The sequence below is a fragment of the Schistocerca nitens genome, chromosome 11, assembly GCF_023898315.1.
Source record: "Schistocerca nitens isolate TAMUIC-IGC-003100 chromosome 11, iqSchNite1.1, whole genome shotgun sequence".
NCBI lineage: Eukaryota > Metazoa > Arthropoda > Insecta > Orthoptera > Acrididae > Schistocerca > Schistocerca nitens.
This window is the reverse complement of record NC_064624.1, coordinates 113,300,024-113,372,112: the sequence shown is the minus strand read 5'-3', so window position 1 is coordinate 113,372,112 and position 72,089 is coordinate 113,300,024. Positions and strand designations below refer to the sequence as shown.

The window sequence follows — 72,089 nt, the reverse complement described above, 5'->3', positions numbered from 1 at the left end:
GAAGTGGTACTGGTTGGTTTGAGTGTGGATTTTCCGTTGCCCATATTCGACAATTCTGTGTACTGACATATCCTGTCTGATGACAGTGGGCGTCGTCTGTCCACAAAATCTTCCACGGCCAATCATTGACCACTTCCGTGCGAGCAAGAAATTCTAAGGTAAAGGTCTCTCTTGCTGGCAGATCAACAGCAAGCAACTCGGGCACGTGGGGAATTCTGAATGGATAGCAAGGAAGAATGTTTCGTAGGATTTTACGCACCGTGCTCACGGGTGTGTCCAACGTTCGGGCAGCTCTCCGTGCACCACACGTTTGCACTCCACCACTCGCCTCCCCCTGCACTGCTGTGGCCGCTGCTTCCACTGACGTCGAATCAATGCGTTTCCTCCCTCTACCAGGTTGCACACCAAAATAATCCGTCTTTCGAATTTCCAATTTTTTTTTTTTTTCTCCAGACCCACGCCACTCATCGGACCAAAGCCTTTTTTCAAACCCTTCAGTGTCCGAAACGTCTGCAGAGCGACGTGTGCACAGCCATCGTTCTTGTAATGCAGCTTCACGAGCAGAGCGCGATCCTGCACTGAGACAGCCACGGCGAACGTCGCAGATGCGGAAGGAGGAAAAGCCGTGTACTCGGCGTGTTTACACCAACTTCACTGGATCGTGCGCATGACAGGTGTTTCCATTTACGTATTCTGACATTTACAGCACCATCTACTGATCAATCTTCACACTATTTTTTTTCTTCTGCCGTACGTTTCCCGCCTTCTCCGATAATATTCCGTTGCAATTCGACGTTATTCTGACCAGCGGTGTTATTTCTACAGCGTTTTGCAACTTTAATTATAATCGCCTTCTATATCGGTGTGGTGTTGTCATCATTAACGAGTAGAAAGTCAACCAATTATTTAGTGAACGGTTTAGTATTGGTGATGTGATGAACACCTCTCGAAGCTTTCGTTCTGAGTGTTTCAAGATGTACTACGTTCGGAAGTGGGATTCGTCGACTCCGAAACGATCGTTATAAAGTAGTGTAAGTTTCTGACACTTGGTGTTTGCTCTAAAAGATAATGGATGTATTCGAACTAAAAGTTTTTGTCCAACTTCGAATTTTCTAGTGCGACTTATCTTCTTTTGTAGCATTTTCCTATTCTCAAATGCTTTTTTTTTATATTAGTAACTGCAATCTCAATCACTTCACGATGACGTAAATACTGTGACTTGGGGAAAGAAACAAGTTCTTTTATTTTGTCTGGCGGATTTTTATTCTTCAAAACTAAATGTGGCGAGAGCAAAGTTGAATCACTAGGAATTGAATTAATGCTGTCCTGAAAAATCTGAATAAGTCTGTCCCATTCAGCGTGTTGTTTGTCTTCGTCTGTTACTGCTTCATAATTGTCTACCCCGGCTTTCATTATCTGCGAAACGTCTAATTAAATTCTTCATCTCCATTGTCATTACCAAAAGACGAGCAGTTAAAAATTGTGTATACCACTGTGTATTCTTTACGAAAAAAGCTCTAATCTGTTAATTTCCTGTTCTGCCGTTGAAATGTTCTGCTGAAACAGTAATGCAACTTGCTCGTTATTGTTGCGTAGTATAATATAAGAGTCCTAAAAGACCAAAATTGCTTCATGTTCTGTCAAGGAATCCATGCCTAGCATAACTCCATTTGTTAAAAGTTGGACGATCCAAATATTTGCATAAAATGTGTGGCCATGAAGAGCAAATTTTAGGTTTGTCTGTAGGTTTACATCTACTCCTGTTCCTGAAACTGCTCCTCTAACTTTAGGCTTTTCTAATGGGATTGTAGGGCAAGAATTATTCGCATTGCGTTTACTACCTGCTGCATCATTAATCGATGTAACCGGAGAGCCATAGTCAGTCAGTGCGCTGAAATTATGTGAGTCACTTGGTATCTTTACAACCGGATGGCACACATTCTATTGTGCCTGTTGTTTTTGCCGCAATAACGTGATAATAACCGGAAGTGGGAAGGAAACTCTCTCGTCAGAGAATAAGCTTCCAAGTTTTCATTCATGCGAAACTGAAAACTTTGAGAGAATATTCTTTTGCTCCGAGAATATTCTCTGGATAATGATCTCTTTTTATGCATATGACTCCTTATTCTCACGATTTCTCCCCATGAATGTTAAATCGGAGGGCGTACCCACGACAGACGAATAATGGCGGGAGGGGGCAGGTCATGCTATTCGCAAAGAATTGGGAGTAGGCAAACCAGGAATCATTTCTTGATAGAGAAAACAGAAAACTGGTGATAAACTGATTTCAATAAACATTTTAAACATAAGAATGCATTCACGTAACAATACAATAAAGTACATTCTTGGATCGGAATCAGATTTTTCTGATACCTCCTGTTTTAAAGTCTCGCCGTATTCTTTCAAATGGTTCGAATGGCTCTGCTCACTTATGGACTTAACATCTGAGGTCATCAGTCCCCTAGAACTCAGAACTACTTAAACCTAACTAACCTAAGGACAGCACACACATACATGCCCGAGGCAGGATTCGAACCTGCGACCGTAGCGGTGCCGCAGTTCCAGACTGAAGCGCCTAGAACCGCACGGCCACAGCGGCCGGCCGTATTCTTTCACGCAGTTTCGGTGTTCGCTCAGCAGGAACGACGCAGCCAGTCTCCCTCGTCTGTCTCGATTCGGTTCTAAGCCAAGTCTTTGCTGTTCGTAGAGTATTGAAGGATCGTTCCATAGTCACCGTTTCCATGGTATAGTACCCAAAACATTTAGTGCTTTTATAATGCTAGAGGAAAGGTTCTTGCCCTAGTCAAACAGAGCAACGACCTATAAATCACCTAATTTAGAGTCAGAGGCACACTTTCTTCTCAATGAGTTGTACTGCGGGTGCAGCTTAATGACAATGGCCATAAAACCGTGAAGCTTTTAAAACAACTGTGTGTTTTTATGGAAGTTCACTGCGCTACTTTGGCCCATATTCATGGGAGTGATTCGATATACGGTAATACGACCCAACGTCATCAGCACTTCCTCTCAATTTATGTCGAACATTTTCTTTCGAATTTTTCCTTACAAGCGGAAGGTCAAAACTTAATTTCCACCTCCGGTCCCCCTGCAGGAGCAGCCTGTGCTTCTACAAGTAATTCCACACTCATCGTGTCTCGTTCACCTAGGTCTGCACTCAGATGGTCGATAACCCATGGCGTGTGTTCACCCACCGGCTTACATTGCTGGACATCCACAACGGGTACCACAACTCTAGAGACCTCGCTAGTACTATTCCGCAAAGAGAAGATTGACTACACCAACGTTGTCTTTAACATGTGGATAACTGAATACCACTTTCTGTGACTTGGTAGGTAATTATATCTGGCTAATTTTTTAGAAATTAAATGCCATTATCTCACACACTCATTACAGATTCATACACGTCATGTAGTAATGCGTTATTCTCCTGTTCTTCATCTGCAGCATGACGAGTACCGCCTGCCTGCCACCACTAACTCTGCAGTCGACTGTCTTTCATCTGAAAACAGAACATGCCCTGCTCGAAAGCTGGCTTTCAGAGGTAGAGAAATGAGTACTCCTTCCTTTAATTTGATAAAAATGATATGCACAGATTCCTGTACGGCATGTAGTTCATCTACACAGATGGGTTACTGCTGCTACGATGGCAGCTTATCAACATTTAAGTGAGTCTTAACGCGGTGTTATAGTCGGCGCACCAGCGATGGGACACAGCAACTCCGAGGTAGCGATGAAGTGGGGATTTTACGGGACGACCATTTCATTGGTGTACCTACAATACCAGGATACAGGAAAACATCAAATCTCCGACATCGCTGCGGCCTAAAAAAACATCCTGCAAGAACAGGAGCATCAACGACTGAAGAGAATCGTTCAACGTGACAGAAGTGCGACCCTTCCACAAATTTCTGCAGATTGCAATGCTGGGCCATCAGCAGGTGTCGGCGTGCCAAACACTCAACGAACAATCATCGAAAAGGGGTTTCGGATGCGAAGGCCCACTCGTGTACCCTTGATGACTGCACGACACAAAGCTTTACGCCCGTCAACACCATCATTGGACTGTTGATGATTCGAAACACGTTGGCTGGTCGGACGAATCTCCTTCCACATCGTATCGAGTGGATGGACGTGTACGGGTGTGGATACAACCACATGAATCTATGGACCCTGAATTTCAGCAGGGGACTGTTCAAGCTGGTGGAGGCGCTGTAATGGTGCAGCTGGAGTGATATGGGACCCGTGACACGTCTAGGTACGACCCTGACAGGTGACAAGTACGTAACCATACTGTCTCATCACGTGCGTCCATTCACGCCCGTTGTGCGCAACGACGGACTTTGGGAATTCCAGCAGGACAATGCGACATCCCGCTCGTCCAGAGATGCTACAGAGTGGCTCCAGGAACACTCTTCTGATTTTAAACACTTCCGCCGGCTGTCAAACTTGCAGCATACTGTTCAGAGGAGATCTCCACCCCTCGTACTCTTCCGGATTTACGGACAGCCCTGCAGGATTCATGGTGTCAGTTCCCTCTAGCACTACTTCAGATATTAGGCGAGTCCATACCACGTCGTGTTGCGGCGCTTCTGCATAAAATATGTCGACTTGAACAGCAAATTATAGGTGTGTGTCTTTAGGTTTACACCTACTCCTTTTCCTGACGCTGCTCCTCTATTCTTTTCTAATGGGACTGTAGGGCAAGAATTATTCGGACTGCGTTTATTACATGCTGCATAAGTAATCATTGTAACTGGAAATCCTTAGTCAATTCCCGCGGTGAAATTACGTGAGTCAATTGATATCTTTATAATCGCAAGATACACATTCCTTTGTGGTTGTTCTTTTCCCTGCAATAACGTGTCTCTTATATCTTCCAACGTGATAAACGTTCTGTTACTGTGTTCATATTGTAAAAATGTGCAAACTGACTAAATCCTGAACTTAACTATTGATCTACTTAATAAAAACCAAGTGGTCCTTGTGTGTTGATGCTCCTGTTGGTGAAATGATCCCTGTCCATTGATGATTTTCGTAGCAAACAGATCCTGGAATGAAAGTATCTCACCTCGTAACGTACTTGTTTTGCAAGTAGTGGCGCCTACTCGCTCATAAATTATTTTGCAGAAAGCTTCGTCGATTTCGTGCTCAGGTGAACGCCAAGTCGAGTTACAAATGTTGTTTACATTGGTGCTCAGGTGTACTCAGAATACGTTACATTTCGTTTGAAAGAAGTGTGCGCAAGTTAAGAAAATGGTCCACTCTAGTATTGTGCTATAAAGTCATCAATTGAGGCAAAAAGTTACATTCATGGCTTCATTTTTTATCGTTATTCTGCACAAAATCTCGTGAGACTTATTGTGATTATATTCTCTTTTAGTCGCAGGAAGTATGTATCGAAGCAATGTCTTTTCGTGGTTTCCACACACGCAGCTGTTGGCCTGAGAGTACACAGCACGCTATGTAGCACATGTTGAAGTGTGTTCCAGCACTCGTGACGTTGTAACGCCTCACCAGGTAAGAGCGTCGTATCGTGACTGTGTGGGAGGCGGCTGAGAGCAGACTTGGTGCACTCCGTACGTGACAGTGACAAATCCAGTGACAACTCAGAGACAGACCGCTCACAAAAGGTACCTCCATGTCACTTTTAACAAAATGTCTCTTTAGTCGCCAAAAATAACGATAATCGATGCGGCATGTCGTGGTAAAGAAAACGTTAATAATACCTCCAACTTTCTCACAGTCCAGAGAATAACTATACTGGAGTCCATGAATGTGCTGGTTTTACAAAGTACGTATATTCTGTTAGAATACAGTGAAAGAAAATAAAGCTAAGACGTTTATCTAAAACTACGTATGGTAGATTCTCGGATTAAATGACAAAGACTAACAAACATGTCTCAGGAATATCGACATTACAATTTACACAGATTTGTCCGTAGTAACATGTCAAACAGAAAAATCATAATCAAAATTTGTTTTCACTGTACTAGAAAAGAAACATTAAAATACAGTAATCATTAAATGTATAATGCATTATGAAAATATCAATAGGTAAACATTGTGTTGTTATGCAAGAGTACAATAGTGATTTCTGCAGAGTGCGTGTTTCTATGTACTCGAGTAAATGCAGAGAAGAATCCAGACTAAGGAAAGGAATGGAATGTGAACAATATTTTGCATTTCTCAGTTGTCTGTCAGTCACACAAAAAAATGATAAAGCAAATGAACATGTGTCCACAAAACGTTAACCTATGGACGTGCCAGTTACTTATAATTACCCCAAATGCGAAATTTAAGTCTTATCAAGAAGAGTACTTAATACCTATGAACAACTAAAGTCAATGTGCAGAATAAAAATAATTAAGAAATTATCTCTTTCCGATGAAGTCGATTAAATGTGGGCGAAAAGGAATGATAAATGATATTATTCTGTGAATGAGAAGAAAATCGATTAGTGGAAGCAAAGTCAAATTTCATCAAAGCAAGTAAACCGTAGTAAGCGTCTTCAAACCTTCAGGTTGTTATTCCCAAAGAAAAAAAGGCGTATGTTTGAGAGAAAGTGTTTATCTTTAAGTAAATTCATAGTTTTGTCTTACCGCTTTGTAACACCTTATCGCAAACCATTAGAAATTCTAGAATGAGAGTTTCACTCTTCAGCGGAGTGTGCGCTGGCAGAGTAAAACTATGTGCCAGACCGAGACTCCAACTCGGGACCTTTGCCTTTCGCGGGCAAGTGCTCCACCATGTGAGCTGCCCAAGCATGACTCACGCCCCGTCCTCACAGCTTTACTTCTGCCAGTACCTCGGCTCCTACTTTCCAAACTTCACAGAAGCTCTCCTGCCAAAGGCAACGGTCCCGAGTTCGAGTCTCAGTCAGGCACACAGTTTTTATCTGCTGGGGAGTTTCATTAGAAATTCTTTTCATCAGAGAAACAGACCAAAACATAATCAACAAAACATGCTCCAAAGGTTAAATCATCTCGTAATACCTAACACTCCCATACATCAGTGTGCCACACTTCATATTATACACTCCTGGAAATGGAAAAAAGAACACATTGACACCGGTGTGTCAGACCCACCATACTTGCTCCGGACACTGCGAGAGGGCTGTACAAGCAATGATCACACGCACGGCACAACGGACACACCAGGAACCGCGGTGTTGGCCGTCGAATGGCGCTAGCTGCGCAGCATTTGTGCACCGCCGCCGTCAGTGTCAGCCAGTTTGCCGTGGCATACGGAGCTCCATCGCAGTCTTTAACACTGGTAGCATGCCGCGACAGCGTGGACGTGAACCGTATGTGCAGTTGACGGACTTTGAGCGAGGGCGTATAGTGGGCATGCGGGAGGCCGGGTGGACGTACCGCCGAATTGCTGAACACGTGGGGCGTGAGGTCTCCACAGTACATCGATGTTGTCGCCAGTGGTCGGCGGAAGGTGCACGTGCCCGTCGACCTGGGACCGGACCGCAGCGACGCACGGATGCACGCCAACACAGTAGGATCCTACGCAGTGCCGTAGGGGACCGCACCGCCACTTCCCAGCAAATTAGGGACACTGTTGCTCCTGGGGTATCGGCGAGGACCATTCGCAACCGTCTCCATGAAGCTGGGCTACGGTCCCGCACACCGTTAGGCCGTCTTCCGCTCACGCCCCAACATCGTGCAGCCCGCCTCCAGTGGTGTCGCGACAGGCGTGAATGGAGGGACGAATGGAGACGTGTCGTCTTCAGCGATGAGAGTCGCTTCTGCCTTGGTGCCAATGATGGTCGTATGCGTGTTTGGCGCCGTGCAGGTGAGCGCCACAATCAGGACTGCATACGACCAAGGCACACAGGGCCAACACCCGGCATCATGGTGTGGGGAGCGATCTCCTACACTGGCCGTACACCACTGGTGATCGTCGAGGGGACACTGAATAGTGCACGGTACATCCAAACCGTCATCGAACCCATCGTTCTACCATTCCTAGACCGGCAAGGGAACTTGCTGTTCCAACAGGACAATGCACGTCCGCATGTATCCCGTGCCACCCAACGTGCTCTAGAAGGTGTAAGTCAACTACCCTGGCCAGCAAGATCTCCGGATCTGTCCCCCATTGAGCATGTTTGGGACTGGATGAAGCGTCGTCTCACGCGGTCTGCACGTCCAGCACGAACGCTGGTCCAACTGAGGCGCCAGGTGGAAATGGCATGGCAAGCCGTTCCACAGGACTACATCCAGCATCTCTACGATCGTCTCCATGGGAGAATAGCAGCCTGCATTGCTGCGAAAGGTGGATATACACTGTACTAGTGCCGACATTGTGCATGCTCTGTTGCCTGTGTCTATGTGCCTGTGGTTCTGTCAGTGTGATCATGTGATGTGTCTGATCCCAGGAATGTGTCAATAAAGTTTCCCCTTCCTGGGACAATGAATTCACGGTGTTCTTATTTCAATTTCCAGGAGTGTAAATCATAAACGTCTGCATAATAATCATGAAAAGTTCGCTATCCTCACTTCCTAGTATCTCACCATATCTTTGTTGTAAAAATCCATAAGTCATTGCTACACATGCTCCATCTATAATTAATCCTTAAGTCTTTACATACGACACAGTAAAATTCTTACAGTCAATGAAGAAACCCTGGTTATAGCTCAGGGTTAGAGTATTCCAGTGGAAGACGAAGAAATTAAATATCTTCTCCGATAGTTGACAGTACGTGTCATACCTGTGCAAATATTCATACTCTACCTGTTTTATCAGTACTGTCTGGAATCCGTTATTGCATACTTCTGTACGTTAGCCTGTAAGAGAAAATGCATTATGACGAGCAAAATTCGATGTTATTGTTTCTGATGTTGCTTTTATCTTTTGTGATGCCTTTGTCTTTGGCGAAAGAATGTTTGCTGTCTTCTTTTACGTAAACTTTGCTTTTAAAATGATGTAATGTAACGATCCGGGTCAGATGTTAGAACACGTAATGATATATATACTCTGTAACAATCATGACACAGAGAAAATAAACATCCGAAATGGCTTGTATTTTTAGTGCTGTATGAGATAAAAATGTTATTGTCATGTACACATACATGTCAATGAAAGAAAATTTGTAGAAAAAGTTTAACTACTACGTGCAAACGGTTAGCGTGATAAGGAAACGAAGTGTAGTATATCGGTATGGTTTTGTCTTCATGAGGAGTACAAAATCAAACAATTACACAGTGAACGGTTTTGTATTGGGGATGTGATGAAGACCTCTTGAAGCTTTCGTTCTGAGTGTTTCAAGATGTCCTACTTTCCGAAGTGGGATTCGTCGATTCCGAAATGGTCCGTTATAAGGCAATGCAAATTTCTGACACCTGTTCTTTGCTTTACTAAGACAATGGGCGTGTTTGAACTAAAACTTACTGTCCAACTTGATATTTTTTAGTGTGACTTACCTTCTGTTGTAGGGTTTTCCTCTTATCAGCTGCCTCTTTTGTATTAACTGTTGCAGAGTCTGTCTGTTAACGATGACGTAGACGCTGTGACTTGGGGAAAGACACAAGTTCTTTTATTTTGTCTGGCTGATTTTTATCCTTCAATATTAAATGTGGCGAGAGCAAAGTTGTATCAATAGCAGTTGAATTGAAACTTCCTGGCAGATTAAAACTGTGTGCCCGACCGAGACTCGAACTCGGGACCTTTGCCTTGCGCGGGCAAGTGCTCTACCATCTGAGCTACCGAAGCACGACTCACGCCCGGTACTCACAGCTTTACTTCTGCCAGTACCTCGTCTCCTACCTTCCAAATTCTCATTCAGCAGTTGAATTAGTGGTGGTCTGAAAAATCTGTCCAATGGAGTGTGTTGTTTGGTTCGTCTGTTGCTGCTTCACAACTGTCTTCCATGGGTCTGACTGACTGCGAAACGTCGAAATTTAATCCTTCATCTGCATTGACTGTGGCAAAATACGTGTCAGTTAAAATTGATGTGTACCATTGGTTATTTTTTGTGTATGAAGAAAGCTCTACTCTGTTAATTTCCCATTCGTGTATTGAAATGCTCTGCTGAAAGTGTAATGCATCTTCATAGTCCGAAATGGCATGTTCTGTTAAAAAACCCATACGCAGCTAAGCGTCAGTTTTTAAAAGTGGGACGATCCAAAATTCTGCATAAATTGTGTGGCTGTGAACAACAAATTTTAAGTGTGTGTGAGTGGTTTTTACATCTATTCTTTTTCCTGAAACTGCTCCTCTAACTTTAGTCCTTTGTAATGGGATTGTAGAGCAAGAATTATTCGCATTGTGTTTATTTGTTCTTTTCCCTGCAATAACGTGACTCTTTATGTCTTCCGACGTGATGATATGTTGTCTTACTGTATTGATACCGTAAAAACTGTAAACTGATTAAATCCTGAACTGTACTATTAATCTCTTTAATAAAAGCAAAGTGGTCCCCGTGTGTTAATGGTCTGCAGGTAATGCTATTCGTGAAATGTTCCCTGTCCGTTGATAATTTTCGTAGCAAACAGATCCTGAAATGGAAACATCTCACCTCGTAATGTAATTGCTTGGAAACACAGTGCTTGGCTGCTCTCTGCGCTCCAGTTGCAAATATCTGACTCCAGTTGCTGAGGGCCTAATGGAATGCTCCAGACAGCGAGCAAACTGTTTTATACACACCACTGAGTGAGACACTGCTTTGAATAAAAATGGCTTGGACCGAGGATGTGGTGAAATATGCCTTTAGCAAAATGTTTTTACATTATCGGATATATTATTACCCGTATGCAGTTCATATTACAACATTTATTAACATTGTCAAAGGAAGACACCGATACCAAAATCTTACTCTCACAAACGTCAGTGAAATAATTGACAGACATGAAAAAACCCTCACAGTGAAAATTAAACAATCTTTAATGAAAAATCTCAATTTCCTTGATGTTGCTGTCTAATTCAACAATGAAACTAATGTAACTAGCGCGACTGCAGTGCCACTAAATTAAAAAAAAGTTACCTTCATTCCTCTTCACACTCTTTTCTGATGTCCTTACACCTCATTTCACTCTGAACCGTTAATCGTATCTCTCTCCTCTGTTTCACAGCATTCAAACACAGAGCACTTCACTTAAACGCAGGCGCTCTTAACTTTACGCCTGCACTGCCCAGAGCCCCCTGCTCGGCGTCTCAACTCACAACTACCTTCCTGACGCTGGAACTCCAGCGCCCCTCTCTCTCCCCGGCAGCGACGACAAACACGTGGACAGCCTCCAGCGACGCAGCTGCTCCTCCCTTCTTCCGTTTGGTAGGTAAATAGACCTGGTTAGACACTGTTCATATGGGACCCTGCTGCCTCAAATGCTGTCTCCTGTTCCTTACCAGCAGGTTAATGAGCGCCACGTCGCTGCCGCCATTTATTCTGATATCGACTGCATTTTTTATTTTTATTTTTTTGCCAAGGAAAGATGCCCTGCCCTGCTCGAAAGGAGGCTTTTAAATGAAGAGAAATAAGTACTTCCTTCTAGCACTGGGTAAGTAATTACATGTGGTTAACATTTTTTAATACTACTCACTGCAACGTCAAAGGCTATTATCTAGAGCTTCCTATTTTGAAGGGCCGTGCGGTTCTAAGCGCGTCAGTTTGGAACCGCGTGACCGCTACGGTCGCAGGTTCGAATCCTGCCTCGGGCATGGATGTGTGTGATGTCCTTAGATTAGTTAGGTTTAAGTAGTTCTAGGGGACTGATGACCTCAGTAGTTAAGTCCCATAGTGCTCAGAGCCATTTGAACCTATTTTGAAGTAACAGGGGGTATTCTCCTGTTCTTTATCAGCATTTAACGGACGTCTTTTAGTCTACTCTGCCGATGACTGCATTTTATCTGCAAATTGAAGATGCCCTACTCTAACAATCTTTTTGAGAAGTAGGGATCATGAGTACTTCTTACTTTCATTTTATAACAAATTACATCTGGTTAACGTTTTAAACATTACATTCTGGTGCCTCAGATGTTTTCCACAGAGCCCCACATGAATTGTAGTAATAGCACTGTTATTTTCCAGCACGTTATGAATGTGTTCTGGCTGCCACCATTTCCTCTGTCAATAACTGTGTTTTATTTTCAAAGTGGAGATGCCCTGCCCAAAAGCACGCTATGAAACTTACAGAAATCAGTACCTCCTTTCATTTTGGAAGTGATTACATCTGGTTTAGACTTTCAATATAATGTTCCACATATTGAAAATGTTACAATTGTCGTGACGATAATGGAAAAGAAAAAAGTTGTTATTTTGTGTCGCGTCACCAAGACCTTAGTGAGTGTTCTACAGTTTCTTTGCTTCAGTCTGCCATCAACTGTAAGCCGCGGCAGGCGCCTCTTGCTGACACACTGGTGACGTCACAACACCACCGCCCACACACGCTGGCCCCGTAATCGAGTGAGCCTGGCCTTGTTGCCTCTCACCGGAACAACAAGTCAACACTTTGAAGTCTCGGACTCAGTATGACACACTAGCACGCCAGACTGGGGTCTTCTGTCGTTTTCGTAAAAAATCGAAATTCACGAACGGTTACAGATAAATCGTTGCACTTGTTCCGTTTTACCCTTGTACATTAAACTTTAAAATGAAGTAACATTATACTAACCAACTTCACTTAAGTTTACACTGTTATTGCAAGTTTTTAGCTGAAACAAGAAAAATAAGTTTTACAGCAGTATTTATTGTAGGTAGAAAGAATGTTGGACTGGTTTATGTTTTATAAAAAACAAACTGAAATGCATTTATTAAAAAATATCGCAATACACAACTAAATTAATTTACATTTTTTATAAATAATTTGTATACGTAATTGGCTTTCGTGTTGTAATGGTTCTTTATTTACGTGACCATTACGGCACTCCAACCCCAGTTCTCGATGCCACTAATATCGTATTGCTTTTCTGCGAAGTGGCAGACATTTTTGTGACAATATTCACATTTTCTTTTATTAATGTATAGCTACTCCTATGTATCGATATATTACAGGGATATGGTTCATGTGCGTATTCATTTCTGTGAGACTCAATCTTTGACTTACTTGTAACCGTTTTGGCGTGAATGCGCACAGAACAGTCTTTGTTTCACTTTGGCAGAAGTTAAGTTGTTATTTCGCTTTATAAAAGAACAGTCAAGTCTTGTATTTCGTTAAAGTGGAAAATCAATATAGGACGATTGATACAAAACTGTTTTCTTGATGTGACAATTAAGAATAAGTATATGTGAATTGCCGGCCACGGTGGCCGTGCAGTTCTAGGCGCTTCAGTCCGGAACCGCGGGACTGCTACGGTTGCAGGTTCGAATCCTGCCTCGGGCATGGATGTCTGTGATGTTGTTATGTTAGTTCGCTGTAAGTAGTTCTAAGTTCTAGGGGACTGATGACCTAAGATGTTAAGTCCCGTAGTGGTCAGAGCCATTTGAACCATTTATATGTGAATTTACCAGAAGTTTAATAAAAATGTGGATCGTGAACAGCAAGTCAAAAATTACTTCTACCATACCCTTATTCTGATCTGGTATTGTTTGATCATTAAGAATTTCCCCAAAAACGCATTTGTTAGGTCTTCAAATATTGCTAAAATACAGATCTGGACCTTCTAGCAGTCAAAGTGGAATCACCCTAGAATCAACAAGATGAGCGATAACGACTTGGACGAAACCTACGTGGGAATCCATTCAAGGTAAGTGCCAAATTAATGACTTTTTTCAGTGACCTCATTATTTCCATTCTGACGATACCAGCCACAGTCAATAACTTTGATGTTGCCCGATAAAGGGAACATATGGTGCGTGAGAACATTATTAATCTGATTTCTAACCTACTTTGCAAGTGGTGGTATTGTTAGAGTGTGAAACGATTCAAAGCATTCTGCCTTGCACAGCGCAACATCACACACTGAACATCAGTATGTTGTTTCTTTCCGTTTCGACTCTCCAGCTTCTTTTTTGACTTTGGCACCACACGCTTTACACCATATTCACGGCCTCGCTTTGCTGTTAGTTGGAGGAAATTTTCTTCCAAAATGTCGCCCAGTTAGTCTGTCGCCTGCAGTCGAAGGCTTCGCCCCTACTTGTTCCTTTCCTCCTATCGTGGCCAGTGTTTCTCCAGTTAACACACACGAGTTTATCTGGAGGACATGGTTGCCTGTGTAGCATTTTATACATAACTGTTTACTATTCCCCAAATGAAAATTCTGTAGATAAGTAAGTCAGATGTAGGACTTGCCAACATGTTTTGCATTATTTACAGTCTGTTACGTTATGTGAACGAATTATTATTTTCAATGATGTAGTTAGAATTACTAATTATTCTTACAAGTTTCAAATAATTCAAAGTGAAATTCACGGTTTACTTCAATCCTGTAGGCGACATTTGTAACTAATTTCCGAACACCGGATTTTGCAAGGTTCGGCCGCGACTCACTCGCGTTACGGAAGAAGCGTTTGCGGTTAACCCACGATTTGTAGCGAGCAATGAAATCCATATTCACCCATGTTATGTGGAGGAGGTTACAATTTAATTTCCGTTATCCTCTGCGAATTATTTTGGGACGAGGTAGACCTTTTTTTGCTTTCACAATTACAGTGTCACGGTCAGAATGAAGAAATGTGCCGCAAAGAGGAAGCAGTTATGAATTGCATCGTCGTCTGGTAAACGGCAGTAGAAACAGACTACATTCATATCTGCTTCTTCATCAAACGAGTGAGTTATTTTTCAACTTAATTATCATCTATTAACTCTTAATGTGTACAAAACCTGTCATGCCCCTTGTTTTGACTTTTACAGATGCGTATCGAACGAAAGCAAAAGTATAATGAACGAGTAACATGGCACCGAGTCTGTGGCGCGGCGCATTTGCCGTGTAAGCATACGGCTGCGCCGCGCCAGGGTCCTCGTCGTGACGTCATGGCGCTCCACCCAATAGCAAGTGTTTTCGCCTGAGCACTGAAAGATAAGAGTGTCATGAACACCAAGTATGTCAGATTATACGCGCCAGACCACACGACGACGTATCATCCAATGTAGTTTGTCCAGTTCATCTCTCTCTCTCAAACAGCCATTCCAAATGTGCCTAGCAGTCGATGGTGTGCAATTTGACTATATTGTTAATTAAACGGTAAAAACACACTTCACTAAGGAATTTATTTAGTTTGTGGATGACAAGGCATCAGTTATTTTGAATAAATGTTTAGCTTATTTAAAATCTATTCCGTCTACGTACAATTTCGAGTAGTTTCTAATTTCTAACTGACAGCAGGTCTTTTGCGTTGTAGAACCACCCGGGTGCTTCCAGGCAGAGACAGGCTGAGCCGACAGGTCATGGGATAGCGATATATACACATACAGATGGCAGCAGTATCGCGTATACAAGGTATAAAAGGGCGGTGCGTTGGCGCCGCTGTCACCTCTACTGAGCTGGCTCCTGGGAAAGGGTTTCCGACGTCTTGATGGCCGCACGACGGGTTTCATCAGACTTCGATTGCGGAATGATAGAGCTTGCCTATGACTTGATATTTTTAAAACGTGCAGTATCCGATGTATCGACATAAAATAAAATACCGTTATCTGCTCCCCATGTATCGAGAAAAGGATTGATATATCAGCGCAAAATCATCAACGTGCCTGCCTATAAAAATATGGGCTGCCCGTTGTAAGTACACTGCCGGTTTTAGAGCTGTACGTTGGAGTACTGATTTATTATTGGATACTCTGTACATCAACAAGTTATCCCCCTCAGAGCAAGAACTGAAAGGGAAACGACGCACATTCACACCTCCCGATAACCACCGTGCCAGCTACGGTAACTGCATGTGAGTGGCACAATGAAAGGTGTCTCGTGGGTCCATCGTTCGGTATCGTCACGTATCAGATTTGCCCGCAACACTTCACGTCAACTTCCCTGCTTTATCATTTCACCAAACGCCAGCGACCCTGCAGCTGTAGCGCCAAAACTGCGTGGCGAATCTGAAAGTTTGCAGTTTCTGTTGGTAGCGCTGGGCGCCGATTACGCCAGCAGTTCCCTCAGTCCACTGCAGCGACCAGTCTTGTCGTTTTGAATTTTGTTCATTTTCAACGTCTGTTTTTGAAGAATGTCAATGTGAAGAAAGAGCACATTAGTTTCGATAAAAATTGTGTAACGCAACAGGTGTCCTGTTTCTTCGCATTTGAAATCGTCTTATTCCATTCAAACCGCCCCTCCCCCCGGGGCAATGGGTGCCACATATACTTGCCTCACATAGTCAAAATTAAACATTGGACCTGATGAAAGTTCAAAAAGCGACAACACTCGTTACACAATGAAAGTAAAATTATGCCTCAGTACAAATTCAAAAAAGCAACTTCAATATTTTCCGAAAACTGTGAAAAAATCTAAATTAGAGAGACTGTCTTTAGTTCGCGTGGCGAGAAGACGTATTTCTAGTGATGCAGGATGTTGTCTGAATAATATACTACTGGCCATTAAAATTGCTAAACCACGAAGATGAAGAGCTACAGACGCGAAATTTAACCGACAGGAAGAAGATGCTGTGACGTGCAAATGATTAGCTTTTCAGAGCATTCACACGAGGTTGGCGCCGGTGGAGACACCTACAACGCGCTGACATGAGGAAAGTTTCCAACCGATTTCTCATACACAAACAGCAGTTGACTGGCGTTGCCTGGTGGAACGTTGTGATGCCCCGTATAAGGAGGAGAAATGCGTACCATCACGTTTCCGACTTTGATAAAGGTCGGATTGCAGCCTATCGCGATTGCGGTTTATCGTATCCCAACATTGCTGCTCGCGTTGATCGAGATCCAATGACTGTTACCGGAATGTGGAATCGGTGGGTTCAGGAGGGTAATACGGAATGCTGTGCTGGATCCCAACGGCTTCATATCACTAACAGTCGAGATCACAGGCATCTTATCCGCACGGCCGTAACGGATCGTGCAGCCACGTCTCGATCCCTGCGTCAACAGATGGGGACGTTTCCAAGACAACGACCATCTGCACGAACAGTTCGACGTCGTTTCCAGCAGCACGGATTATCAGCTCGGAGACATGGCTGCTGTTACCCTTGACGCTGCATCACAAAATGGCTCTGAGCACTATGCGACTTAACTGCTGAGGTCATCAGTCGCCTAGAACTTACAACTAAGTATACCTAACTAACCTAAGGACATCGCACACATCCATGCCTGAGGCAGGATTCGAACCTGCGACCGCAGCAGTCGCTCTGCTCCAGACTGTAGCGCCTATAACCGCATGCCCACTCCGGCTGGCGCTGCGTCACAGACAGGACCACCTGCGATGGTGTACTCTACGACGAACCTGGGTGCACGAATGGCGAAACGTCATTTTTTCGGATGAATCCAGGTTCTGTTTACAGCATGATGATCGTCGCATCCGTGTTTGCGACATCGCAGTGAACGCACATTGGAAGCGTGTATTCGTCATCGCCATACTGGCGTATCACCCGGCGTGATGGTACGGAGTGCCACTGGTTACACGTCTGTCACCTCCAGTTCGCGTTGATGTCACTTTCAACAGTGGACGTTACATTTCAGACACGTGGCTCTACCCTTCATTCAATCCACGCGAAACCGTACATTTCAGCAGGATAATGCATGACCGCATGTTGCAGGTCTTTTACGGGCCGTTCTGGATATAGAAAATGTTCGACTGCTGCCCTGGCCAGCACATTCTCCAGATCTCTCACCAATTGAAAACGTCTGGTCAATGGTGGCCGAGCAACTGGCTCTTCACAATACACCAGTCACTACTCTTGATGAACTGTGGCATCGTGTTGAAGCTGCATGGGCAGCTGTACCTGTACAAGCCATCCAAGCTCTGTTTGATTCAATGCCCAAGCGTATCATGGCCGTTATTACGGCCAGAGGTGGTTGTTCTGGGTACTGATTTCTCAGGAACTATGCACCCAAATTGAGTGAAAATGTAATCACATGTCAGTTCTAGTATAATATATTTGTCCAATCAATACCCGTTTATTATCTGCATTTCTTCTTGGTGTAGCAATTTTAATGGTCAGTAGTGTATCTTCCAACGGAAGTATTGCCTCCTAGACATCAACAAAATCCAAACTGATATTCCCCGACACCAGCTTCTATGAGTTTTTCCATTATTCTGCAAGGAGCTGATGTTAATACTTTGCAACCCAATGACTTAACTGGTATCTCTAGTGCTCACACCTGTCACCAACTGCTTTCTTTGGAACTGAAATCTCATTATTTTTGAAATGTGAGGGTATTTCGCCTCCCTCATACATCTTGCACACTAGATGGGAGATTTGTGTCATACCAGATGGGAGAGTTTTGCCATACCTTGCTCTCCCAAAACTGTCAGTAGCTCTGAGACCAAGACACACACACACACACACACACACACACACACACACACACACACACATTCTAGACAGTCCTCCTTAGCCATTTTGCACTTTGTCAGTAATTTTTTAAACATTCCTTTTGCCTGCTTTATTTGCTGAATTTTTATAGTTTCTTCTTTAAACAGTTGAACTCAGTATCTCCTGCATTAACCAAGGATTTCTATTTGGCCCTGTTATTTACCTATTTGATCTTTTTCTACCTTCTCTGAAAGCTACCGATTCATCCCCAAAAACTTTATTCTTTGTTTTTCATTGTCCTAGTTTGTGATTGTGTGTGCTGTAAGTCCATTGCTTCCTTCTTCAACAATAAGTTTCTCACTTTTTTCGTTGTAACATAACTCCGAAACTACGCGGAAGAATTAGTTTCACTAATAAATTTCAGTGACAGCAGAAATACATTTAATTTTTTTGTGAACAATATTTTTCCTTAACATAGTTCATGTTATTTTAGAAGGAATAAATAATTTTTATCGAATCTACTGTTTGCATCCTAAACATTTCCCCACTTCTTACCTTTCCAAGTCTTGCATGTCATCCTGGCGTTCTATTTTTTTCTGCTTTGTTTCACATTCTCTACGGAGCATACTGATTTTGATATCAGCATGTGCTGCATAATTAATACTATTATCCTGGACACTAAGTATACAATTCGACACTATCGATGATGTTTTCAGTGTGCATGTAGCACATGTAGGTGTGTGTCATCTTATATGTAGCGTTTTTAAAATTTTTTTACTTGTAGCTATGTACTTCCTGTGCCAAATTACGCGTTATTACCCGCATGATTTGTATGCACGAAAATTGAAAAATTTCTGTTTGTTGCCTGCTCCTGATATAATTTCAACACTAATTCTCTGTGTCTTCCATGACTGCCAGTCGAAATGGGTGTGCTTCTGTTGCCTGCCTGAGGTGCAGGAGGGTTTTGAATGTTCACTGGATTCCGAAGTCGATATCTGCAGCTGATTATCTTGGTCAATCAAAGCAGGAAGTACTTTAATCTCTATACAGGAGGGAATCAACATCTACATGGTTACTCTGCAATTCACACTGAAGTGCCTGGCAGAGGGTTCAATGAACCATTTTCATACTACTTCTCTACCATTCCACTCTCTAATGGTGCGTAGGAAAAAGGAACACCTCAATCTTTCCATTGGAGCTCTGATTTCTCTTATTTTATTATGTTGATCATTTCGCCCTACATAGATGGATGTCAACAAAATATTTATCGGAAGAGAAAGCTGGCAATTGAAATTTCGTAAACAGATCTCGTCGCAAAGAAAACCGCCTTTGTTTCAGTGACTGCCACACCAACTCGCGTATCATATCAGTGACACTCTCACCCATATTGCGCGATAACACGAAACGAACTGCCCTTCTTTGCACTTTTTCGCTGTCCTCCGCCAATCGTACCTGGTAAGGATCCCACACCACGCAGCAATATTCCAGCAGAGGACGTACAAGTGTAATGTAGGCTATCTTTGGTAGGTTTGTCGCATCTTCCAAGTTTCTGCCAACAAAGCGCAGTCTTTGTTTCGCCTTTCCCACAACATTATCTATGTGGTCATTCCAATTTAAGTTGCTCTTAGTTGTAATCCCTAGGTATTTAGTCGAATTGACAGCCCTTAGATTTGTGCGATTTATCGTATACCCAAAATTTAGCGGATTTCTTTTAGTACCCATGTCTATGACCTCCCACTTTTCTTTGTTTGGTGCCAATTGCCATTTCTCGCATCATAAAGAAATTCTCTCTAGATCATTTTGTAATTGGAATTAATCGTCTGATGATTTTACTAGACGGTAAATTACAGCATCATCTGCAAACAATCTAAGGGGGCAGCTCAGATCATCACCTAGATCATTTATGTAAATCAGGAACAGCAGAGGGCCTGTGACACTACCTTGCGGAACACCGTATATGACTTCTATTCTACTCGATGATTTGCTGTCTATCAGTATGAACTGTGACATCTCTCCGAGGAAATCAAGATTCCAGTCACACAATAGAGACGATACTTCATACGTTTCAAATTTGATTAATACTAGATTTATACGTGGACAAGGAAAAAAATTCCCGCATTTCCCGCTTAAAAATACACTTTACCCGCGTGAAAACACTTTTTCCGTTTTAAGTGACAGTATATTTTCCCTCGGAAGTGCAAAAAATTATCAATCCTTTGAATGGTTATGGTTTTGGACATGGGCGTAGAATTTCCTGGCACTTTAGAAAACGAAACTCAGGGAAAAAGTCACGTTTTGGAAATATCTTTGATGTGCAGCAACATGTACGTTGCGTATTTTCGTATTACGACAGCACACATTGAAAGTCCACCAAACACCGCATGTTACTTTCCGAATCACTGAAATCGAGATTGCGATGCGCTTTTGTAAGGCAGTCACAGCTCATGTCACGTGATCTCACCAGCTCCTGACAGCGAGTATTCAGGGCATAGGATGTGTGATGTAGTCAGCCAATAGCAACACCCCTGTTAAGCAGCTAGCGGTAACACACAAGTTAATGGCTTACATTGATATACATAGTGTTGCTACAAGAAAAGCAAAGCTTCCACATATAATATTCGTCACAAAGGTTAATAAGCTGCAAGAGAAGCTAATCTTTCGATATAATGTGAATTTTTTGCCCGTGTTAACCATTAAGATACATCATACAAATGTGGCAGTAAAATTTTTAATAATGACATAAATGTCTGATCTCCAGGGTTCGAAATTCTTCTAAATGGCTTGTCATCAAAGACTTGATTTTTAAATGGAGTGAAACACACTGTGATTTAAGAATTTCATGGTACATCCTCGCGCATAGTCCAACTTACGTTAAAGGATATTTACTTTGAAAGTAACGCTTTTCAAACCAGAATTCGCAATATTTTTCCACGACCTGCTGGAAACAGGTTCGTTCCGGCAGCTGCCGGAGAGCGCCAGGTAAGAGGCGCCCCGCGCTTGCGCAGCTAACATGACGTAGGAAGCCCGTATGCACGTACGTGTAAAACATTAAAAGATCTTACATTACGTTGTAAAAGCAGTAAGACGTCACAGGGTACTACAAGAGATCAGAATTTCGTGAACCATACTAAAATGTGCACATTTAAACTGCAACTTTAAGCGCACATTCGTATGTCCAGATTCAGATGTAAATTTTCTTGGAGTACCAGCACTGCATTATCTCATGTTTGGTTCTTTATTATGGCATAATGCCGTACGTGATAGAAGGTGAAAACTTGCACTTGAAATGCAAAAAAATGGCTCTGAGCACTATGGGACTGAACTGCTGAGGTCATTAGTCACCTAGAACTTAGAACTAGTTAAACCTAACTAACCTAAGGACATCACAAACATCCATGCCCGAGGCAGGATTCGAACCTGCGACCGAAGCGGTCTTGCGGTTCCAGACTGCAGCGCCTTTAACCGCACGGCCACACTTGAAATGCAGCGAACTGTTGAAACTAGCCAGTACTGTGGAATTAAAAATTTCGTTTCAAATACATTGGATGCCTCTGCAGAAAAGGTTAATAAAAGCCAAATTTCTTTAGCAAACAGACAAAAATAACTTCATTGTTCTGCAAGGCGATTAGTGCTTGACTGTCAGAAACTTGAAAATAAAATAAAGTCTGAAACTAATAACGTATATCAGCCTTGGGTAATTATGTGAATGTATTTTAATTCACTTGATACCTCCCGGGCCGGCCGAAGTGGCCGTGCGGTTCTAGGCGCTGCAGTCTGGAACCGCGAGACCGCTACGGTCGCAGGTTCGAATACTGCCTCGGGCATGGATATGTGTGATGTCCTTAGGTTAGTTAGATTTAACTAGTTCTAAGTTCTAGGGGACTAATGACCTTAGAAGTTGAGTCCCATAGTGCTCAGAGCCATTTTTGATACCTCCCGGCCAAAGATATCCGTTTTGCTTTCATTTGACGCGAGAGTAAACGAAGGAGAAACAGCAAAATCACTGACCATTAACACGGGCCACGTGGAGACTGCCCACTATAGCTCAGACTTCTCTGCGCATCAGCCTCGGATCTACGATATTTGTGAACCGGGTCAATACTAAAAAAAAATCGAATTTTCAAAAGTACCGTATGTGCATCTTGTAAAACACATCATTCTGAAAAATTTGAAACAAAAACATACGTGTTCGAGAAAATATAAGATATGTCATTTGGCCTTAAGTGTGCTGAAGTGCAGTGCCACGCCTCTTCACACAGCGTTCTCTTACTGCACTGCACTTCGCACTGTGGAACTCAAGTGAGTATTTTGTAATGGATGCCATCGAACTACATTCAGGACAGCGGAAATTAAAATGTCCTTTGATTTTAAACAAAATAACCTTGCAATTAGTACTGGATGGAATTATTTGTAACCGGAAGAAGAAGAAGAATTCAGAAAATTTGGATACTTTATTGCCTAATAGCTAATAACTTTCTGTTCTGGGTGACAAAATGAAATATAGGATACACAAAACCAGATAAGACAAGAGACAAGCAAGACAGTACAGATTTCTTCAATCCTTGCGTTCTTTTCTCACTAATCTTGCTCTAGCTTTACATGCCGTGCTTTCATTTCTGCGAAAGAATCTGTTACCTCATCAAAATTCGTCAAATGTTTTGCTACATGAAAAATCGAAATGTCGTTGTCTAATACTCAAAAAGCTTTTAATACACGTAGTACCAAGGACTGGTGTGGTTTCTCGATCTCATTACGTCTATTGTCACTGTTTGCAGGACGAAAGAAAATATGCATTTCTAATATTGCAGCAACTGTAACACACACCAAACAAGCGAGATTGTATTGGTAACAACGGTCATTTTTATAATACGGCAGTATATAACTCGCCAAGTACCAATATTAAATGCCTGTTTGGCCTACTAAAAGCAAAAGGCTTTATGTTAGGAAAAAGTTTCATGTTTCATTCATAAGCTCCAGTTTCTTAAGCATGAGCTCGAAAAGTAGAAAAGTAGTAGTACGAAATTTTTGTATAAATTTGGAACCGCCCCGTTTCTTCTCCTTCCTCGTTCTAACAAAATCTTCTCATCCCTAATTCTGTAACTATTCCTATCATTGTCAAAGCTCAATTCTCCAGTTAACTCAACTAACCCTGCCAGAATCACCGGTTTAGTAATTATCCAGCGATTATTCTCCGGTTAGGCGTTATTATATGTTCGTACAACGCGTTTTGCGCGCCACTCCCAGAATGGAACTTAAGCGGCTGCTAACCAGGAAATGTACAACTTGCCCTCTAGTTTAGCGACCTGGTCAAAAACTTTCTGTCAAACTTTAATTTTCTTTGATACAGCGACAAGATAATACGTTAATATTTCTTATCTGTTATTCTTGTTAATCGTTCATTTCCACTCTGGTAGTCTGAATCTATGGACGTAGCTATTCGCTCATCATCTGCATACCAGTCAGTCACACACACACACTACATTCACCCGTGCAGCTTTATTCCACTCCTCTCGTGTAGCCCCGTCCCCTTTTGTCTGCAGGAAAGTTTATTTCCAGATGCGACTAGGATTCCCCCGGCAGGTACATCACGTACACTATGCACGCATTCAAAAATCAACTTAAGATTCATTCAGAAATCAACTTAGAATGTGACCCAAAATGTTCAAAAATCAACAGCGATGAGCTTCAAACTCTCTTGAATAATCGATAGACCAATGTGCGCTAGATGCTAGGTGCTTTGTAAAGCAAGGTTATTTTTTCTCAACAATACGAATTTTCCCCCTCGCCACCGAAATTGTCGCCTGGTTCAGATACTCCGGTTTGCTGCGTACAGAACCAACAGCGACATTTCTGTTTCCAGAAGCGGGAGAAGGTACTACTCAGACGTAACTCAACTGTGCATGCGCGTGATTCCGCTCTTAACTGCTTAAATGAATCTGATGTAAACAGTCGTGACGTCACGCTCATCGGAGGTAATTTGTTGTTACGAAGCACTGCATTGTCTTCCTACAGCCTTTCACACATTTTGCTGTTGGCAGACGCTTGTATGAGCACTGTGTGTTTTTTATTTATATATGAAGCATTTCCTTTGGAATTTAAATTTCATTCCCTCGTTCATATTTTGTTGCTGCAGTCAGCAGTAGCGGGATACAGTAATGTCCTTTGTTAGAGTATCGGTTATTACCAGTCAAAATGACAACTAATTAACTGAAAACTAAATCAATGAAAAACTCCCAGGATTCTAGAAAATTCCCCTGTTTATCCCGGTTTTCTTGGGGATGAAAAAATTCCTGGGTCTTTGCCGGATCTCCCGGGTCGTATACACCACGTAATAGTCTCTTGTGAGGAATGGTATCAAAACCCTTCTGGAAATCTAGGAATATGGAATCGACCTTAGACCCCTTGTCGACAGCACTCATTACTTCATGGGAATAAATAGCTAGCTGTGTTGCACAAGAACGATATTTTCTGAATCCGTGTTGGTTATGTATCAATAAGTAATTTTCTTCGAGGTGAGTCATAATGTTCGAGTACAGCATATTCTCCAAAATCCTACTGCAAATTGAGGTCAGTAATATGCGTCTGTAATTCAATAGGTTACTCCTATTTCCTTTCTTGAGTATTGGTGTGACCTGTGCTACTTTCCAGTCTTTAGGAACAGACCTTTCGCCAAGTGAACGGTTGTATATGATTGCTAAGAAAGGCACTGCATACTCTGAAAGGAACCTGATTCTTATTCCATCTGGACCAGAGGACTTGCCTTTCTTTAGTGATCTGAGTTGCTTCACAACACCTAAAATATGTACTTTTATGTCACTCATGCTAACAGCTGTTCTGGTTTCGAATTCTTGAATAGTTACTTTGTCTTTTTTCGTGAAGGAATTAAGGAAAACTGTATTTAGTAACTCCGATTTAGTGGCACCACCATCATTGTGGAAACTCTGCTGTTGGTTTGCCCACGTCGGTTGCTCATTTCTAAAAATAAAAGTTAACTATACCATGGAATTAGGTAAAACTTCTCGGTGTATCAAATCCACTACTCATCACACCTGGTGACCATCACCCATTTCTTCCTCAGTGTCTTCTATAACTTATATCTACGACCATTCACATAAGTTTTGTTGACTGGAATCGTGTGAAAAATCCCGTTTCCATACCCATTTAATTCAGAATCAATTTGTAAGACACACAATCGTCACTCAAAACAAAATCTAGATTCAACACATCAATATATAAAGAATCTTTGCAAATGGGTATGATTTGTATGGGACACTTCCTACACAACTACAGTTGAGTGACTCTGAACTGAACGTAATTCTCACGGCAAATACAGAGAACGAGAAATCTTCTGCATATGTGCTCAATCTTCAAAATATCATAGCCAAAAAAGTGAGAAAGGAGTAATGTTTAATTGCAACTGTAACCTCTATCCAAAAATTGAAGGAATCTGTATTTTATTTTATTTACTATATCGGCTGGTTAATGCCAAAATAAGCAGTACTGCGAGGGTAAGATTTGGGCACGTGTGGTAACACAACTCACCGGAAGCGAGAGACGGCTGCGTCATCAGGTGGAGGGGTGTGTCGGGCAGACGTGGGGGGCGCAGCTGCAGCAGGAGTCTGGCTGTGGCCGTTGTGGGGTTGACAGTCAGAGTTGGGGGTCGGCGAGCTGCACAGAGAAACACTGTGTGGGTGGGCGTGTTCACACAGGGGCTCACTGCAGGCGGTATAGCTGAGGGACTGTCCACCGGGGCAACAGAACACTCAGTGCCAAGAACACCAGCCTGTCACTTAACGTGACTGTGCCACCAATTAACTGGTCTTTTTCTGCACTACTTCTGCTATATTCCCCACTGTTGTAGCTTAAGATGCAAAACAACAAATTGTTCAAAATGAAGCACAAACTAAATTCCAAACATAAAGGCCAACAATTTTGCTGCCCTGACAAAAAAACTTTCAGACAGAATTTAGAAGCAGTTAGTCAAGTGGCTGCTATTTTTGGTTGTGAGGTTTTCTGAAAACTGATATATAGATGCTGAATTATAACACTGGAGGAAGAGAGAGAGACAGAGAGAGAGGGAGGGAGGGAGGGAGAGAGAGAGAGAGAGAGAGAGAGAGAGAGAGAGAGAGAGAGAGAGAAACAAACTGATAAGTTGGGGTATCAATTTACTGTTGAAACTATATGGTCATGGATATGCAGGCGCTGTTTGATGTGAAGCCTGAGGGAATGAAGAAGATGGACACGAATTACAAGAGCTATGCTATAAAAGTTATCAAGAGTATATTCAAAATCTGCATTTGAGTAAAGCAAATAGAACTCTATATATGCATGTAATGTCTCCACAATTCGATTCATTGAAAAGACAGCAGTGGTGATGTGTTTCTTAAACAACAATTTTCGTGTTGAACAGTTTGCAGTAGAGGCCACCATTAAAAGAAAAAAATGGGTTACGCCGTGTATGCAATTTTATCTGATGGACAATGGTTCCAACTTGTGAAGTATCCTGTAGTCTATTGAATATGGATTTTTTTAAATTGAAAAGGAAACAAAACAGACTTGTATGGAGCATATGTATCCAAGAGACAGAGGCAACAAATGATAGCTGGATGAGAACGTCACATCAATACTGACGTTGTGGGAGATATGTCGTACACCTGTAGGTGGACAGTGAATATAATCTGCTGTATCCCAGTAGCAGGAAACCTGATGGCATTCCCTGGACGACCTCTGGTAACGCCACAGGGAACTTCAAAAAAGACGGGAGGGGGGGGGGGGCAGAGATTGCCTGTCTGTTTAGTGAAAGGGAATGCCCGGAAAATATTCAGGGCAATAGCTGAACAGAGACGAGAAGGAAATGTGACTGTAAGGCACAGCATTGAGTGTGACAATGTTATTGTGCTGGCTGGAGTATTCTCTTCTTGTTTCCCCCCGGTGTGCACGACTAGCCCCAGTGCTCATGGCTCCCGCTTTACTGGATATCTCAGGGAGTCATACCCTGCTCTTTGGGGCCAGTCACCCAGGGGTAGCGTCTTTTTTAGTAATCAGGAAAGTCCTCAGTCCCAGGTTTGAATCTCACCATCACTTGAATTTTGAATACGAATCATCAGCATTGGTATCTGAAGACTTCCAGCATAAGGTGTCAGCCTCTTTCAGCCAACAGCCTTTCCAAAGAGGGCGGAGGGGCCGACAGAGGTTCAGGGCACCCTCTTTCCCTTGAGGTCTGAAACTGCTCCTAAATGAGGAAAAATTGGCAATGATCAACAACGTGAGGATACAGAAGGCAATGTAAACCACTGCTTAAAGATACATAACGTGCATCAACATGACATGTGGCATGTGATTCAATAAGAGCCATAACGGTCTCTCCATTAGCAAAAGACTAGTCCCCCATTCAAACCTCCAGGCGAGGTGGCCCAAGAGGGAGGTGACCACGAGAAAAAGGTTGAGTAACCAACGAAAGGATAACATTCTATGATTCGGGAGCTGGAAAGTGAGGAGTTCGAATGTGGTTGGGAAGCCAGAAAATAAGAAACGGATTTCTGGTCACATGAGAATAGGGTAGTAGCAACAGCAGTAGGATTCAGTATCAATAGAAAGGCAGGACAGAAAGTGAGTATAGATATGTTCTCGTGAGAATCAAAAGCAAACCAACAACATGCATAGTTCAGGTATACATGATGATGTCGCAAGTTGAAGGTGAAGAGAGAGAAAAAGTGAGGATATTGAACAGGTAATTCAGTACTATGTAATAGTCATGGAGGGACTGAAACGCGATCGTAGGGGAAGGAGTAGAAGAAAGGGTTACACGAGAATATGTACTTGATAATAGGAATAGGAGAGAAGAAAGGCTAGTTAAGTTCTACAGTAAATTTATCCTCGTAATAGCTGGTATAGTCCGTTCAAAAATCACTAGACGAGGGGGTATACTTGGAAAAGAATCAAAATATGGGAGGTTTAAAGTCACACCATATTATTGTCAGGCAAACATTTTGAAATCAGATACTGGGCGTTAAAGCATACCCAGGAGTAGATATAGAGTCATAACTATTTAGCAGTGATTAAGAGTAGGCTGAATTTTACGAGACTCGTCAGGAGCAATCGATGTACAAAGAAGTGGAATACAGTAGTACTAAGGAAAGAAGAGATCAGATTTATGTTCTCTGAGGCTACAGATACTGCGATAATAAGCAGCTCAAAAGGTAGTTCAGTTTAAGAGGAATGGAGATCTTTAAAAACGACAGTAAGAGAAGTCGGAAAGAAAAACGTAGGTACAAAGAAACTAACTGCGAAGAAATCATGGGAAATATAAGAAATCCATCAGTTGATCCATCAGAGACAGAAGTTCAAAAATATTCAGGAAAATTCAGTAAGAGAGAAATATGTCACTTAGGAATGAAATGAATAGGAAGTGCAGAGAAGCTAAGGTGAAATGGCTGCACGAAGAATGTCAAGAAATCAAAGAAGAAGTAATTCTTGGGACGACTGACGCAGCATATACAGAAGTCAAAGCAATCTTCCACGGAATTAAAAGCAAGCGTGGTAACATTAAGAGCACAATGGGAATTCGAGTGTTAAATACACAGGCGAGATCGGATAGTTGGAAAGAGTACACTGAAGGCCTCTCTGATTGGAACAACTTGTCCGATGGTGTGACAGAAGAACAACAGGAGTCGGTATGGAAAATATTGGTGATTAGAATCAGATTTTAAAAGCGCTTTGGAAAATTTAAGATCAAAGAAGGCAAAAGGTATAGACAACATTCAATCAGAAGTTCTAAAATCATTGGGGGAGGTGCAAAAGGTCTATTCTCACTGGTGTGTAGAATGTATGAGTCTGGCAATATACAATCTGACTTTGAGAGAAATATAATCATCACGATTCGGGAGACTGCAAGAGCAGAGAAGTGTGAGAATTATTGCACAATCAGCTTAACAGCTGAAGCATCCCAGTTGCTAAGAAGGATAATACACAGGAGAACGGAAAAAAAATTGACGTTCGGTAACGTTTATAGGATTTGTGGTCCTGACGAAAGCGTTCGGCAATATGAAATGTTGCAAGATGTTTGAAATTCTGAGAAAAATACGGGTAAGCCACAGGAGAAGTCTAGTAATTTGCAATATGTACAAGACGCAAGAAGGTAAAATAACAGTGGAAGACCAAGGGCGAAGTATTCGGGTTAAAAAGGGTGTCAGACAGATGTAATCTTTCGCCTCTACTGCTCAATCTATATACCGAAGAAGCGATGACAGAAATAATGGAAAGATTGAAGAGTGGAATTAAAATTCAGGGTGAAATGATATAAGATTTGCTGATGACTGATTCCCTCAGTGACAGTGAAGAAGAATTACAGGGTTTGCTGAATGGAATGAACAGTGTAATGAGTACAGAATATGGAATGAGAGTAAATCAAAGAAAGGCGAAATTGATGAGAGGCAGAAGAAGTGTAAACAGCGAGACACTTAGCATCGTGACTGACGATCAGTAAGTAGATGACGTTAAGGTGCTATGCAACTTAGGCAGCAAAGAAACCCATGACGAACAAAGCAAGGACGACGTCAAATTCACACTAGCACTGCCAAAAAGGGAATCGTGCTTACCTGGCTTCTGCTGGTGGCTCACCGAGCATACTGCTGACTTCAATGACTTCTTGTGGGTACTCGAGCACAGCGTCTGCCCAGCCCCGCGTGGCCATCACCTGCAGGTGGTCCTTTATGAAGGCGACGGCAGCCCTCGTGGCGTCCGGGCACGAGCGCCTCACTGCCCTGACGGCCGTCGCCGCTGCGGTCTCGACGGCCAACTGCGAGATCAGCTGCCGCTCGCAGGCAGCCTTCAGGGCCGACAAGCCGTACTTGTCGGCCGCCGAGAGCAGCTGGGCGGCCGTGTCGGGCAGCTGGGGGGCCTGCAGGGTATACGTGTAGGCCACCAGGAGCCTCAGCACCGGGCCCTCCACGTCGTCGATGCTCACCTGGCCGCAGCTGGCCTCCAGCATGTCGTGCGCGAACATCGCTGCGAACACGGGGCTCGCGGCTGCCAACACGGCCCTGTGAGCCGCCACCCTCGTCTCGCCCGCCACCAGCGTCACCAGGGAGCCGTCACCCCCGTCTAGCAGGGCGGCCAGGGCCTCGGTTGTGGTGTTCTGAACCTCCGTAACTGCCGACATGGTGGGTGGTCCTGAAACAGTGCCACTGAGCAGCCCTCACACTGCACCCTCAACACTTGTACGAGGCGCATGCAGACCTGTATGAAATGAAACAACAGCTGGTGAGTGTTATCCACCCTAAATCAATTGCAACGTCACCAGTTTCCTTAAAATGACAAGGGTCCGTACTGCTTCGTGATGACATAACGTTTGTAACTACCAGCGCGGTGCTATGACAGACTGCTTTCATCTTCTAAAAATGTTATCGTTCTCAGTCAAAAGTTGGTTTATTGACGTCATAGCAAAACAATGGGAAAGCAACAAACTTCTTTCAGCACTAAAGTTACAGGACTTATATTTAAATCCAAGCTCGTGGCACCTCTGAGAAATATTTTCTTCCTCCTTATCTCAGGTTCCTCATATGCGTGACACCTGATCAGAAGCGGGGTACATGTAATGCAGAAATCAGTTTCCTCGGTGAATGTCTCAGGGTAGGCACGATTAAACTTGACCGGCCATCGTGGCCGAGTGGTTCTACTCGCTTCAATCCGGAACCGCGTGCCTGCTACGGTCACAGGTTCGAATCCTGCCTCGGGCATCGATGTGTGTGATGTCCTTAGGTTAGTTAGGTTTAAGTAGTTCTAGCTTCTATTGGACTGATGACCTCTGATATTAAGTCCCATAGTCCTCAGAGCCATTTGAACCGTTTTGAACCACTGTAAGAGTCTAAATTCATTGGTATCTTTAACTCTCCTTTGAACAGATCGATATCTGCATCTTCTTTCTTCAGAAAAAGATGCAGCGGCCACCTCCGTGGTAAAGAATGCTGCATAATACAATGATAAACCATGTCGCCATTTTATCCGAATGTCGCAAGCTATGGTGTACCCAGGTATTTCCAGGTTGAGCAGTTTAGGAATGAAACTCGTTGCCTCCATTTCCAGAACGTGTGTTGTGGAACTTCCGCACAAATATATATTTGTACCTCCTTTTGCCGTGGACGTGTTTGTATAGCATCTTTGCCCCACAGAACGTTCGGATACTTATTAGACGACAGATACATCATGGCTAAACCAAAGTAAGCTCTATCACAGCTCCGACATCACTCTTTACTCTCCTGGTCGTATGAGGGGCAAACGACGGAGTCAGTGAAATAGTTCCACACCCTACAGTGTAAACTGGTTTCGTAAATTCAGACAATTGGGTTTCGCGAGAACGGCGTCCACTTTTTTCGAATCGTGCCGAATTAGCACCTCCATTCCACCAGCGTAAGACGTCTGCCGGACCGTTACGGTGCCAGGAGAGCGCCTAAGAATTCGTCCGAAGGCTTCTGTCGCGCCCGCTCGACGTGGATCGAGACGCCGAGGCAGTGCAGTACGGAGCGTAGCGCTGGAGGTCAGCGCAGGGTCGCAGGCCAACACGTACACTGCAGTCTTTTGGAAGCCACCCGACCAACCCAAGTCTTCCTTTCCCATCCCTCGTTAGTTAATTGTACACTTGTTTTCGTTTTATATTGCTTTGTCGTTTTTTTATGCACTCAATGTTATAGGCTCAAAACTTTTGACACTGGCGTTGTAATCGCATAATGAACGACTTTTTACTGTTGTTTACAGGTATTGTTACCTTATTTTCCTACATTCAAGTGGTGCTGCATGTAAATAAACGAAGTGGTAAAAGCTGTAAAGCCGTTTACGTTTCCATACAGTCTTCGAGCATCGACATGTTCCTCGTCTAAGTAACAGACGTCATTGTCTTATAAATCTTTAATGTATCCTGAGATCAGTGGTGTAGTATTCTACTTTATTGTGACACACTCAATGCAACTGTAGTTTACACTGAGCTTTCGCAGATTCTTTCACTGAAACGGTTTTCTAGGTAATCACAAATTTGCCGAGATACTGAGCGGGATCGCGTCTGAATTATTAGTAGACAGAGAGCCATGGTCCCGATCACCTTCAGCATATTTTGGAGACACAATCTTCGTACGTGTCTGCGCCATGTAACCGGCAGAGAAACGTGTGTGAAATGCAAGTAGTGGACTGGGTATGCAGGGCGCGGCGGTGAGACACTCTGGACTCACATTCGGGAGGACAGTGGTTCGACCACACACCGTGCAGTGGTCTGCAGCAGGTCTTCAGACGGAGGGCGAATGAGTAGACGTGGCTGCTTGTCATTTGTGTCTTCTGCACCGGTTTTCTGTTTGCTGTCCACCCACACAGGTTTTTCTTCATAGAGTCTGTCTCAATAGGAGTGCCGTGATGGTGCCCTAGAAGAGGCATGACCTTTAACGTAGCCCTACCAGTCTTCATTACCAGATGTTCCACAAATTGCAACAGGTATTTAGCTGTCTGTGTGTCATTTCCCAGGAAAACCATGAGGAAGTGGTCTCATTTCGTCCATCATTAAAGTTGTTTACAAGGTTTCCAATGAGTACGACGTGCATTAAACTACTTTTCAATATTTATATAATTTCCAATGGTGGTGATGTTTTCTTCTTCAGTGCAATTTCCGTGTGTGGGTCACACAAGTCAGAAACGATTTCACGGTGCAATCAATTTGGAATCATTACAGTCGCCTCATCAGTATGAATTGCAGACTTCTTTATTCTTTTTCCATCAAAATTAGAAATTAATCAGCGAAAGCACTCGACGCCCTCTCGAAGGTTTTTTATTAATGAGAAAACATTTGACTGAGCTTTTGATATTAATCATTTTCTTCCACCCCTCAGAGGCGTTTTCGATGTGATTGGGCCTTCCACTGTAATTCCACATGTCTGATGGCATCTGGTCTTTATCAACCAACTGGTCCAGAAATAGTCCAACAATCAACGAAACTAGTTTTTCAGACAGTATTTTCTGAATAGACAGCCAACCATGGTCCAATATTTCTAAGACAATATATCGTACTCTGGATAGATTGTTAGATAACAATGTCTTTCTCCGTTTCGTTAAGAGGGGACTTCTTTCCACGTCGTTGATTAAAATGAAAATTGCAACTTGTAATCTCTGGTTCAGGAAATAAATTTCCAGCTGATTGGAATGGACATTAGCAACTTCCAGAGTCATTATGAGAGAAGAAGGTTCCATCCGAGCACATTTTTATTTGTTAAGTAATAGTAAATATTAGGACTATGTAGTATGTATCAAATAGTGAGGTGCATTCTGACTCCTAACATGTACACAATTGTCTTTCATGATTCAAACAAACTGTTAGTGGTTAAATTATGCTCTGTGCAAAATTCTGCCAGACAGCTTCCCCTTTCATTCCCTTACTTCAGTTTTTTTCTCCTCCAACTTTTCTTCCGCTTCGTATTCTGCCTATCGATTTCGAGTGCCGCATCACAAGTTTTCATCTGGCTTAACGATCTGACCAATTTCTTTTCTCTCAAAAAGCATTTCCTTAATCTCTTCGTCATTTTCGGAACTAGTTGACGTGCAAGCCAGTACTTCTGTATCTGGTTTGGCTGTGTGTCTGTCCTGGCTGTGGTAGCGACTTCTCTGTGCAGCTCATATATCAATAAGATGTTAGTGTTTTCGGCCGAGAACGATATTAAACAAATTTCCAGTGACCTCACGGAGAAATCTAAGGAGGAGCTATTCTCGAACACACGCATTTCTTGCTACCAGATGGCGAGACGAAGACAGGCATTGTGAAGAATCTAGCCACATCAAGATCAAGGAAGCAGACTAAAATACATAAGCACAATCATCGTCCAACTGAGCTAGTTATAAAATTACGGGGGCATTCGATCTGCAACGCTACACGTTTTTCTTGGCCAATTTCTGTTGGAAACATGCGAAATTTTGAGACATCGTGGAATATTCCCACTTCAGCCCCTACAGCTTCATGGAAATTTCAACAGCTGACAGCAGCGTATGTAGCCTGCAAAATGGCGTCCATAAAGGAGGTGCGACCCAAGCAGAGAGCTGTCACTGAGTTTCTTTCGGATGAAAACCAGAGCATCGGAGATGTTCATACCCGCTTGCAGAATGTCTGAGGAGATTTGTCAGTGAACAGAAGCACCCTGAGTCGTAGTGCGAGGTGTCTGTCATCGTCAGAAGAGCTTACTGGTGATCAACGCCCGGCCTAGCAACGTCATCGTCGCAGCAGGGTTGTGCATATCTGGCCGACCTCCCACGTGTCGGTCAGCTGCAGACGGCTGTGACTCCTGCGATGTGGGAACGTGCTCTCATTCAAGGTGACCGGTGGATCACTCACAGCTGAACAACCCGCATCTCGCACCTTCCGACTTCCGTCTGTTTGGTCCAACGAAGGATTCACTCCACGGCAAGCAGTACACGGATGACGGCCGGTCACTGATGCAGCAAGACGTGAGTGGCTGATCAACTGTTTACTCACTCGGTCAGTTTTATCAGTTGAATGAAACAACCAGATGAAACTGGCCATGTCAGCTATATGAAAATATGAAAACTTTTTCAACCACTCTCTGGGTTTGCAATGTAGCTAATTATTACGAATTGTCATCTTACATTGAAAGCGTAGCTTACCACGGAGCTGGGAGGAGAGCAGAATTTTGGTTCTCACGCAGGCACAGCTGATTTCAAGTGAATAATTTCAGTACTTTCGGAGATATAAATTTTTACCTAAGGGACGACTGTGATGGGTTCATCTATAGTATCAATTGAAACTACAACCAGAAGTACAGGTCCATAAGATCTAATTGTCTGGAATTTTCCTTCGTTTCATTACCACAGATTTCTGACTAAATAGAAAGTACTTTAGAAAATTATTATTTCATTGTGTTATGGTTATGTAAGTGTCTTGCAGGGTCTGAGCAGATACGTTGAAATTTTATGGAAATTAAGTAAATGTATGTGTGAGAACATTTCTTGTACAATAGTGGAATTTGTGACGTATGTCAGGTTGATTCTGTAAAAGGCAGCCAGGAGGGGAGTTGAGTATTAAATTTTTAAGTAATTTATGTTGCGGAATGGAATCTAATTTTGTCTTCATTATTTAGTTTCGGAATTACTTGATTTCTCGTCTAAATTAGCTGCAGTAATCTGATTGGCTGTTATTAAAAATACCTGAAGTGTACAAGTGCTCGAAATGATCTGATTGGCTGTTTAATATATTAGCCAATAGGAATTAAGCATATCCCGTGCGTATCAGTATGGCTTTGTGCCTCCGATCTAGGAGCCAATGAAGTCGTTCGGGAGCCATCTTCTGGTAAACGCCTATGTTAAATCGCGCTGATCAAATTTATTCCAAAATAAAGAAATTTGCGCATTTTATTGCTTCTCTTGCCGTTGACAAAGTTCGACTACAGTACAGAATATTTTGTGAAAGCTTGAGATTTGTGAGTGATTTGTTTTAGGAGATAATCGCATGTGAACATTTCATTTCGTACACAAACACTGCGCGGCGTGTTTCGTGCTGATTACGGGACATTATATGCATTATAGGAATGTTTCTGTACTGAGTCTGGGTGAGTGATTTCACCGACTTGTTTTCAAGGTTTATTGGAATGCCACAATTGTTAAATCAGCCCAGAATTTGGCCATTCTGCATGCTTTTCGAGGAGCTAAGGACTGCACTGAGTGCAGGTTATTTCTGGAGGAGACAATATTCCATAAAAGCACATTCAGAAAGTCTGTAGAACCAACGTCAAATCCTGACTCTGCGAATACATCACAACTCCATTCGTATTGCTCTCGCACAGATCACGAAGACAAGTTTAGACTGATTACTGCACACACAGAGGCACTTTAATGATTCTTCACACACCCCTGAACGTGAATGGACCATGAGAAACTCTTAGTGAGTGATACGATGCATGTACCCACTGCCATGCACTTCACAGTCGTTTCAAGGGTGTAGATAAGTGAGACTCGGTTTGGGAGGAGGAAGAATCACACCATCTTTTAAGGGACTGTAACTGATTCGTTCCTCCAGTAAATATAAGGGCCTTGCTGCTCTCACACGTTAACAACTCTGATAATACATAGCGAGTCCGTAGTTATGAGCAATACATCATCCATCCGCGGTAACTATAGACTTTGCATTACTGTACTGAAACTTCCTGCAGAGCTGAAAGGAACATTTAGAACTTAACGGTCGTTAAATACTGGAAGAAACCCATAGTGTGTGGCTTTTTCAGTCCTTATTACGACCATGTGCTCCCTCTGAACGTCATCACGTCATCAGCGCACACAAATGCAACTGTGAGGCTACATAAATGGACGGCTGTGTGTCTATCAAACGTCAGTTTTCGTCATTTGGTTTTTTTTTTTTTCATGTATGCCGACATCGTAAAGTGATCAATGGGCAGAATTACTCACAACAGAGTCAGTGCCCATACTGACACATACGATGAGTTTCATTATGCACTTAGTCGGGGAACTGCGATTGTGCAGGACTATTGCATTGTAGGTAACATATGAGACACTTCGCCCGGCTAAAAACCAGGACGGCCTTCCTGCTGAAAAAGACACACGCGAGATTCTCCTGTCCTCCGGCAAAGTGGCTCTGCTTCCCCCCTCTAACCACCAACCTCCGAAAACCATGCAGTCCTTAAAGGACTGCTTAAAACCTGTTCGTGGCTCAAAGTCAGATCCCTTGTCAGTGAAGAGCCGTCGAATGACTAATCAGTTTAGTGGAAAAAGCTAGTCAAGAGGTATCGATTACATTTACCAAATCACCCACCAAATGTCTGAAGTACGGCAAGCTGCAATCATTCTGGAGTGTTATACATGTGAGAAACAGATTTCCTCTGGAAAAAATTAACAGCAGCTACTGCACCTTACAAACACATTTTCTTTTGCGAACTTCCAGCATGCTGCAGTACCTTAGGCCAACAACTACTGTTCATCAGTAGCATAAAAAACAAGCCCAAGTTGCAAATTTTTACTTTTTATTCATTCGATGACCAGTTTCGAGCCGAGACCAATTTTGAAATCGTCATAACATAATCGGAAATGGCATTTCCGAAAATACCAATGTGCAACAAACATTTTTGACATGTTCGTAAATGCTATTTTTGACTTATGATGATTTGAAAATGGGTCTCGGCCCGAAATTAGTCATCGAATAAATAAAAAGTAAAAATTTTATACTCTGACTGGTTTCCCATTCTACTGACTTTTTTTGCCACGGCTTTTTGGTCGTAAGTTTGTCTGTATAATAAATGCCTCTGAAAAACCTACACGAGGCAAAATTCTAACTTCAATAAAAGTCAAAGGGAAGAATCGTTAATCTCACGAAATAATCTTTTTGCAACTGCCGATGTCAGTTATTTGAAGTGAACACACACACACACACACACACACACACACACACACACACACACCAAAAGTAGTCTTGCCTCACCTGGTTCCGCGAGTTCCGTAACCTGTACAGAAAAATGGAGTAGACAGCAACGTGAACATCATTTCCGCCCTTTTTATTGCTCATGAAAGCCACACATTGCATGATGTACCACCGCACAGCGAGACCTCCAGAGGTGGTGGTCCAGATTGTAATACGTCCTCTTGCATTGATGCATGCCTGTATTCGTCGTGGCATACTATCCACAAGTTCATCAAGCCACTGTTGGTCCAGATTGTCCCCCTCCTCTATGGCGATTCGGCGTAGATCCGTCAGAGTGGTTGGTGGGTTACGTCGTCCATAAAGAGCCCTTTTCAATCTGTCCCAGACATGTTTGGTAGGGTTCATGTCTGGAGAACGTGCTCGCCACTAGTCGAGCGATGTCGTAATCGTGATGGATGTCATTCACAATATCTGCACGATGGGGGCGCGAATTGTCGTCCATCAAGACGAATGCCTCGCCAATATGCTACCGATATGGTTGCATTATCGGTCGGAGGATGGCATTACGGTGCCTTCCGTGACCACTACCGGTGTACGTCGGTCGGCCCACCACATAATGCCACCCCATAACAGCAGCGAACCTCCACCTTGCTGCACTCGCTGGACAGTGTGTCTAAGGCGTTCAGACTGACCGGGTTGTCTCCAAACACGTCTCTGGCAATTGTCTGATTGAAGGCATATGCGACACTCATCGGTGAAGAGAACGTGATGCCAATCCTGAGTGGTCCATTCGGCATGTTGTCGGGCCCATATGTTCCACGCTGCGCGGTGTCGTGGTTGCAAAGATGGACGTCGCGATAGGCGTCTGGAGTGAAGTTGCGCATCATGCAGTCTATTGCGCACAGTGAGTCGTAACACGACGTCCTGTGGCTGCACGAAAAGCATTATTCAACATGGTGGCGTTGCTGCCAGAGTTATTCCGACGCATAATCCGTAGGCAGCGGTCATCCACTGCGGCCTGAGCGAGGCATGTCATAGACAGTTCCTGTCTCTCTCTCTCTCTCCCTCCCCCCCCCCCCCCTCCATGACCGAACAACGTCGGTTTGGTTCACTGCGAGACGCGTGGACACTTCCCTTGTTGAGAGCCCTTCCCAGCACAAAGGGAAACTACACAGAACACGACCTGTGTACCTCCTTCCAGGTGGAATGGCTGGAATTGATTGGCTGTCGGACCCGCTCCTTCTAACAGGCACTGCGCATGCATCGTTGTTTACATTTCTGGGTGGGTTCGGTGACGTCTCTGAACAGAGAAAGGGACTGTGTCTGTGATACGATATCCACAGTGAACGTCTGTGTGTGTGTGTGTGTGTGTGTGTGTGTGTGTGTGGCGGGGGGGGGGGGGTTGTAGTTACACTCACTACACGAGAGGGCTCCCATGAAAAGTGAGCCATGGTAGGGCAATGAAACATTTGTGAGGACATGGGGAAGAGCAACAGTGAACAAACCATTAAAAATCTCATTTTAATTTCCACATAAGAGGGTAAACGTTGTTAATTGCGTCAGTGTTGACATTCCACGTCACGAACTTCGGTCAGTGTGGAGACGGTGTGCATCGGCGGCAGCCTCGTCAGCTCGTCACGCCTCCCCTGGACACGCGCCGCCTCGCCTCTTCCCTGCGGCGCCACGGGCAATGTTGACGCGGCCCGCGCCACCGGCAGAGTTGAGGCGCGCCGAGGCACAGCCTCCTGGGCGCTGCGGGCGTGCGTACACGCACAGCTGTCTTACCGCCCTGTTCTTCTCGTAGCTGTTCAGTGGTCTGACTGTGTAGTTCCAGAGTGCATGTTGCTGTGTTCGCTCTCTGCAGAATCCGACTTACATTCCTGTAATTTCGTCAGTTTTCTTGTTTTCTACGTGAGAAATGTCACGTCGCCGTGGTTGCACAGATAAAGAAATCCTGGATATGCGCACTAAGAGCGGCAGTGAGTGTGAATTATCTGACGTTGCTAACAGTGATGGGTCTTCAACAGAATCTCAAAGCTGTAGTCTTCAGCCATTTAGATCAGAGGGGAGAGCGAGAATTACAGTCAGCAGTTCCTCTGAATCCGAGGAATCAGAAAGCGACAGTGAAACGGTTCAGAAAAATGCACACTTACGTGACACATTTGACTGGAAAGAAGCCGATTTCCAGCCATTAAACCATTACTTCGATGACGAGTTCAGGACAAATGCCAGATACTGACCCAAACATTCTTTCATTTTTTATGATATTTATGTCTCAAGAACTTTCAATTTATTGCAAACGAAACAAATTCGTTTCTACGTTTACACCAGAGAAAATACTACAGAATCTGAATTCTCCTGGGCCGGCCGTTGTGGCCGAGCGGTTCTAGGCGCTTCAGTCTGGAACCGCGTGACCGTTACGGTCGCTGGTTCGAATCCTGCCTCGGGCACGGATGTGTGTGATGTCCTTAGGTTAGTTAGGTTTAAGTAGTTCTAAGTTCTACGGGACTGATGACCACAGATGTTAAGTCCCATAGTGCTCAGAGCCATTTGAACCATTTTTTGTGAATTCTCGACTGTCAAAATGGAAAGACACTGGATTTGAGGAAATGTATCGCTTTGTTGCTGTTTGCTTTCTAATGGCGCAAGTTAAGAAGTTAAAATTACGTGATTATTGGTACAGAGATACACTTTTGAACACACCAGTTTTCAGCGAAATTATGTCCCGAGACCGTTTTTGTCTACTTCTGGGAATCTTACACTTCAGTGATAACTCTGCGAGTACTGGAAGTGACAGTCTATTTAAAATTACGGCTAGTGTTGGCAAAGTTCGTAAGACATTTCGTAATTCATGTCGCCCATATCACAAGATTTGTATAGATGAAACTCTCTTGCTGTTCGAAGGACGATTATCTTCTAAGCAAGTCATTCCAACCAAGCGAAGTAGATTCGGAATGAAGACATTCGGACTATGTAAGTGAACAGTAACGAAATCCTAGACACAGAATGGAATATATACCGCAAGGATAGGATAAACGCCAATGGTGGAGGAGTATTTATAGCAGTAAAGAATTCAATAATATCCAGTGAAGTTACTAGCGAATGCGAATGTGAAATAATCTGGGTTAAGTTAAGTATCAAAGGTGGGTCAGATATGATAGTCGGATGCTTCTATAGACCACCTGCATCAGCAACCGTAGTAGTTGAGCGCCTCAGAGAGAACCTGCAGAACGTCGTGAAGAAGTTTCGTGATCATACTATTGTAATAGGGGGAGACTTCAATCTACCAGGTATAGAATGGGATAGTCACACAATCAGAACTGGAGCCAGGGACAGAGACTCTTCTGACATTATCCTGACTGCCTTGTCCGAGAATTACTTCGAGCAGATAGTTAGAGAACCAACTCGTGAAGCTAACGTTTTAGACCTCATAGCAACAAATAGACCGGAACTTTTCGACTCCGTGAATGTAGAAGAGGGTATCAGTGATCATAAGTCAGTGGTTGCATCAATGACTACAAGTGTAATAAGAAATGCCAAGAAAGGAAGGAAAATATATTTGCTTAACAAGAGTGATAGGGCACAAATCGCAGAATATCTGAGTGACCACCATCAAACGTTCATTTCTGAGGAAGAGGATGTGGAACAAAAATGGAAAAAATTCAGAAACATCGTCCAGTACGCCTTAGATAAGTTCGTACCGACTAAGGTCCAAAGCGAGGGGAAAGATCCACCGTGGTATAACAATCATGTACGAAAGGTACTACGGAAACAAAGAAAGCTTCATCATAGGTTTAAGAGTAGTCGAATCATAGCTGATAAGGAAAAGCTGAACGAAGCGAAAAAGAGCGTAAAGAGAGCAATGAGAGAAGCATTCAACGAATTCGAACATAAAACATTGGCAAACAATCTAAACAAGAACCCTAAAAAGTTTTGGTCATATGTAAAATCGGTAAGCGGATCTAAATCCCCTATTCAGTCACTCGTTGACCACGATGGCACCGAAACAGAGGACGACCGAAGAAAGGCAGAAATACTGAATTCAGTGTTCCGAAACTGTTTCACTGCGGAAAATCGTAACACGGTCCCTGACTTCAGCCGTCGCACGGACGCCAAAATGGAAAATATTGAAATAAACGATATCGGAACTGAAAAACAACTGCTATCACTTAGTAGCGGAAAAGCATCCGGACCAGACGAGATACCCGTAAGATTCTACAGTGATTATGCTAAAGAACTTGCCCCCTTTCTATCAGCAATTTATCGTAGATCTCTGGAAGAACGTAAAGTACCTAGCGACTGGAAGAAAGCGCAGGTCGTTCCCATTTTCAAGAAGGGTCATAAATCAGATGCGAATAATTATAGGCCTATTTCGCTTACGTCAATCTGTTGTAGAATAATGGAACATGTTTTGTGTTCTCGTATTATGACGTTCTTAGATAATACAAATCTCCTTCATCATAACCAACATGGATTCCGCAAACAGAGATCATGTGAAACTCAGCTCGCCCTATTTGCCCAAGAAATTCACAGTGCCGTAGACACTGGCGAGCAGATTGATGCCGTATTCCTGGACTTCAGGAAGGCATTTGATACAGTTCCGCACTTACGTTTAGTGAAAAAAATACGAGCTTACGGAATATCGGACCAGGTTTGTGATTGGATTCAGGATTTCCTAGAAGAAAGAACACAACATGTCATTCTTAACGGTTCAAAATCTGCAGATGTAGAGGTAATTTCGGGAGTACCGCAAGGAAGCGTGATAGGACCTTTATTGTTTACAATATACATAAATGACTTAGTTGACAACATCGGTAGCTCCGTGAGGCTATTTGCAGATGACACGGTTGTCTACAAGAAAGTAGCAACATCAGAAGACTCGTACGTACTCCAGGAAGACCTGCAGAGGATTAATGAATGGTGCGACAGCTGGCAGCTTTCCCTAAACGTAGATAAATGTAATATAATGCGCATACATAGGGGCAGAAATCCATTCCAGTACGATTATGCCATAGGTGGTAAATCATTGGAAGCGGTAACGACCGTAAAATACTTAGGAGTTACTATCCGGAGCGATCTGAAGTGGAATGATCACATAAAACAAATAGTGGGAAAAGCAGGCGCCAGGTTGAGATTCATAGGAAGAATTCTAAGAAAATGTGACTCATCGACGAAAGAAGTAGCTTACAAAACGCTTGTTCGTCCGATTCTTGAGTATTGCTCATCAGTATGGGACCCTTACCAGGTTGGATTAATAGAAGAGATAGACATGATCCAGCGAAAAGCAGCGCGATTCGTCATGGGGACATTTAGTCAGCGCGAGAGCGTTACGGAGATGCTGAACAAGCTCCAGTGGCGGACACTTCAAGAAAGGCGTTACGCAATACGGAGAGGTTTATTATCGAAATTACGAGAGAGCACATTCCGGGAAGAGATGGGCAACATATTACTACCGCCCACATATATCTCGCGTAATGATCACAACGAAAAGATCCGAGAAATTAGAGCAAATACGGAGACTTACAAGCAGTCGTTCTTCCCAAGCACAATTCGTGAATGGAACAGGGAAGGGGGGATCAGATAGTGGTACAATAAGTACCCTCCGCCACACACCGTAAGGTGGCTCGCGGAGTATAGATGTAGATGTAGATGTAACTGTCACAGTGGGTATATTTTAAATTTTATTGTGTATACAGGCGCACCAACAGAAATTCAGTTCTACAATTTGCGACAAAGTGGCGACGAAGTGGCAACTCTTATGGGACCATATTTGGAACAGGGTCATATTCTGTATGTCAATGACTGGCTGGTACTGCAGCCCGACCTGTTCCTCTGGCTTCACATCATGGAACAGCCGCATGTGGCACTCTTTCTGAGAACAGGCGTAACATGCCAAAACTGCAGACGAAATTAAAACGAGGAGAAACTGAGTTTAGGTCCACTGACAAGGTCCTTGCTATCAAGTGGTGCGATACGAGAGACGTGTACATGTTGACCACAAGTCACACAACACGAATGGTTGAAACAGAGAAGACTGACAAATACTGACGAAAAGATAGAGAAACCGCAGTGTATTGTAGAGAACAATTCTAGTATGGGTGCTGCTGACCGTTGTGACATGTAACTGAGCTCAGTGGAATCAGCGCGTAAGAAGTATTTTTTTCACATTCTGGATTTGTGCATTCTCCACCGGTGGTAACAGGGCGAAAACTGGCACCCGCAGAGTTTCACCTTTCTCTCGTAAGGGAGATTGTAGAAAAATATGCTACAGAGCGGAGTCATGGTGGTAGGGGAAGGTACTGCGATGACTAGAATCCTCTGCGATTCACACGGAGACATTTTCCGGCTGTTGTGAGTGAACATTCGCAGGAAAGTGCGCTAATGCCCAGATGCGTGGTTTGCACGAAACAGTAAGTGCGCCGGAAACTGGATACCGATGCAAAACTTACGACGTTCCATTACGTGTTGCCCCTGGTTTGAGACTAATCATACAAAGAAGCATTACTCATCATTGGGAACTAAATCTGAGAAAATTTATTCACACTTCTGAATGAATCACTAAAAAAAGGGCGAAAATGTAAAAAATATAAACCTATTTTTATCTCCGCCAAAGCAAAAGACTGAAACAATGTACGGTAAGAGAGATTACTCAGTTAAGCTGGACAAAAATTTGAAATGTGGTGGGAGACTGGAATACGGTAGCAGGTATAAAAAGAGAAAATAGTAAGAAAATATAGACTTAGGGGGAAGGGGTGAAAGGGGAACCCATCTGATAGAATTCTGCACTGACCATAATGTAATGATCGCAAACACTTCGCTCGATAACCATGAGAGAATAATACATACTTGGAACAGAAAAAAATGGTTTAAATGGCTCTGAGCACTATGGGACTTAACATCTGAGGTTCCATGCCCTAGGCAGGATTCGAACCTGCGACCGTAGCAGTCGCGCGGTTCCGGAATGAAGTGCCTAGAACCGCATGGCAACCGCGACCGGCCTTGGAACAGAGTTTTCGAACCAGATTTTAAACTGTAAGCCATTTCCTGGTACAGACTTACACAGACGATAATTTATTGGTTACGGACTGCAGTTTACAACTACGCAAAGTGACAGTAAACGGAAGCAGATTAACGAAAAACTCTGCGCCTTAACTTATTCAGGTTTCACGTCCTTAATGTTACAGGCAACGGCTGATTGAAACAGAGGAAGGAATCGATTACAATACGAATAGATATCTTCATTGAAAGAAGTGGTGACATCAGCAGAGAATGTTAACCGGAAAGAGGTACAGTTGACATCTTTGGATAAAACACGAATGTTTAATTTAATAGACAAAAAATAAAAACGTAGCAAATAAAGTAGACCATGGGGAACAGAGACGTCTAACAATACGCTGACAGAGTCGAAAATCGCAAAAGCGATTTTGCACTTGGAAAACTTGGGTGCCTACATTAAATAAGAAAAAAAAACTTTGCTGAAAGGAGAACCAACTGGCGCTGATTTGGGTACCCAGAACTAAGCAAATAAGAGGATATATGGTGGAAGAAGTATGTAGAGAAGAGAGGGGGAGGGGCTATACAAACTGATATGAACGCAATGTTAGATTCCTGTAAAATGTCTGAACACGAGAGACAAAAAATATGTTCATTTTGTAGCGCACATCTTTCTGAAGGGTCTGATCCATAAAACACACGTGTTCGAGGAAATGTGAGACATGTTATTTGGTCAGAAGTGTGCCAAAGTGCAATGCCACGCCTCTTCACACAGCATTTTTCTATCGCTCGTCACAGTATTTCGCTCTGTGAAATTCAAACGCGGAATATTGTGTAATGGAAGCCACCAAACTATATTCCAGACAGTGGAAATTAAAATGTCCTCCGCTGCCTCTCCTGCCCCTCCTAAAAAACTCTGAATTAATATCGGATGGGATTATTTGTAACCCGAAGAACAAGAACTCTTTACAAAATTTTTGCACTCTTCATTGCTTATTAGCTAACAACTTGCTGTTTTGTGACATGAAATTATATATATAGGATACATAAAACCAGTAAAGACAAGACAAGCAAGACAGTACCCATATCTTCAATCAGTAAGTCCTAGCATTTTTCTCCCTACTCTTGCTACAGCTTTACATGGCGTGCTTTCTTTTCTGGGAAAGAATCTATTACCTCATCAAAGTTCGTCAAACGTTTTGCTACATGAGAAAACGACATGTCGCTGTCTAGTACTGAAAAAGCTGTTAATACAAATAGTAACCAAGACTGGTGTGGTTTCTCGATCTGATTACGCGTATTTTGTCACTGTCTGCTAAACGAAATAGGCCTGCCTAATATTGCAGCAGTTTTTACACACACCAAGTAAACAAGATGTTTTGGCATTTTTTTTATAACACCACATAATATAATTCACAAAGTACCCGTATCAAATTCGTTATTAGGCCACCTACAAGCAAAACGTTTTTGTGTTAGGAAACAGTTACACATTTCAATCACACTCTCTAGCTTCTCAAGCACGAGATCAAAAAGTAGTAGTACGAAACTTGACATAAATTTGGAGTCGTCATATTTTTCCGTAAAATGTGTGATGTCCCCGTTTCCTCTCCATCCTCGTCCGAACAAACAACCTTGTTATCACTTATTTTGTAACTATTCCTGCCAGTGTCAAAAATTATTCTCCGGTTAACTTCACTAACCCTACCGCAACCACCAGTTTAGTTATCCCACGTTTATTCTCCGGTTAGGCGTTATTATTTATTTATTTATTTATGCATTTATTTTACCTGGCAAGATTAGGGCCTTCAGGCCCTCTCTTACACCTAACCAGGCATACTCAGATTCAACAAATTTCAGTTTCTACAGAACATTAAGGCCATATAACATGTTATACAGTATTAATGTTAAAGAAAAAAATAGAGATTATAAAAGTAGTACAATGATAATTATAACAATCAAAAAATAATTATAACAATCAAGAATAATAATAATAATAATAATAATAATAATAATAATAATGACTATGTATATGAAAGTAAACATATTTTTCTTTTATGAATGTCAGTCCTATTGCTAGTTGGGAATTTTCTCGTTATATTATTGCAGCTTGTGAGTTATTCTCATCAAGCAGAGACATAAGACGATGGAATGGGGTGAAAGAGATATAGAAGAGGTAGATAGGTTAGAGGAAGAGAAATAGAATGGTAAAATTCGGAGTTATGATGGAGAGGAGAAAGAAAAAGATGAGAGGGGCACAACAATGGTGGCTATACCGTCCCTAATATGTAAGTCTTGAGTTCCCTCTTGAATGTTGAGTGGTTCTGGTTAAGACGCAGATCACAGGGGAGCGCGTTCCATAGTCGTATGGCTGAGATGGAGAATGACACGGAGAAAGATTTTGTGTTATGTAAAGGTACAGCCAAGATGCTAGACGTATCCGATCTGGTATTGCGGTTGTGAACTGATGAGAGGTGTTTAATGTGAGAAGATAAGTATTGGGGGCACCAGTGGCTAAGAAATCGATGAAGTAAGCACATCGTGTGGAGATCGCGTGCCTTATGTGGGCGTATCCAACCTAGCTGGGAGTATGAAGGACTGATATGATCATACAACCGTATATTGCATACGTATCTAACGCAAGCATTCATCATTATTATGTGTTCGTACAACGCGTTTTCCGCGCCACTACCAGAATACAGCTTTAGCGGCTGCTATCCGGGGACTGTACGACTGGCCCTTACTAGTGTAACGGTCTGGCCAAACCTTACCTGTCAGAATTTCCTTTTCATGGATACACCAAGAAGATATGTAATCTTTCTTACCTCTTATTCCTGTTACTCGTTTATTTCCGCTCTGGTAGTCTCAGCCTATGGATTTCGCTAGTAATTATAACAACGCTGATCATTCGCAATCCTAGTCAACCATATAAACAGCGATTGGCATTCACCCATTCGGCTTTGTTCCGCTCAGCTTGTGTAGCCCTGTCCCCTTTTGTCTGCAGGAAAGTTTATTTCTAGATGCGACGGGGATTCCCCTTGCATACACATCACGTACACTACGCACGCATACAAAAATTCAACTTATGATTCATTCACTCAGAAATAGACTTATAATTTGTTCAAAAATGTTCAAAATCCTACAGGGATGCGTTTCAAAATTATATGAAGACTCGATAGTCGAACAACGTGCGCTGGATGCTAGGCGTTTTGAGAAACGATGTCTTTTTCGTCAAGAATATGAATTTTACCCCCCCCCCCCGCCCCCCCCGAAATTGCTACCCGGGACAGATACCCCGGTTTGCCATTCGTCCCCTAGACCCGGGCCTGTTACGCATGCGTGAATGTGCCAGCTTAGGCGCGCCAGTGAAATTTTTCCGGGTAGCATCTGGCTGCTTGCTGCTATTGCTTATACAACTAACTGCCACACTTCTGTAACCAGAAACGGGAGAAGGTACTACTCATACGCGGCTCAACTGCGCTTGAGCTCGCTCGCAACTGCTCAAAAGAATCTAATGTAAGCAGTTGTGACGTCACGCTCATCGGTAGCAATTTGTTGCCATGAGGTCTCCCTAAAGCCTTTCACACATTTTGCTATTGGCAGACGCTTGTATGAGCACTGTGTTTTTATGTTGCACATGGCGCATTTCCTTCGCAACTCGAGTGTTATTTTCGTTTTCTATTCTCTCGTTCACGTTTTATTGCTGCCGTATTATTCTGCAGTAGCGACATACAGCAATAGCCTTTGTTAGAGCGCTGGTTCTTACCAATCGAAGTTATAAAAATTTAACTGAAAACTAAAACAATGAAAAATTCCCGGAATTCTAAAATATTTCTGGGTTTTCCCCGGTTTTCTCCCGGATGAAAAAATTTCCGGATTTTTCCCTGATCTCCCAGGTCGTATACACACACACTGCTTAATAACCATTTTGGCCACTCTGCCATTTGTAGCATTCTCCATAAGACATGTATTCCTTCATGAAACAACAAACAATGAATGGTTACGTATCATCCGTGACTTTAGAATACACTGGCAGTACACAGACATTTTTTCTTATTGTTTATTTTTTTGTTTACACGTCAAGCTCCGTAGGGCCAAACTGAGGAGCAAATCTCCAAGGCCATGGAGCCTGTCAGTACATGAAATTACAACATAAAAGTGATGACAAAAATAAAATGTTAACAAACGCGAAAATGTCAATCCATAAAGTCAATCACCAAACAACAATCACCTTAATTTTTCAAGGAAATCTTGGACAGAATAAAAGGACTGGACCCATGAGGAAACACTTCGATTTCAATTTGAAAGCGCGTGATGTACTACTAAGATTTTTGAATTCGAGCGGTAGCTTATTGAAAATGGATGCAGCAGTATACTGCACACCTTCCTCCACAAGAGTTAAGGAAGTCCGATCCAAATGCAGGTTTGATTTCTACAGAGTATGAACTGAGCGAAAGCTGCGACGTAAGCACATCTTCACGCTAATTTTTTTCTTTACAATTTTAATATTCTTTGCGCTATTTGGTGTGGAGCATAGTTAGTGTTCTATCACTAGCGGTGGATATTTTACCAAAAATTGATTCAGAGTCGTAACTACTGTGTGTTCAATTTATGTCTCTTATTTGATTTGTTCATCTACACGTTGCCAACCTAACGAAGTATATGCTGAAACTGAAGTCTGTTCCCTTTGTGTGTGTGTGTGTGTGTGTGTGTGTGTGTGTGTGTGTGTGTGTAGTTAGGGTGCGTTGTAGGACGTTGAATGTGAATGTAGTATCTGCCAGAGCGTAGTTAAGAGTTTTCATGTTCAGCTGATATTCGATTTTTTGTTTAAATATTTTTGGAAGGGTTTATGTAAGAGTAGGGACAAAGGGGTCGGGTGTTAGTATTCTGATAATAATCACCATCCTTTGAAATGTTTTTCTACTATTGTATCTGTTAATGTAAGTAGTGAATTACTCTTACATGAACTCCTCCACAAAACACTTAAACCAAAACTGAAATCAGCTGAAGACCAAACTTTTCAACCACTCTCTGACAATTATTGCATTCAGTTCCAACTTTCTATAACTCTCACTGAACAGGAGAAACGTTAGTTTTCAGCATATAATTCGTTAGGTTGGCAGCATGTACATAAACGAAAGAAGAGGAGACATGAATTGAACACACTGTAGTTACGACCTTAAATTACAGCTTTTGGTAAAATGTCAACAGCTACTGACAGGAGAAAAAAAGAGTGAACACAAAAAGTGTTGACCAAGTGAAGAAGCGCAGATTTGCGCCAAAAACTATTCAACTGTAAGTAATTACCTTTTCACACAAATATACGATTAACTTTTATAATCTACAAGCGTTCACATATAAAAACAAACTGAATCATTCTACATTCCACCAAAGATGCCTTAAAGCAAAGGGCAAAACGCGTCTTTAGGAAATGAAGTACACTGCAGCAAGAAAAAAGGATTCATTACTTACCAAAGGAAACGATCAACAGCTGTAGATACTTAGCAAATTACATCTTATGACATACCATCAAATTAGTTTCTGTTTAACTTCTGTACGTCAATTTCGAGTACTGTAAATATTAAAGTGTTCCATGTCACTGCAATTCTCATTTCACTTGTTATCAAATGCCGTTTAAAAAATTAAATCGATCCATGCTGAAAAACTATAGTTACCTTCACATCTCGATAGGTAAATAAATTTTGGATATTTATCATGCGACCAAACATTGGACTCATTAGAAGTTATCATTCGCAAAAAAAAAAAAGTTTCGATATCTTGAACCGTTTAGGAAACCTGGGGCCGATAACAGCCACGTGGTTGACGAGGAGCAGGGCGAAGTGTGTGCGGCATGGCGGGCGGTCCGCGCGCGGCCTCCGCACAGCCCATCCGCCGACGTACCACTGTGTATCTCGACAACGGTCATAGCTACCGCTCTGCTCTCAACTTTAAAAACAATTTCGGCATGTTGACTATATTTCATATGCAATAATGTATTATCTAAAATGAACTATAGGCAAAGCCCACGCAATGGCTTTTCACCTCTGAAAGCTCATTAAAAATTCGTGTAATGGTTTACGTAAATACGATGGAGCACGCAACCACGACGAATAACGAAAAGAAATTCAGTCCTTTATCGACAGAAGGCATCAGGCCGTAAGACGCAGAAGAAGAATAAAATTTTTTCACCGAACCGTTTCCTTTAAATCGGATGGTAAGTGTTTCATAACTGCCGCCGCGTCTACGCCAGAGCGCTTCGGCGAAAGTTCGTGTGGCCCGGGGTTGTGTGACTGACGTCACGCTCAGCGCGTTCTGTGATGGCGGCGCGGCACCGGGTCGTGTGCAAAGAGCGACGCACGTGGCAACCGAGGCCCAGCCCCGCGGTTTTTTGGTGGGAACGGGCCTTAAAAAAGTTTCTGCACATGCGCAACTGGCGTGGCGTATAATTCCCTACCGGCCAAATACATAGGATTTGATGAACAATGTGCGCGGTTCGCGGCGTGCACTGCTAGCCCTTACCACTCAATTACTTGTTACGTCAATGCCACCACTTGGTAGCACTCGGCAGCAAATTTATGTACGTTCGCCATAAATCCCGCTAGCGGCTGCATACACCACAGATACACACTATGCATAGTAAAATCAGATCCGACATCAGCGTATGTTATACTGAGGGGGAAAAAAAATTTATTTTCTGACATTCTGAACGAGATGTTTTAAAATTTATCGTACAGTAATACATTTGTGGGGCTGAGAACCATGAAGCACCTAATCGTCGATTGTTTGACAGTAGCATTTATTCATGCTTCTGACATCTGTTGGGTCAGTTTATCTGTACTGTAGGGCCACATTGTACTTATATTTGAACACTCACTGAGCTGTCACTGGTTTCTCAGATATTCACTTAAATATAGGGGGTCGAAGCTAAGTGCTCTTGGCCGTTACGGCTCTTAGCGCCTCACTTGTGTTCTAGTTAAGCCACCTTGTCGGCAAATAGTACCAACTGAATTTAATCATTTACGCAAACGGCTGTATATGTCTGGAGTTGGCTGTCTACTGTGTAGAAATCGGCTTTCCAGTGGAGTAGCAACATGAACTCTATTGAACGTGTATTAAGTGCTAACAGAAAAGAAAATTGCCTGGAAAAGTTGGCCGCAAACAATTTACGGCATTCAAGACGAAATCCGTTGTCACAGAAAATGACGAAATCAAGCGTGACAAGCCAACAGGGAAGTGTATAATAACCGTAAGTTTTTAAGCGGCTGCAACGTAATAACGCCCGATTTTCGGCCCAGAAGTTTATTAGTTAACGAACAACACATGAATTAGGAACCTTGCCGAAAAAATACGAAACCACGAAAACTCAAAGTTACACAAAAAACACGAAACGGAGGGTAGTGGAAGCTCAAACGTTATTCCGTTCTTACCATAAACTACTTAATTATGGACAAAACAAAATTAACAAAACCGTTTCTTCCTTTTTGCAGAGAAGTGACGCCTATTAGTATTATTATTAATATTATTATTATGGACAGCTGCTGATGAATGTGTTGAGCATAGCTGTTAGATAGCAGACGTTATTAATTTCGAGCTATCACATTTATCTGAATTTAAAAATTTGTCAACACCCAGAATGTATACCTGCGAGGGACTACAGGGACATCGAAACAATGCCCGACGGAATGTGGCGCTATTTTCCGTTCGTTCCACATTATTCTAATGGAAGCTTTCAGCGATCAGATGACTGTAGCATTACGGCATAACAAGACGCGAATTATTAAACACCCGACAGGGAAATTTAACACACTATTCGCCATTTGTTTGTTGGCAACAATTCAATTTTATAATTAAAGTACGACAATGGATTAGGAGCAGGTCTGCCGTGGGTTAGGCGACAAGCCAGACAAAAGCGTGCAGAACAACACACACAGCTCCCTGAAATTCCAGCACAGGCCAGCTGCCCGCCTTACCTTCCTCTGGTACTCTCGCGGAGAAGAGATGCTCTGGCGGCACACTTCTCTCCGTACGGCTGCTGCGTCACGACTGGGCCGCACCAACAGCCGGGGCGCGCGGCTGCCCCCACCCAGCTCTGACGTCACGGGGCGGCGTTGCCAGTTGGGCCCGCGGCAGGCGAGGAACGGCTGCAGCAGGGCCAGCGGGGCGTCTACGTCGGTGTCGGCACTGCCGGGCCGCCTGCCTCCATCCCTCCCCCTCGTACCGCACTATACAGCTGGCAGCACACACCCCCTTCGCATGGCGTTCCAAAAACAAACTTTCTTATATCGACTTCCCGATACCTCTTCTGGGTGGTTATGTAAAGCCTTAAAAATCGATTTTTGGAAACCGCTTCTAGTTGCCTGTTTTCCAATTCCGCAATCTATTTTCGCTTCCATGTAAACGCATCCGGTTTTCAAACATGCTTGGGCTGAGAGGTTTCTTCTTATTTTTAAAAACTTTCAGGTAATATGGACGGAGTGGCTTTTTGTACAGTGAAGGACAAGTAGAAATATTAGACCAACTATTTACATCTCGTCTACGTACATAAGAATAGCAGTTGCACAGACTAAATCAGATGCTGTAACAGCTCTTTTCCTGGTGCCATATTTAACTGGGCAGCAAACGCGTTTCAGGCCTTAACATGTAACCACGAGGCCGAAAAGCAGTTTGCGAAATTCGGTTTTCGTCTTTCCGATGAGGTGTCGCATGTAGAAGCCATTTTAAGGCATGTACACACTAGGACCTAGGCTAGCGTCACCAGAAGCCCCGTGTCTAATGGGAATGGCCATTTTTCGTTCTGTGTCCCGTTGACTATCCAATGGGATGCCAAATGCCCCTGCTTTTTCGTAATCAGAAGTAACATTTTGTTTCATTTTGTGTTTTTAATTATTTCTACGTCAATTTCGCATGACAGACATTTTTTTTTTTAAGATTTTCGTGAGTCTTGCTTTGTCTAGAATTCAAAGATGGAATACAGAAGCTGTATTTTGGTCACAGGATGAGGAGAGGTGTGAACAGAAGATTTGCCGTCATCACGCTCGGTGAAAGTGACTCAAGCGTGAGTTTCGCGATTCGTATCCATCGTTTACTACTGCAGAAATAACGGACGGATGTAACAAGTTTTCGTTAAAGAACGTTACAGGGCTATCAACGTGCAATTGTACTTGCAGTTACGAACTCGCTATTCACTGGTAGATGACATACATTTGCAGTAGATGCGACCGACACGATGTCTTCAGACTGTTTGAGAGAACAATGAGAAGCAGGCGGCAGTTTCAACACTAGATTCGGCAAACTTGTGTTAGTGCGCTCCATTCTTTGTTGTCCGTTGTGTGAAACTAACTCGTGCCCTTTAATATGGGGAAACCATGGAAGACGAGTTCGCTTTTTTGAAGGAAACCACGACTATGCGAAGGTAAGATGTGTGCTGCGTCGTTCAGTTTTTTCCACTGAACAAACATGGAAGCCTTGCCGATATAACGCATCACACGAAGAAAATGAAGCACCTGTTGGCAGTTTCTTCCGGAACTGACAGTGTAACTTACTTTGTTAGTACGAATGAACTACAAACAGGCGAAGAGAAAAGCACCGTTACCGCAAAACATACTCGTACTTACACGTATTTTCCGTTAAAGGACTGCATGGTTCTTGTCATCAGAGACCTGTTTGAGAAGAAACGCATATGTTCTAGGACAAAATGCGAGTCCATCTTAGTGGACGTTTTATGGCCTTACGCAGTACGTTGAGTCAGGATTTGAAGATGCAAAGTATCTGCCTGTGATGGCTGATGATGCATCAAATGACAAAACCTGAAAGCTGGTACCGATTCTAGCTGGATAATTCATTCGTGCAGAAAGTTGGTCAGCGCAACATAATCTCTCTTATGAACAACGGCGGAGAAGCGGTAGCATTATTAGCTAACTGTAGTCTGGGTATTTTAAAAAGAAAAATATAGTTTACGAGATTGTCACATTTTGTGCATACAATTGTAATTTCAACTTTGGTGGGCACAAGATGGCAGGAACAAACAATGTTTATTGCAAACTGAACAGCGTTCTCGAGATGAGCATTGAAGGCATCCGTTGTGCTGTCCACGTGGCACAGAGCGGAGGTTGAGGGCAGAAATTCTCCCCACTGACACAGAAATGACAGCGAATTAAATTTTTCCAGTATTTTCACATTTACACTCAGCGTGTGGAGAAACTGAAATCCTCCTGTGATTTCGTTGATACTGAATACAAACAAGTTCTAGGTAGTATTAACACTAGATGGTTGTCATTGTTGCCTGGAGTCACAAGAGTTACTGATCTGTATAAACCTCTGAAATCTTATCTTCTGTCTCAGGATAGGTGTCTTACATTCGAGCAAATTTTGTGAGAACCCACGGACACGTCTTTGGCTTCATTTCACACAAAGCTAATGAAAATCTTTTCAGATTCAATCCATAAGTTTGAAACAACCACGATTTCAGTTACACATTCAGCTGAAGAGGTAGAGCTGCCTAAAGAAAAAAAATTGGTGACAGGAAATTTGGTAAACTTCAAACTTCAGTTGGTTTTTCGATTTTAATTAACTTTGTAAAGGAAGGCATTTTCAGTCCGGTACGAGCCAGTTATCAATTTATTTTATGACACTTTTGTGACTTATTTAGAGAAGGGAACTTGTGTGTTTCATCCTCTGAAATAGTTTCATTGGGTGACACTGAAAATTTCCGTTTCTTGGGCTTAACTTTTAAATTGTCTGAAATTCTCAAGACAGTAGACTGATGTGCAACATTTCAGTTGAGACAGGATGCCTGAACAACATTGTATCCCAGAAACATGAGGAATGGGAAAAAGCTAATTTGCAAACACTTAAAGAGATGGTGTGATGTATTCCATACACTTTAAAGTACAGGTACTTCATGTAAAAAAAAATATAGAGACGTATGTGAGGTTTGTTCGTGCTTTACCAAGCAGAAATGCTGTTGTGGAAAGAGTATTTTCAACTGTTAATTCCTTTTGGATTGTTAAGAAAAATCGTTTTACGACAAACTATTGAAGCAATTGTAATAGTTAAGACTCGTTATGAAGATCTGACCTGCAAGGATTTCTGCAATCTGCTACTAACCTAGTCAAAGCTTTCGAAAGCTGTTAGGTATTCTGGTAAGTACCAAGTCAGTAGCAGTGCACGCCGTACAGTAGCTGAACTGTTTGCGTATTTTTGATGTCTACATTATCGTTCGTTTGTCAGAAATCTTTCTATCAGCTTCTCAGTATTTTCAATTGTAGTCAGTTTCTGGAAAAACAATGAATTATCAGATGAAGCAGTGGCATTACAAGTATGTTTTGAAGTGCATTGTTAGAATGTGTCTTGATGTGTATAAAGTTTAGTTTTTATGTATTTTAGTAAAGCAATGCAGTCACATATGCAGAATAGTTTCTTTTTGTCCAGTGTCCTGTTTTTTATACCAATTTTCGCAAATACCACGTTTCCTCGTGTCGGAAAAGAGTCCGAGAACTGTTCAGTGTGTGCAGACGGCAACTGCGGCCGGCCTCGCCTGCAGCTGGGGCTGCTGGCGGGAACACCAAAGCGCCGCCGTCTGGCTGCCGCCGGGTCCCCACTGCCGGTGCTCCGGTGTTGATCGGCTCAGCAGCGACTAGCCGTGTGTCTGGAACGGCTGTGGAAGTTTTCGACGATAGCCACCGATCGCACTGAGTACGTTTTGTTGCCCGGTTTCGCTCTTTAACTGAACCAGACTGCCATGAGAAGCTCTGGAATTTACAGTATCAAATACATTAGCTCGCCGTTATTCTACGACCATCATAAGAGTAAACCGGATGTAAACATTACACTGTGTAATATTCCGCTTCTGCTGGAATCTCACCGAGTCGCGTTTCACGAGGAGCGGCAGCCGAGCTGACTGCAGTGCAGTAAGGATACGTTTTGCGCTGTGCGTTGCCCGTACTTCGGCTGAGCGATAATAAGGGACCACAGGTTTAGCTGCGGATCTAACTTGTACAACACTGTCCAGCGAGCTGGTCCAACTAACCTGCCGTGATCTGAACCCTGCAGTTAAACCGTAAGAAGGGACGAGCAGACAATATACGTAGCTTAGAGCGTCATTTAATTTTTGAAGAGAATGAACTAATGTTCGGCACTATTCCAGCAATACCGCACGCTTCTTGGGGGACCGAACAGAATGCGTAGGATTCTCTCGTTGTTAGCTAACATAGTGTTGTAATTAAAAAGAAGAGTGATGGAAATTCTAACACCGGAAAATAGATCTGCGTCAGACACGTGTAATGCAAAAGCGTATTGTACAGATCCAGTACGGGAAGGTCAAGTGTTGTCCGGGAAACGCCACTACGTGCCGGTAACGTTGGAAGCGAAGATAAGAGCGTAGGCAGTCAGAAGGCTGGAACACCCTCGCCTGGTATAAAACATTCTGTACACCCGTATATCGGTGGTAACATTGTCATCAACCGTATGTTTCGATATCTATGGAAAGGTTCCACAAGGCCATTGAGTCATTTGAAGAACAATCTTTGTAAGAGGAAAAACGGCGAGATCGGTATCTTACGATGACGGCCTGGAAGGAATAAGACTAAATAAAAAAGTATGAGAAGAAACTATCCTGGTAAGGCACCTAGCCAAGAATCGCTCTGAAAGATGCGATGAATGGGGAAGTATGGCTTCTGGGTGAAAGTGTCGGTCTTGAGTACTCGTGACAGGTTTATTGCAAATTGTTGTATTTACATTAGTTACGCTGAAGTAATTTTTTTTATTTAAATATTATGTACCTCGTAATGGAATGTTTTTGAGTGTTTCAGGAATACGTCCACCGGAACCACGTCCTCGGTACCGAGCGCCTGCTCCCCCTCAATCCGTGCCGCTGGCTCTGCTGCCGCTCTCTCGTGGCGACACATCTGCCGCGCACTTAGCGTTCCGAAAAATTTTGTCTGTCGTCTTTCTTGCTACAAGAAGACGACAGCCACATTTTATGTCTGTCCGACGAGACGTCGTAGCCCAGAGCCAAGATTCCAACTGGACCCTCGCCTTCTCCGTCAAATTTACTTCCAGGCTGAGCTGTCCGGCCGCGCTTCGCGACACAAAGACGGCTCTCCAGAGCTCCACCGAGTCTCTCCAGGCGGCCTGACCAGCCGCTCTGCTCTGCCCTCTCTGACTCTCCACACACAGGGTTTCAAAGTCAGTCTTCGGAAATCAGTTTCCTGATGAAGTACGATTCAGTTCTAAACAACAAAAAATAGAATTTGAAGATTCCCGAGCGCCATTAAGCAATACTGGTTTTTATTTACTAATAACGGCAAAATGCGGACCTTCGTAATTAAAATTTTGTAGTAAACTGAAAAATTACTTATTTTCAAATGAAGAAACTATAAATTCTTCATTTGTGTGGCTGTAGTGTCCGTAGTTGCTTCATAATTCTCGAGTGTATTTTTGTTCTGCCGTTGCAACTACAAAAATGCGTGATTTTAATAAAATTAATAAGCTCAGTGTTTATGGTGATACCTTGGTAACTAAACAGGAGTGTTGTGGACGTGTCCAAAAGAGGATGGGCTAGGTTGAGGAAGCTACAAAGAGAAATGAATAGAAAGTTGCTGTCTGATGGAAAATCTCTGTCTCGGCGAGGTAGAAACTGAAATAGACCTACTTCAGAGTTATTGTGGCCATTAGACGAACTCCACCTCTGAATGATGCAGCAATGAGAAAAACTGTATGGGCCACCTGCTTCGATAAGTTGTCCACAGACGACCACCCTGTTCACGGACATCGCCCTAGAGGAGCAGATTCTTGATGTAGTTACCAAAAAGCAAAAGAAAGTCGTCAAATATACCATCATAAGCACTCTCTTCCTGAACTGTTATAAATGAAATAAAACCAATTTTTAGAGACCTGAGTGACCCTGTTTTGCTTAGTAAATGTCATCTTGGGGGCACTCAGAATACAAATGAAAGTTTCACCCATTGCATGTGGGAAAGATTACCCAAGAATGTTTTTGTATCACTAAATACATTAAAAGTTGGTGTACGAGATGCAGTGATATGTTTCAATGATGCAGTGATAGGAAGGTTGGAAGTCCTGAGAAATTTAGGCATAAAATGTGGCTCCAATATGGAAGATCAATTGCTTGCATGTGACAGACAACGGGCGTCTGAGAAGCTGAAAGATTCGCTCTTCAAGTTACCAAAGAAGCAAGAAGTGCTAAAAGGAATGCCAAGAGGGAAGCTTCAAGATGAAGAAATGCTGCAGGATGAAGACTATGCTTCAGGAATTGCTGAGGCACAGTTTAATTAGACTCACATCTCAATTGTATATGGGCGTTATTTGTGTTGTTGCCCCCACATGATAATTACACGAAATATTTGTCAGGATTTGTAAGCAGTGGGTCCTTGACGTACGGCAATACACGAACACCGAGAAATAACTTCAAGATACACAACCGAGAAATAAGTTTAAACAGTTTATTAGCAAAAGGCTTATTGTAAAAGACGCACACTACGTGCACCCGTCATCACTGTGTCTGACTTCCTAACACCGGCTCATTACGGTCGTGTCGAAAGGCTCCATGGTGAGCTAAGAAAACAGGCTTGTTCGCGCCTGAAGCCGTGCTAGTTATACTGCCCGCTGCCGACGGCGGCCATCGGCTTACTCTGCTGTGACGCACTGTGGCCGGACGCACGTGTACTGACCAAGCAAATTGTCAGCATTCCTAGATAGGTCGGCTGGCGAGCGCGTGTTACGTACCGTACTGCTGCGTGCACACCCGTAGACCCTTACATCGCTCTCCCCAGAGAAAAAGAGCAACCGTAGGTGGCTGAAAACGACCTCATGGGCGTTATGAATCTATTTCGCGATTTATGGCATCAGAAGGCATTGCAACATGTATTTCATTTGCAGACACAGTAACGTTTGGTACCGAGAAGTGAGCTTTCAGGAAGACAATTTCATATATGACAAACGCTGTTAACAAAAGATAAATTAATAAAAGCATTAAAAACACAATACTAACAATTAAGTATGCATTAACATTACTGGATGAATCGAAGGACTTCAGTCTATTTGCTCCTTCCATGAAGTTTAACTCATTACTGGAAGAAATTACATTTTCGTGGATATCTTTAATTAAATTATTGTCCTCAGAAAAACTTGATGAGGAATGCTTTCCATATGTTAATATGTATGAATCATTGTAATAAACAGATAACATTCTCGTTAATGGCACATGTCAAGTTGCATGAAATGTAGTTGGCAATACACTAGGCATGTCAAATAGTTCACATGATAAATCACAATGTGTGGCATTCAAGATTAATCAATCCTCTATCATCCAATTTCAGTGTAAAGGGTAGCTACATCTACATCTACATCTACATGGATACTCTGCAAATCACATTCAAGTGCCTGGCAGAGGGTTCATCGAACCATGTTCACAATTCTCTATTATTCCAACCTCGTATAGCGCGTGGAAAGAATGAACACCTATATCTTTCCGTAGGAGCTCTGATTTCCCTCATTTTATCGTGGTGATCGTTCCTCCCTACGTTGGTCGGTGTCAGCAAAATATTTTCGCATTCGGAGGAGAAAGTTGGTGATTGGAATTTCGTGAGAAGATTCCGTCGCAATGAAAAACGCCTTTCCCATATTTCGCGATAATACAAAACGTGCTGCCTTTCTTTGAACTTTTTCGATGTACTCCATCAGTCCTATATGGTAAGGATCCCACACTGCGCAGCAGTATTCTAAAAGAGGACGGACAAGCCTATTGTTGGCAGTCTTCTTAGTAGGTCTGTTACATTTTCTAAGTGTCCTGCCAATAAAACGCAGTCTTTGGTTAGCCTTCCCCACAACATTTTCTATGTGTTCCTTCCAATTTAAGTTGTTCGAAATTGTAATACGTAGGTATTTAGTTGAATTTACAGCTTTTAGATTAGACTGATTTATCGTGTAACTGAAGTTTAACTAGTTCCTTTTAACACTCATGTGGATGACCTCACCACACTTTTCGTTATTTAGGATCAACTGCCACTTTTCGCACCATTCAGATATCTTTTCTAAATCGTTTTGCAGTTTTTTTGATCTTCTGATGACTTAATTAGTCGATAAACGACAGGTTCATCTGCAAAGAACCGAAGACAGCTGCTCAGATTGTCTCCAAAATCGTTTATATAGATAAGGAACATAAAAGGGCCGATAACACTACCTTGCGGAACGCCAGAAATCACTTTTGTTGTACTCGATGACTTTCCGTCAATTACTACGAACCGTGACCTCTCTGACAGGAAATCACAGATCCAGTCACATAACTGAGACGCTATTCCATAAGCACGCAATTTCACTATGAGCCGCTTGTGTCGTAGAGTGTCAAAAGTCTTCTGGAAATCCAGAAATACGGAATCGACCTGAAATCCCTTGTCAATAGCACTAAACACTTCATGTGAATAAGGAGCTAGTTGTGTTTCACAGGAACAATATTTTCTAAACCCATGTTGCCTGTGTCAGTAGACCGTTTTCTTGGAGGTAATTCATAATGTTCGAACACAATATATGTTCTAAAATACTACTGCATGTCGACGTTAACTATATGGGCCTGTAATTTAGTGGATTACTCCTACCACCTTTCTTGAATATTGGTGTGACCTGTGCAACTTTCCAGTCTTTGGGTACGGATATTTCGTTGAGCGAACGGTTGTATATGATTGTTAAGTATGGAGCTAATGCATCAGCATACTCCGAAAGGAACCTAACTGGTATACAGTTCTGGACCAGAAGACTTGCTTTTATTAAGTGATTTAAGTGGCTTCACTACTCCGAGGATATTTACTTCTACGTTACTCATGTTGGCAGCTGTTTTTGATTTGAATACTGGGGTAATTACTTTGTCTTTTTTGTGAAGACGTTTCGGAAGGCTGTGTTTAGTAACTCTGCTTCGGCAGCACTGTCTTCAATAGTATCTCCATTGCTATCGCGCAGAGAAGGCATTGATCGTTTCTTGCCGCTAACATACTTCACATACGACCAGAATCTCTTTGGATTTTCTGCCAGGTTTCGAGACAAAGTTTCGTTGTGGAAACTGTTATAAGCATCTCGCATTGAGTCCGCGCTAAATTTGGAGCTGCTGTAAAAGATCGCCAATCTCGGGGATATTGCGTCTGTTTAAATTTGGTATGTTTGTTACGTTGTTTCTGGAACAGTGTTCTAACCCGTTTTGTGTACCAAGGAGTATCAGCTCCGTCGTTTGTTAATTTATTTGGTTTAAATCTCTCAGTTGCTGCCGATACTATTTCTTTGAATTCAAGCCACATCTGGTCTACACTCATATTATTAATTTGGAATGAGTGGAGATTGTCTCTTAGGAAGGCGTCAAGTGAATTTTTATCTGCTTTTTTGAATAGGTATATTTTTCGCTTATTTTTCGAAGGATTTGAGGATTACAATATTCAATCTTGCTACGACAGCTCTTTGTTCATTAATCCCTGAATCGGTTTTGATGCTCGTTATTAACTCAGGATTATTTGTTGCTAAGATGTCAAGTCCGTTTTTCACAGCCGGCCGCTGTGGCCGTGCGGTTCTAGGCGCTACAGTCTGGAGCCGAGCGACCGCTACGGTCGCAGGTTCGAATCCTGCCTCGGGCATGGATGTGTGTGATGTCCTTAGGTTAGTTAGGTTTAAGTAGTTCTAAGTTCTAGGGGACTGATGACCTCAGAAGTTAAGTCGCATAGTGCTCAGAGCCACTTCAACCGTTTTCACAACCATTTACTATTCTCGTGGGCTCATGAACTAACTGCTCGAAATAATTTTCAGAGAATGCGTTTAGCACAATTTCGGATGATATTTTATGCTTACCTCAGGAATTAAACATTTTTTTTTTCGCCAATGTATGGAGGGTAAATTAAAGTCACCACCAACTGTTATCGTATGAGTCAGGTACGTGTTTGAAATCAAACTCAAGCTTTCTTTGAACCTTTCAGCAACTGTATCATCTGAACTGGGAGGTCGGTAAAAGGATCCAATTATTGTTTTATTCCGATTGCCAACAATGACCTCTGCCTATACTAACTCACAGGAAGTATCTACTTCAAGTTCGTGACAAGTTAAACTACTTCCGACAGCAACAAACTCGCCACCGCCAACATTGTTTAGCCTATCCTTTCGGAACACTGTTAGGTTCTTCGCAAAAATTTCGGCTGAGCTTATATCCGGCTTCAGCCAGCTTTCAGTGCCTATAACGCTTTGGGCATCAGTGCTTTCTGTTACCGCTTGGAGCTGTGGTACTTTTCCAACACAGCTACGACAATTTACAACTGTTGTACCAATGGTTCATATATCTATGTTCTTCCTGTGTTGAGCCTGCACCCTTTGTGGCTGAATCCCTGTTTTCGCGAGACCCTCTAACCTAAAAAACCGCCCAGGCCACGCCACACAGCCCCTGCTACCCGTGTAGCCGCCTCTTGCGTATAGTGGACACCAATTCAGCAGAACCCGAAACCCAACCACCCTTTGGCGCAAGTCGAGGAATCTGCAGCTAGCACGGTCGCAGAATCGTCTGAGCCTCTGATTCAGACCATCCATTTGGCTCTGTACCAGAGGTCCGCAATCGGTCCTGTCGACTATGCTGCAAATGGTCAGCTCTGCTTTCCTCTTGCAAGCAGTAGTGGCAGCTTTTACCACTTCTGTTAGCCGCTTGCATCCAGAAAGAATCTCTTCTGATCCATAGTGACACACATCATTGGTACCGACATGATCAACCACCCGCAGTTGGCTACACCCTGTGCTCTTCATGGCGTCCACGAGGACCCTTTCCACATCTGGAATGACTCCACGCGGTATGCACACGGAGTGCACATTGGTTTTCTTAACTTTTTTGTGAGCCAAGTCCTAAGGGGCCCCATAACACGCCTAACGTTGGAGCTCCCAACTACCAATAATTCCACCCTTTGCGATTGCCCGTATCTTGCAGGCTGAGTGGTTTCCTCTGGAACAGGACAGGCGACAGCATCTGGCTCAGCGACAGTGTCAGCCATAGACAGCACCTGGAACCTGTTTGTCAGACAAACTGGGAGGGCCTTAGGTGCGGCAGCCTGGGAAGTCTTTCACCGCCTGCTTCGCCCCGGGGCGACCTCCCACTCGACCACAGGTGAGGGGTCAGCCTCAGTGCGAGCAGTAACTGGGTTGGCCACTGGTGAGGACCAGTCGGTGCCCATCCACTGCAGCCTCAAGCTGTGTAATCGAAGCCATCACAGCCTGAAGCTGAGACGAAGTGTCACCAACTCGGCTCGCATCTGCACACAAAAATCGCAGTCCCTGTTCATACTAAAGACCAAGGAAACCTAAACTATGCAGATAAACGGACTATTGGCACATGCTGCGCAACTCTACTCTAGACCCTGATGGAAATGCGTGAACTGTGTCTAGTAATACGCAGATATTCGAAAACCTAACTACCGAAGCACTTGATTAGGAACTTGTAATGTGTCACAAAATTGGTTTACTTTCCGACGCAAATGTAAACGTGACAACTGTGGCTATTAGATATTAAATTTACACACAGAAACTCAAGAAACTGAACTATTAAAGCACACAGATGATGCAATAAAATTCGCTCGTGGTAAGGAACTCGTAAATGACACAAAAGCGGTTACATCCCTGTTGCTGCCTCTGTCTCGGTCGGCTACTGCTGCCTGACTCAGGTGTATCATAATTTTTTCATATAAATGTTACATCAAGGGTAGAGTTAAATGAGAAAATTATACCTTCAGCATCGTTTAAGAAATGGATGATAAATATGGATTAAATTTCTAGGGCAATCATCTCTTGGGGGATGATTCATAAACAATTCTTTCTCACAGCTGTACACCCTACTATCTAAGAATACTACCGATTCACAGCAAAATTAACTTGTGACTACATTTACACATATGCAAATCGTTTTCATTTAGGGACACAAAATATTTTCGATCCTTGCTGATCAGTAGATAATCATTTAGTATGTACTGTACATAACTACCTGCCTGTCTCCATTTCACAGGGTAAGTATAAATCTTATATATTTATAAATTATGCTTTGATCTAGCAATGGGTATAGAAACAATAACAGTTAATTCACCTTCAATCATAACGAGTTTGTATTGGTTAACTTACAGTAAGCGTATAAATTGTACAAGTTAACAGCGTAAGGCATAGTATATGATGCATCTAGCCTTCGCTCAATTGGTAGTAGGAACTGTGAAAATTGCTCTGGATGTAGTAGTACACTACTCAAACAATCATTTGGACTACTTTCTAAGGCTTTTCTTAAGTTAAGGGCATCAATTCTAGAATTTGATAAACTATCAGTAATCCTTAACAAAATAATGTTTAAATCTAAGTGTGCATTTACAGTATTTAATCATTGGAATAGTTCTTGGATATTTGCGTTTGTTTCATTACGAATTATGTGGAAATGTGAGATAAATTGGTTTACAATCTTTTCAATTAAAACTGTGTGGTTAGTAATGGTTCTTTGCATATTATTTAATACGGTAATTTCATTAGAGAGGTTAGTTGAATCTGTACTGGACTAGGGGCTAGTATTTTGCCTTTATCTTCCAGTAGATCTCAACTAGTTAAAAGTACCTAATACAGTACGAAGGATAGATACTCCCTCCAAAATCAAACCAGGTATGTTTACACCCAATTAAAGTTTTATGTGGCAAAAGATTTAAAAACCAGTATGTCTCTTGTTCATAATTAGCAAATGTAGACTCTACCTGCATTTTGATTGTGATCCAGTACTTATACCAAGATGTACCCATTTCCAAAGTTGTATCATTACCCTTAACAGAACGAATTAGATCAATTTGCTTCTTTACAGATGTGAACTGTAGCTGGATTTCAGTCAGACTGTACTTGAGTGCAAGTTTTGCATTACTTGTTGAAACTACCATGTCTAATAGTGGTTCAAACAAAACACCCGTAATCTGTGGTAGTATTGCTACAGCAGTAGTAGAATATGCTATCATGGCAGACATTAGAATAAATATGAACATGCTTAATTAGTTCTAAATACCAGAGTTAACAATGAACATAAAATGAATGAGTTTCTCGTGGTGACCTGTGGAATAAAAGGTTTAGTTTCGCTTGTGCACTCGTGCAATAGCTTCAGTACTAAATTTACACAACACTAATTACGGTCGTATCGAAAGGCTCCATGGTGAGCTAAGAAAAGAGACGTATTCACCCGCGAGGCCGCGCTAGTTATACTGCACGCTGCCGACGGCCGCCATTGGCTTACTTCGCTGTGACGCACTGCAGCAGGACGCACGTCTACTGACCGAGCAAACTGTCAGCATTCCTAGATAGGTCGGCTGTCGAGCGCGTGTTACGTACCGTACGGCTGCGTGCAAACCCGTAGACCCTTCCAATTCGCAATTTCGCAAGTAGTATTTTTCAGAATTTAGGTACAAATATTTTCTACAACTTGTAAAGTATTCTTCTAATTTTTGTCTGTAACTTGCAATAGTCCATACTTATGTAGGAGACCTAAGTTTTATTGTGCAATAAACTAAATTATAGAAAAAATAACATTTTTACTAGGGAAAAAATTATAAAAAAATTAAAAACTATGATGTAGTATTTTTTTATCCTAGTAATACACATAATAGGTGAAATTAAACAGGTCTAGTACCTCAGCCATCATGTCATGCATAGCTGGTAAAAAGTTGGTCTCCTTCAAATGTATAACATTATGGCATAAATGGTACCTCAATATGAGGAAGCAATTTGGAAAAAAATTGCATAATTTCCTTTTAATTTTTTAACAGCCTTAAGCTGTTTCAGAAATATTAAAATACTTCTAATTTGTTTAGAAAGTGTGCAGGAAATAGATGTTGATTTTTACATAACAATGAGCTGGAAAAGTACCCTGTATCCTTAAGGCTAGAGTGCACAAAATGTAGTGACATAATATAGAGTAACTCAGTGCACTGATCTCAGCTATCAACCCTCTCTAGCAAGAAATCTAAAAATAATGATATTTATGAAGGAAATTACAAGCAATGAGACATTTACTCTCCATAGGATAATGGCCGTCTCTTCCTAGAATAAGAAAATGGACAAGCTGAGAATCACAGGATAACAACGCCCATCAATACACCTCATTTACTGGTGCACAGAAAGTGTAACCGACTTGTTATGCTCTGGGCTAGGTTCAAATTTTCAGTCTACACTCTCCCTACAGTTAATTGCAGCTAATACAGACACATAAATCAAGATATGAAAAATATATTGAAAGGTCTCTGTTGAATTCCTTTCATGTTAATTTCTAAAATCTGTCGTCATTTACGGCATAAATTCCTCTTCTAAATTTACTGTGGCGTTTCTGACTATCTGGGAGGAGACTGAGTAGTGGAACGTGTTACTTTTACACGTAAACAAGAACGATCTGTCACACTACTACACTTTAAAACACAGTTTATATGTAATTCATGTCACACAGTCTCATAGTGAACCTACATCCGCTTTCTTTTATATACTGTATATGATAAGATACTGTCATCCCCCTTCCCTTCTCTGTGAGAGGATGAATGAGCAAATGTATTTGTAGTTGCATGCTTGAGGGTAGCAGACAAGCCTGTCTGCTAGAGAACAGTAGGACCATCGTCGGAACAGGTAGCTACGCTTTCTAAAAGGAAAGAGGTTTCTATCCTTAGTATGGTCCTGTCCGTCCCTTGTCATGTTGGTATAGGAACCTGCCCCTCTGGCCACTTCCGTTTCTGTTTGTGAGCCACCCTCAGGAAGGGACCAGGTCAATCTGTCCATGGCGAGCGTCTGAAGTGGTAAGATCTCTGGCTAAGCGCGTGTCTGCTAAGTCCGTAGGACAATGGATTTCTTAAGTTCAGCCTAACTCAAAATTTAATCACCTTTATTTCAGGTTTAGCTCTAAAATATCTAATGATATCTTAAATTGCAACGCAGTGTATTTCGAGTGTGAAGTTCAGAATATTTTCCAGTCGTTGCTTTGTCACTACTTTGTGAGTAAAGTGGAACCACGTGTTGATCAGTAACTCTAACTAATATCATCAATCTTAAATGCGAGTGTGCGTGCGATTATAACATCTCGTCTTAACAATATTTTTCAATATAGCAACTTTTCTTTATGTTCAACCCACGTGGGGTGTACTTTGTGAGACCAGTACCACGTACTTATATAATTGTTTGACCCATCAGGTTAACAGTAAGACGGAGGAGATAGAGAAGATCCAAAGATGAGCGGCGCGTTTCATCACAGGGTTATTTGGTAACTGTGATAGCGTTACGGAGATGTTTCATAAACTCAAGTGGCAGACTCTGCAAGAGAGGCGCTCTGCATTGCGGTGTAGCTTGCTCGCCAGGTTTCGAGAGGGTGCGTTTCTGGATGAGGTATCGAATATATTGCTTCCCCTACTTATACCTCCCGAGGAGATCACGAATGTAAAATTAGAGAGATTAGAGCGCGCACGGAGGCTTTCAAACAGTCGTTCTTCCCGCGAACCATACGCGACTGGAACAGGAAAGGGAGGTAATGACAGTGGCACGTAAAGTGCCCTCCACCACACACCGTTGGGTGGCTTGCGGAGTATAAATGTAGATGTAGATGTAACCAGTTCGAGGTTTTTCTTTTGCAAATTGCTTTTCGATCTAATTTATTTTAATTATCAAAATTATTGTGGAGTTACACGCTTTGTGTAAACCAAGTTGACCACGTGAAGCATGTGGTGTAATCATCAAGTAGCCCTCAGCTATTCTTTTTGGGAAGATTTCACAGAGAGTTAGTATGAATTTAGTATACCAGTGTGTGGTAATTACATGACGGACAGGATTGTGTTATGAACGTAACTTCTTTGGGCGAAAATTGAATCGGTTGGTTGTGGTTAATTTCCTCTTGCGTATGTTTCAACGTTCTTCGTGTGTTATTTTATGAATGCAGTGTTGTATGCAGTCTCCCAATCTTGGCTCCATATTTGATGTGTTCCGTAAGATTACAAACTCACATTTTCCACAATCCTAAATAAGGCACCAGTTTAGTTGTGAATCAAATTTAATATGCTGAAATTTCAATGATTAATGTTAAAATAAATTTCCAAATATAAACTGATTTTTTTCTTTTTATTTAAATTCTCTTTTATATATATATATATATATCACCGGTTTTCGTATGACTATTAAAAGATTATAATTAATGTTAGTCTGGTTGGGAATTTGGTAAGCTAGACTGGATACCTGGTGAAACAGTTGCGCAGTAATGCAAGGTTAACTTCCCCAGACAGCTCACAGCTTTTAACCCGCTTTTATTGTCTATCAGCACCGCTTTCATAGCAAATTTAAGCAACAACGTTATAATATATTAGAGGAGACACAGGACAGTTCACATGACATTTCAGGATAAATGTGACCACTCGAAAAACAGAACAATGAAAGAGCAAATAAAATTTTCTCAGGAACACCATCCTCAATAAGGCCGTTTTATTACAAAAATTAGCACACGATAGTATTACACGAGACAGATACCCCACTAATTCATTTATTCCTGCTTCCAACCAAGTCACACGCAACCATTCTTGATGTCGTGGCTCACCATAAGTTTCCAAAGTCATTTACTCTTTCATCAGCAGTACTACCTCGGGGTATAGAGTAACTATCGTTTGACAGGCAGTCAGAGGGTGCATATTACTGTCCACGGCAGCACAATTGTCTGTTACGAAAAAGTCTGCTCGTACAAAAATCGCAGTCGCGACAGTGTAACACAGTAACTTTGATGAAGTGCCCAAGGGCGCGTAATACAGAAGCACCTCAAAATCATTATATACAGTCATGGGTCATCATTCGAATAAGTGAGGTCATAGAGCCTAGCACATCTCTTCACCGCTACATTTTACACGATGGCTGAGTTAAACATGAGCCGAAGGAATAAAATCATTGTCATGTTTCAAAAAACACAGATGTCCAGCATGATTAGGTGTCGTAAGTTAGCTGTCATGGGTCAAGTGCGCTAATGAATTAATCGTGACCGATTATCCTCACAATGGGAGTCTCAAATGTCGCTGGCATTGGATCCAATATACAAATGAGTTGATCATCACCAAAGAACCCCCAGTATCTTGGTACGGATCATAGTGCAACAGAGCCCAACAAGCCCTCCACCACATGAAAATTCTAGCACCAGGCGCCATGATCCTCGCCTAATAAGAAACAAGTGTTAAGAAGAGTGTCTGTACCACGTTTGTTGTCCTGAGCAATGTTCCAAACAGAATTAGTCTATCATCATGGTAGATGCTCCGACAATGAAGGTGAAAGCATCCGTCTAATATCGTGTGTCATTGTAAAGCACGCGGCCACATTGAGTCCCTCAGAATAGACGTCAGCTGAATTTCTTCCTGCGACTGCGTTATGACGTGCGGCGTGAGCGTGCGTTGTCGTGCAGTGCTGCAGTCGCCGCCATCGGTCCCTCGTGTCGTGACGTCCAGGTGGCGGGGTGGCTGAGTGGGCGTGGCGCCGCTGACAGCGGGGTGTTCGGCCCCCAGCTGGCTTTGCTGGGGGTGCCGCCCTCCACGAGGTCCCGGTAGAGCAGGAGAGGCGGCTGCCCGCCACCTTGAAGCGCTCGCCTCCACAGTGGGGCGGCTGCTGCTCGGCTCCCCAGTGTCGCCTCCGCTGGCCCGCGTTGTCTTTCGACACATCACACCAGAGAATCAGTGCAAGTATTTGGCATTAACAAACATACCTCTTGCCGCTTTCCACTCACTCGGCACAACCTCTTCTTACAATTACAGTAGAACCCCTCTAATCCGTCACCTTCGGGACCGGGACCATGGTCGGAACGAAAAAAAGGTCGGATTATCCGAAAAATCTAATATGTATTGTGAAATATATAAAAAGACATTTAGTACAAAAAATTAAACGATTTAAGAACTAAAAGACGTCTATAGTGATATAAAAAGATGTTTTTTTACACAGTGTTAAACAATATATTAACTAAAAAACGTCTACACACACTATAACAAGTATTGGTTTTAAAAGGAGAAACGTCAATCAAATTACAGTACTGTACTGTGCTTAATAACGTATAAACGATATATACTGTAATCTAAAAAATGTTTATAGCACTGTATACAAAAACAAATTTTTTACACAGAACTGACCTATTGTATGTGTAAATTAAGAAAAGATTATACTGTATGCATTGTTTTTACAGTAAAAACGAAAACAGATTACTTGGAAAAAAGTCAGTGATACATTTTTGTTTAGCAAATATTATTCTAGATTTAGCTGCAGTGCCCCTCCATTTTTTTAACCACAAAACTTCCGTTGGAGTTGAAGTTGGATTCTGCTCGATGTATTGAAGGGCGATGTCAAAAGCGTTTTTTGCATCGTTGTGTGAAATCAGGGTGGAGGGTTCGTCTTCGCCGTCCGAATCCTCATTCACAGTTTCCTGGCTAACAGCGCCAACAATCTGGTCGTCATTGAGCTCTTCAAAAGAGTCACAGTCTTTGTCACATTCGTTGATACACTCTTCAGTTTCATTGGCAGGGACGTTCGGCTCCAGATTTTGTAGATCTTTAACGATTTCCAGTGCGTCGTTCTTTTGCGCATCTTCAGTATGCTCATTTTCAGTCATAATTTGTGGTCAAAGCTTACGCCACGATTTCCGCAGTGTGTCAGGTTTCAGTTAATCCCGTGCTGCAGCTATTGTGTAGACAGCATCTTTGATGTTCAGGGATTTCATTGCCTCTAATAAGTTATGACCTCCTTCAGATTTTTCCTAGATTGAGCTGATATACTTCCTGCAATATCGCCTTTTTACCCAATCGATAACGCCCTGATCCACTGGCTGGATGAGTGAGGTCATATTAGGAGGCAGAAAGAGAGCTTTTATGTCCCCTTTCACCAAATCTTCCTCAGATGAATGTGATGGTGCGTTATCCAACAGCAGTAGAGCACGAACAGGCAAACGTTTTTTGCTTCAAGTCTTTTTCGACCGATGGCACAACTCGTGTAAAACCAGTATTTAAAAAGGTTGCAGTCCATCCAAGCAGTATTTTGATTGCGATAATTAACCGACAAGGAAGATAAGTTTATATTTTTGAATGCTCTTGTCTTCTTAGATTTGCCAATGACGAACAAGGGGGGCTTATGAGTACCATCTGCGTCGCTACAAGGAATGACTGTTATTCTATCTTTTATAAGGTTCGTTCCTACCACGGATTTATTTGAAGCTGCGAGCGTTTTTGTTGGCAACATTTTAAAGTTCAGCACTCTCTCGTCGATGTTATAAACTTGGCACGGTAACAATTTCTCGAAACT

General features: G+C 42.6%; 1 protein-coding gene across 1 annotated transcript; it reads right to left on the bottom strand.

The window, feature by feature from the left end:
• Positions 1 to 25,914: 25,914 nt before the first annotated feature.
• On the bottom strand, positions 25,915 to 52,802 carry LOC126212683 (speckle-type POZ protein-like). The gene is made up of 3 exons (XM_049940102.1): positions 52,745 to 52,802; positions 29,974 to 30,547; positions 25,915 to 26,044 (listed from the first exon to the last, which is right to left on the bottom strand). Exons 2-3 carry the CDS (start codon positions 30,534 to 30,536, stop codon positions 25,915 to 25,917), a joined length of 693 nt encoding a protein of 230 aa, XP_049796059.1. The 5' UTR covers positions 30,537 to 30,547; positions 52,745 to 52,802.
• Positions 52,803 to 72,089: the final 19,287 nt, after the last annotated feature.

What these genes read in the sequence shown, in the direction of transcription:
- LOC126212683 (XM_049940102.1), bottom strand. Translation starts at nt 30,536, where the DNA reads ATGTCGGCAGTTACGGAGGTTCAGAACACCACAACCGAGGCCCTGGCC. An exon ending in GAGCCACCAGCAGAAGCCAG is followed by an intron (nt 26,045 to 29,973) that starts GTAAGCACGATT and finishes TTCTCTGTGCAG; the next exon opens with CTCGCCGACCCCCAACTCTG.